Genomic DNA, 72,089 nt, shown 5'->3' on the forward strand with positions numbered 1-72,089 from the left:
TGGAAGGGGAGGTGAACCATGAGAGACTATGGACTCTGAAAAACAATCTGAGGGTTTTGAAGGGACGGGGGGGTGGGAGGTTGGGGTACCAGGTGGTGGGTATTATAGAGGGCACGGATTGCATGGAGCACGGGGTGTGGTGCAAAAATAATGAATACTGTTATGCTGGAAATAAAAAAAAAAAGTAAAAAAAAAAAAAAAAAAAAAAAAAAGGTCAACATATATTATTCTGTTAAAAATATACTTCCCAAATTGCAAACTCATTTAGAAAAACTTTATTACACATAAATGACAAAAGTAACTCAGCATTATGGTTTGGCATCCTTAGAACAGGTGACTTTCTATTTTGTGAAATCATTCTTTATGGTCATCTTAAAACATTTGCTATACCATTAATGAAGGCACTGTCTTATGCATTCAAGTTTAATTACATGTCTTAATCTCACTGAAGTATCTTGGACTCCTTCATACTGCTTCTTTAGCCCTTACTCTCATTGGCATTACCCACATTTGTTAACTCTGAAACATTTCCAGCACAGAAGACAACAATTTCCACTCTCCTTGTAGCATGCTGGTGCATAAAATTATTTGGATAATAAAGCAATGTTAATTTTTAATTCCTGCAACCTTTATATACTTCACAGATTTTACATGTCTTCTTCTGGAATTTTAAGACAGTTTTTAAAAGTATTATTGCCTTTAATACCTTACTTGGATTGTATTGCAAAAAATCACAGAATTCAGAATTAATACTGATTGCTCTATGTCCAAAAACATATGAAGGTTTATCGATTGCAGCATTTGGTTTACACTGTTTACATCCATCTTCTAGTACTACGGTATGAATTTCTCAATTGCTCTAATCCGCTTTCACCAGGATGCATTCTGTAACTTCCAGGGTCCTCTACCCCCCACTATGAGCAGATATATTCTTGAAGGATACAAGTGAAGTTCATATGTCTTTATATTGCCACTCCATATTTTTCAATGTTCTTTAGAGCCCCTCAAAATTTTATTCCAACAAGTTTTTATTTTTTGTAGTAGTATCCCTAGGGAACACAAGCTCTTCTGTTTTCTCTGTTCCTTTACAGATTTATTGTCTTCCTAGAAAAAGATATTAAAACAAATTTTAAATTTATATTGAAAAAAATACACATTTTCAAGTGTTCAAACTTTAATTTCCATCATGTTAGGTTATGCTGAAGGTTTGCTAACTAACCAGGATGGCTACTTTCTTCATACACTTCTAGTTTATGTGCTCCTATAGAAGTGGTTTGCTCATGTCTTTTGTTCATTACCTATTGATGTGCTCATTTTGTTGCTTTATTAAAAAAAAAAAATGGTGCTCTGATATTTTCCCTAGCCTCTTTCATTTTAAAGTAGTGGCTTTAAGGGTCACCTGGGTGGCTCAGTTGGTTAAGCGTCTGACTCTTGGTTTTGGCTCAGGTCATGATCTGAGGGATGTGAGATGGAGCCCTGCATGGAGCTCAGGCACTGCATGTGGTGCCTGCTTAGGATTCTCTCCTCCACCTCCTACCCCTGCACACTGTCTCTCTCTCTCTCAAATAAATAAATAAAACTCTAAAAAAAAAAAAATTAAGCAGTCGCTTTAAAAACTGTAGCTTAAAGGAATCCAATTTCTAAGGGGTACATCCCATCTCCTTTTATTAACAATATAATGATTGTTTTCAAAATGAACCATAGAAAAGGAAAAAAAAATTCAAAGGGAAACATAAAGGAATTAAGTTGAATAAAAAGCTGATGAAGAAAGAAAATTATACAATTATTCTCACCAAGTTTTTAGTGGGTTGGACTTCACCCTGGGAAGGTAGCTTTATTCCTTCCTTAAAAACAAAGTCACTTTGATAATATTGAATATTAATTGTCTATTGCTCCTTTCATTAATGTCTGCTAAATTTTATTTTGTTTTATTTTATTTTCACGGCTAAATTTTAAATTGCTGTCAAATTCACCTAATCTATTTGAGAATCTTCAGTTTTGATAGTATGGAAGAATAATTTCATTTAGAAATAGAATATCAGGAAAAAGGAAAAAGCAAGACAGGTTAGTTTTCCTTTTTCTTTTTAACAATTTAGGATGTTTATTTTAAAATTTTTTTATTTCAAGTTTTTATTTAAATTCAAGTTAGTTAACATGTATGGTAAAATTGGTTTCAGGTATAAAATTTAGAGATTCATCCCTTATGGATTTCTAGAAAAGAGAACAATAGAAATTTCATATAGAAGACTAACATAAGTAAGGGATCAAAACTGGAAATAAACTTGGCGAATCCAAAACACCAAGAGGAGACTGGCTTGCATCAAGTAGATAATATAATGATAAATGAAGTGGTTCACATTCTATCATCTTTATTTTCATCGCTCTTAATAAGGCTCAAGGATAATCTTACCATCTTACCGCCTGTGGACAACTATAGGTATTAAAAAATAAGAACACATAGGAACACTTTTATGTCATGAAAATGTTAAAAATTTCTTTTTAAGAAATCATAAGAAACCTTTTGGCTTTTCTGGCCATTGGTAAAAATTTCTGAAGAGTAGGATAGTGGTAATAATAATATATCATTTATTGAAACCTTTCTAGTACTAAGCACTTTACATGAATTATGCCAATTAATTAACCCTGTCACCATCCTGTAATGTAGATATTATATTTTTCTCCATTTTGCAGATAAAGAAACTGTGGCTTAGTATCAAGATTGTGTCTTCCAAATTTTGTTTTATTGCTTAACCACTAGAAGATAAGTAGGGAAAATTAGCCCTATACTTAACAAAATGATTGAAGCAAAAAAATTTTAAAAATTGGACATATATGTATTTATATATATATATATTTTAACATGTGAAGTTTTAACATACAAAGATATTAAATGCTTTTGATTATCTGTTTTATTGGCTATGAGTTCTTATAAATGTGTACATCTATGGACAAAAATTATTAATGAGTTTTAGAGGTAAAAATTCACCATTCCCACCCAAGTTATGACATTAACCTCCACCAACATTATTATAGCAATGATGTATGCACTTCCTTATTTTTACTCCGCTTCTGTAAACTATTTGCCCTAGCAAAGAATAGGTGCTTTCCTAGTTAAGACTTTCCTCTTCTAGAGTTGAGTAAATATATTTCAAATTTAAGTGATGATAAACAGTTAGGATTCTATGATACCAGATATGATCACCAGAGAATTATAGTATCCTATCACAGGACTAGTTGATATTTTTGTTCAAAGTAAACAACTTACCTTGGGGGTACAGTTCAACAATTGTAATGTGCCCTGTGAAACTCTTAATAAGTGGAGATTGAAATCCTCACTGTCATTCACTTTCACAAACTGCTTCAACTTGTGAGCAGCACGATATAAAAATATACCTTCCTATTACAGAAAAAAAAATCAGAAGGGTTGTGGTTCAAACAAAATATTAAAAAATGATAAGCTTTTATAAGGAGCCTAAAGCCAGAAATGTATTGCCAAATAATGCCCCACCTCCGCCCCAGATTTCTATTCCAGTTAATCACATGACTGACAAGTAACTAGACTAAAACTGTTTAGCTCCTAAGTGACAATCTGGAGTGCCTAGAATTTGCCTTAATGATTATTTGACTTTTTGAAGTCTCCTTTCTTCATAATATAAATTTATGATCTTATCACTTATGGATGAACCTTTAACAGCATTATTCCATTTTAAATGAGTCAACCAAAGGAGAGGGCTTCGGGAGGTGACAATAGTGGAAGGTATGTGGTTTCTCTTCTCCTTATTTTTGTACCTGTTGAGTTATGGATGAATAGCTGGCAATTAGAAAAAAAAAAAAAAGGTCCATTTTTCACCTCAAACAAGGCTTTCAAATATTTAAAGTAAGAAATTAGAATAAAAAGAATTTATGAATATATAATGTGATACTATGAGGTTAACTCAGCTACTGTGAGTTTAAAAAAGACTGAATATCATACTAGTTTCTGTAGAAGGAACTAATACAAAATTTGGTTGTAAGTTTTGTAAATTGTAGTATTGCACCAACCAGAAGCAGTCGTTGTTTGAAGATAAGCAAATACTGAAGGAAGAAATTTCAAAGGCCTAAAAGTAAATTATTCCCATGACTTATGTTTGTGTGTGTGTGCAAGCAGTCACTCTAACAAGGATTTTCCTGCACAAATATGTCACAAATAAGGGAAGTGTATCTGTGAATTCAGCAGTTCTAGCATTTTCCAAAGTGAAAACTGAAATGCTAAAATAGAAAAAAATATTTACTGAATAAACATAGGATTTTTTGTAAAATCAAAGTATACCTGGTGATTCACAGACCTGTACCCTTGGGGATAGAGTATTATGCCTCCATCAGAAAGGATGAATACCCAACTTTTATAGCAACATGGACGGGACTGGAAGAGATTATGCTGAGTGAAATAAGTCAAGCAGAGAGAGTCAATTATCATATGGTTTCACTTATTTGTGGAGCATAACAAATAGCATGGAGGACATGGGGACTTAAAGTGGAGAAGGGAGTTGGGGGAAATTGGAAGGGGAGGTGAACCATGAGAGACTATGGACTCTGAAAAACAATCTGAGGGTTTTTGAAGGGACGGGGGGTGGGAGGTTGGGGTACCAGGTGGTGGGTATTATAGAGGGCACGGATTGCATGGAGCACGGGGTGTGGTGCAAAAATAATGAATACTGATATGCTGGAAATAAAAAAAAAAATGGCAATATAAAAAAAAAAAAAAAAAAAAAAAAAAAGTATAAAAGAAGACCATAGTATAATTTAATAGGTCAGTGAGAATTATCTGGTTAAAATGAAAAGATTATGTTATTAATATAATCAATATAATACTAATACTAATACTTAACAAATAATACAAGCTTCTATAAAATCAAGTTTAAATGACATATAAATCCCAAAAAATTATTATTACCTTATTATCATCACATGCATGTTTTTTTAAAACTTTAGGTTCATTGTTCGGGCAATTGGTACGATTTTTTATCATGGTGTCCTGTAAAGAGTAATTATATAATAGTATGGTTAAATTGGGGACTTTTCTAATATGTAGCAATTTTAAAAACAACGTTATAATACTTGCTTTTAATATGTGCATTTTAAGGAAAATAACTTCAGCATGGCTCAGCTGACTAGGCATAAAGAATAGTTTTCTACAGTTAAAGAATAAACCAGTATAGACACAAACCCTCACATATTTAGAGCTTCCCCAGACTCCCTAATTTAATCCCAGAAATCACTGTGAGATTCTGGTTCACTGGGGAAATAGAAGTGCCTATTTTAGAAGTTATACTATGTAGACAAAGCACAATAAATTCTGAAATCATAATGTTGAGATGCATTTAAGAGGTTCTCCAGTCCAATTTCCTGCCACTACAAAACAGCAACAAAAAGAATTTACATAAGAATAAGAGAAAACCTCTTGACAGAGAGAGTGAAGCTGAAATTTATTTTGCAGCATTTTTACTAACCCAATTTGTCTAGGATGCTTGAGATAGAACTTTGCTAATAAACAATGGGATTGACTGTGTGTGTATTGTTATGTAGGAGTAGGAAGGCAGACAAGCCATGTTAATTTTTCATTTCTAAGGAATGTAGTAGTAGAAGGTGGGGATTACCCAAATCAGGAATTTAGTTGAGGTATTAGGAAGAATTTCCTAAGGATTCGGATTCTCTTATACACAGGATTAGACTGGTTTTGTCAAGCAAACTAGCAATTCTATGCTATCAGAGTTTCCAGAAGTACTTGAAGCAATCACAGCCTGTATGTTGTCACCAAAGAAACAGGGTAAGTGGAGTAATGGCAAGCTTTAGTCTTGGGGTTCTAGTCTTCACCTGCCTTTCAGAAAAATGTGCATTACCCTGGTCACCAGTGAAAAGTATGAATGGTCTCTGGGTTTATCCTGACTTTAATTGTATTTACTATCTGCTTTATGTAGGAATGAGTGTGTGAACATTGATTTAACCACTCGACACTTACTATCAGTCAGTGTGCACGGTCCCTGTTAAGCCCGAGGAGTAAAAGAAACAGTTTCAGTTTCTTGTGCCATTTGATATAAAGGGAAGATATTGCATCATCCCTTGGACACTTTTCTATCACTTCTTACCTTTGTAAAAGTATGCTTTGTAAACAAAATATTTGTTAGTACCAACCTCCCCAGTCATACTGCAAATATCTTAGGTGCAAATGGATATATTTTCCTGTAACTAACTTCATGTTGCTACTATACACACTCCTGAAGAGGTAGTGAAGAATTAACACTTTCCTATTAAATTATCTTCCTATGGATTTCCATTTAACTTCAAAAAACCCCAATAAATCATATATACATTTCTCTCTGATAAAACATGGAGTATTTCATTTTTGCTGTGCCATTACTAAAAAAAATAAGAGAGACTCGTAACTTTAGAGAACAAATTGAGGGTTGATGGAGGTGGGCAGGCGATGGGATAAATGGGTGATGGGCATTAAGGCATCATACACTTGTGATAAGTACTGGATGTTTTATTAAGTGATGAATCACTAAATTCCAAGACTGTAACTAATATTACACTGTATGCTAGCCGAAATTTAAATAAAAATATGAAACATTAGGAAAAAAAGAAGATAGACAAATGTGCATGTTTTCCAATTTATCAAAATTATTATACAAAAATACATCACAGAATTAGCACTCATTTCTTGGATCATTTTAACAAATTGCATGGCACACAAATATATGAAAAACCACTTGGTTAAGCCCTTGTTCCAATGAGTTTAAAAACGACTCATTTATATGTAGTCATATGTTGTTATATGTATGTACAACATAAGAAAGATAATATTATGCCAGTTGATTTGTTTGCTAAATGTATGCTGTTTGCTACAGTATATATATATATATACTGTTTGCTACAGTATATAAAGATTTATTCTACACTAAAAGATTGACTCCTATAGAGGTAATAATTATTGGCTTCAGTGTTTTTTATGAATATGTTAACAGGTATATGAGTGCCAATTACAGTTAGTTTCTGAAACTGTTTTTATTCAAGCCTGGTGAGAAGGATGGCTCAGACTAAGGTTAATAGAATCACAGAGTTGAAGAGAACCTTAGATATCCATCTCTTGAGTCACTTTACTTGATTTACTTTACCAATAATAATTTCTTATAAGCATCATGACATGTTTGAAGATTTCATCATATTTAGTAAGGATATGGAAAATCAAAAGAGAAAAGCCAGGATCACAATGACTGTGAACTGCAATATTTTCCAGTATAAAACATGGTGTTACATAAATTGCTCTAAAAATACATAATGTCCTTTCAATCTGTAGACTTAACATGTCTTTCATTTCAGTATAGTTTTCTTCTTTGAATTTTTTCTGTTACACCTTTAACAGTATCTTCTTCAGAAACACTAATTGTGTTTACAATGGATTTTCTATTTCATCTTTTCTTTTTATATCTTTGTCTTTGATTTTTTTAAATTTCATATTTTGTGGTTTTCTCCACAATGTCTTCCATGTGCCTGTTCTAACAGGGCATTTATTTATGGTTTTCATTTTATTCTCTATTTTTCCCCTAAATCCAAAGAGCTCACCTTCATTTTCTCTGTTATCTCTTCTCCTCACACTGTATTATTTTTTAGATTTTTTTACTTCAGTTTCTTAGGGAGTGTTATGAAGAAAAATTTGACATTTTCTACTGCTTTCATGGGTAATTGATCTTTGATCTGAATTCTTCATTTTCCTTATCTATGTATTCATTTGCTTATTTACATGTTCATTTGCCCATTTCTTTTGGTAGTATCAATGCATAGTTTTAAAAAATTTTCTGGTTATATATATATATATATATTTTAAGATTTTATTTATTTATTTGACAGAGAGAGATGACAAGCAGGCAGAGAGGCAGGCAGAGAGAGAGGAGGAAGCAGGTTCCCTGCTGAGCAGAGAGCCTGATGGGGGCTCGATGCCAGGACCCTGAGATCATGACCTGAGCCGAAGGCAGCAGCTTAACCCACTGAGCCACCCAGGCGCCCCAAGGTTATATATATTTTTAAATTTAAAATCAATTAATTAACATATAGTGTATTATTAGTTTCAGGGAGAGTTCAGTGATTCATCAGTTGTATATAACACCCAATGCTCAATATACATCATGTGCCCTCCTTAATGCCCATCACCCTGTTACCCCATCCTCCCACCGACCTCCCCTCCAGCAATCCTCAGTTTGTTTCCTATGGTTAAGAGTCTTTTTTGGTTTGTCTCTCTCTCTGGTTACATCTTTTTTTATTTTTCCCTCCCTTCCTCTGTGCTCCTTTTTTTTTTTTTCTTAAATTCCACATATGAGTGAAATCATATGATAGTTGTCTTTCTTTGATTGACTTATTTCACTCAGCATAATACCCTCTAGTTCAATCCACATCGTTGTAAATGGCAATATTTCATTATTTTGGACAGCTGAGTAATACTCCATTACACACACACACACACACACACACACACACACCACATACCACATCTTCTTTATCCATTCATTTATCTGTGAATATCTGGGCTCTTTCTATAATTTGGCTATTGTGGACATTGCTGCTATAAACATTGGGGGTGTAGATGTTATTTTCTGGTTATCTTTTGAAGGGATGCAAAACTAAATTAGACTATATTTTCAGCCAATATTCAACTCTTCCCTCTACCCCATCAGAGGATATATCTGTTTCCTAGGGCTGCTGTGGCAAATTACCAAGGTTTAAACAGAAGTTTATTTTGTCACAGTTCTGCATGCCAGAAATCTGAAAGGAAGGTATCAGTTGGAGAATCTAGGGGAGAATCCATTTGTTTGCCTCTTCTTTCTTCTGTTGGCTACCATCATTTTTTGGTGTTCCTTGGCTTGTGGCCACATGGTTTCAGTCTCTGTCTGAAATTCTATCACCTTCTTCGCTATGTGTCTGTCAAGTCTCCCCCTGCCTTTTTCTCTCTTTTTTTTCCTTCCAAGTTTTTATTTAAATTCCCGTTAGTTAACATACAATGTAATATTAGTTTCAGGTGCATAATTTTGTGATTCAACACTTACATGCAATACCTGTTGCTGATCACAAGTGCCCTCCTTTATCTCTGTCACATATTTAACCCATTCCCCCCTCCTGCCTACCTCAGTTTGGTAAACATCAGTTTGCTCACTAAACTTAAATGTCTGTTTCCTGGTTTGCCTCTTTTTTCCCTCTATGTTCATTTGTTTTGTTTCTTAAATTCCACATATGAGTGAAATCATATGGTATTTATCTTTCTCTGACTTATTTTGCTTCACATGATACTCCCTAGCTCCATCCACGTCATTGCAAATGGCAAGATCTCGTTTGTTTTCATAGCTGAATAATAATTCTATGTGTGTATGTGTCTTCTTTATCCATTTATCAGTCAATGGACATTGGGGCTCTTTCCATAATTTGGCCATATTTTTTAATTTTTTAAAAGATTTTATTTGTTTATTTGAGAGAGAGAGAATGAGCATGAGAGAGGGGAGAGTCAGAGGGAGAAGCAGATTCCCCACTGAGCAGGAAGTCCAATGGAAGACTTGATCCTGGGACTCCAGGATCATGACCTGAGGTGAAGGCAGTCACCCAACCAACTTAGCCACCCTGGAGCCCTTGGCTATTGTTGATAATGCTGCCATAAACATCAGGGTGCAGGTATCCTTTGGAATCAGTATCTTTATATCCTTTGTGTAAATACCTAGTAGTGCAAAGTGGGACTTTTTTTTGAAGAACCTCCATACTGTTTTCCAGAGTGGCTACACCAGTTTGCATTCCCACCCCTAGCTTTCTCTTACAAAGACACTTGTGATGGCCATTTCACCCAAGCATAAGACATAATCTTGTGTCAAAATTCTTAACTTAATAACATCTGTAAAGACTCCTCTTCCCTATGAATTTCTAAAGATTTGAACCTGATATCTGTTAAGTGACCTATAGCCTCCTTTGGAGAAATATTTCCATGACTGCTGGTATTGAGTTTGACCAAAAGACCATGCTTTGGATAGTGGCCATTTGCAAACTGGACACAGCAGAGGTTTAAGATGTATTTGCCCAACTGAATTTGCCTACTTGTATTCATGTGTTTCCACATGAGGAGAATAAGCCTCTGGTAGCCATTTGTTCATTATTTATTACTACAAAATAAATTATTACAAACTTTAATAGCTTAAAACAAACATTTATTACTCTATAGTTTCTGTGGTTTGGGAATTTGGGAGGCGCTTAACTAGGTACTTCTAACTCTGTGTCTTCCATGAGGCTGTGGTTAAGATGTTGGCCACATCTATAATCACTTAAGGCTTGACTGGGACTAGAGGATCCACTTTCAAAAGGCAAGATTGTTGCAAATGGCAAAATTTCATTCTTCTTTTATGGATGAGTAATATTTCATTATATGTGTGTGTGTGTGTGTGTGTGTATGTGTGCCCTCCCCCCACATATTCTTTATCCATTTTTCAGTCAATAGATATTTGGGTTCTTTTCATAATTTGGCTATTGCTGATAATGTTTCTATAAGCATTGGGTTGCATGTATCCCTTTGAATTAGTATTTTTGTATTCTTTGAGTAAGTACCTAGTAGGGAAATTGCTGGGTCATAGGGTATCTCTATTTTTAACTTTTTGAGGAACCTCCATACTGTTTTCCATAGTGGTTGAACCAGTAAGTATTCACCAAGAATGCAAAAGAGTTCCCATTTCTCTGCATCCTTGCCAACACCTGTTGTTTCTTGTGTTGTTGATTTTAGCCATTCTGACAGGTGTGAAGTAATATCTCACATTGTTGTTTTGATTTGTATTTCCCTGATGACCAAATGGTGTTGGGAAGACTGGACAGCAACATGCAAACAAATGAAACTGGACTACTTTCTTACAAAATACACAAAAATAAAATTAAAATGGTTGAAAGACCTAAAATTGAGACAGGAAACCATCAGAACCCTAGAGGAGAACACAGGCAGTAACCTCTTTGACATCGGCCATAACAACTTAATAGATATGTCTCTGGAGGCAAGGGAAACAAAAAGAAGAATAAACTATAGGGACTTCATCAAAATAAAAACCTCTTGCGCAGTGAAGGAAATAATCAACAAAACTAAAAGGCAACTTATAGAATGTGAAAAGATATTTGCAAATGACATACCTGATAAAGGCTTAATACCAAAATGTATAGAGAACTTACAAACTCAACACCCAAAAAATGAATAATCCAGTTAAAATATGACCAGAAGACATGAAGAGACATTCTTTCACAGAAGATATACAAATGGCCAAAAGACTTATGAAATGATGCTCAACATCAGTGGTAATGACTTTTTAAATTAATAACAAAGGAATGATTCATGAGAGAAATAATTGATAATATGGATTTCATTAAAATAAAAACTTCAAAATACATACATATACATACATATTTTCCCTGATTGTAGTAATTATAATAGCACTATCTATATTAATATATATACATAATGTAATACATAATATATGTAATATATAATATAGTAACACTGTATATAGTATAATTACATTTATATTATATTATATTATATTATATTATATTGACACACACATACACCTATCCTTTGAAAACAAAGTTTGCAAAGTAAACTTTTTAGAGACTTGTTTCTTAGGGTTGTTAAGATAGATAGGGAATCAACAGAAGATTAATATGTTATCATCTAATGACATCTATGATTAGCCTTGTAGCCATGGTAACTAGTTAAGAATCTGTTTATAAATGAGGTCTTTCCACCCAGAGTGATTTTTATCTAGATAAGATGAATACCAACATAGGAGTACAACATTATTTTGCCACACAAAGTTGCATCAAGTGGCTCAGCATACATTCCAATCCTGCCTTACCCATATCGATGCCCCAGACATTTCTTTTTAGTTGAGATGTAATTGGCATGTAACATTAGTTTCAGGCATACAACAATGATTCAACATTTGTGTATATTGCAAAAATGATCACCCCAATAAGTCTAGATAACATCCATCACTATACAGTTAAAAATTTTTTTCTTATGATGAGAAATTATAAGATCTACACTATTAGCAACTTTCAAATATACAATATAGCACTAAATAACCATAGTCACTATGCTTTACATGACATTCTCAGGACTTACTAATTACATAATGGGAATTTTGTACCTTTGACTACACTTACCCATATCCACCCCTCTCCCCATTGGAATTTTTAGAGCTTATTTGGCTCTATGGCAAGCACTAGCATGCAAACATGCTATAGATACAATGTTGCACTTTCAGTCACAGTCTGTAGATTGGAGGAGGAAGAAACAATTTTAATTGCACTGAGGCAATACTAAGAAAGTTTATAGAAAAAGTAGAGAAAAATCATATCTTAGTAATAATGATGATACAATTGACTTTTAAAGTTTAACAATATTTTCTAACCAACGTCAAGATTCCGGTGTGGCTCTAGTTACTGAAGATCCACAGATCAACAAGTACTCCTGTGATACTTTGAATCATGGTGTTGAATGTGTGTTTCTGTAAAAGACACAAAGCTTAACTACTTCTCTCTCCTATTCTCAGAAAGAGCCTTTGAATTCACTGCTATTATTACTCCATTATTACACTGGGATATAATACACAATTTCTTTCAAAGGAAAAAATGGAGGCATAAAGAGACAGAGTAATTTGTCCAAAGGCACAGTTAGTGAATGTTAAAAATTATGCCTAGGCCATCTAACTCCAGAGTCCTTTCCATAACTGTAATGCTTTATCTGCTTTCTTTTGGAATAGTTAAGTGAAATGTTTGTTATATAATGGGAATTTTTCAGTGGAGAAGCCAGTGTTTCAAGGAAAAGAATAGATAACTAATTAAATAAAAATTGAGTCTTAAGAGGAGGCCATGTGGAATAAAATCTCAAGTGCATTTTTAAAGTTGTTACTTTTAGGATACAGGAAGATATGTCTTTCTCCAAGGCAGAAGTGAAAGAGAAGATTGCCTTATTTCTAAGAATTTTTACATTAATATTGCCATATATTGTATGTGAATATTTCCTTACAATAATTTTTTATTAAAATAAAATATTATTCTTTGTAGACATACAGATGGCTAACAGACATATGAAAAGATGCGCAACTTTTCAAGCAGAAGATACTCCCTGATGAAGTCAGGGAAATGCATATCAAAACTGCAATAAGATATCACCTCACACCAGTCAGAATAGCTAAAATAAAAAACAGGTAACAACAGATGTTGGTGAGAATGCAAAGAGAGGGGAACCCTCTTACACTGCTGGTAGGAATGCAAGCTGGTGCAACCACTCTGGAAAAGAGTATCGAGGTTTCTCAAAAAGCTAAAAAAAGAACTACCCTAAGATCCAGCAATTGTACTACTAGGGTATTTATCCAGAGGATACAAAAATACTGACTCAAAGGGATATATACACCCTGATGTTTATACAACATTATCAATAATAACCAATTTATAGAGAGAGCCTAACTGTCCATTGATTGTTGAATGAATAAAGAAGATGTGATTTATATGGATCACACATGTATGCACACACACACAACACACAGAGAAATATTACTCAGCCATGAAAATAATGAAGTCTTGCCATTTACAACAATGTGGATAGAGGTAGAGAGTATTATGCTAAGTGAAATAATTCAGTGAAAGACAAATACCACATGATTTCACTCATATGTGGAATTAAAGAAACAATCAAACAAACATGGGGAAAAACAGAGGCAAACCAGGAAACAGACTCTTACCTATAGAGAATAAACTGATGGTTACTGGATGCAATGGGATGGGTTAAACAGGTGGTGAGTATTAAGGGGGGCACTTGTGATTAGCACCAGGTATTATATGTAAGTGATGAATCACTGAATTCTACAACTAAAACTAATATTACACTGTATGTTAACTGGCTGGAATTTAAATAAAGTCTTAGGAAAGAAAAAATGAAATAAAATATTTTTGTTATCTTTGATAATACTTCTGAAGTTTATTTTATTCATAGTGTGACCACACACCCCAGTTTTCTGGGACCAATCTTGATTGTACCAGAGTGGCAGCCTATTGGTTAGCTTCCTTTTACATTTTTTTTAAAAGATTTTAATTATTTGTCAGACAGAGAGAGCACAAGCAGGCAGAGTGGCAGGCAAAGGCAGAGGGAGATGCAGGCTCCCCGCCAAGCAAGGAGTCCGATGTGGGACTTCTTCCCAGGATTCTGGGATCATGACCTGAGCTGAACGCAGATGCTCAACCAACTGAGCCACCCAGGTGCCCCCTTCCTCTTACATTCTTAAAAATGTACTAGATTGGGCAATAAATTTTTTGCTCACCCTACTTGTACTATGGTACTTTGATTTTTGGTTTGCATGGTATAGAGTTTTCCTATCTTTTTTTAAAAAAATTACTTTTAACATAACTTAAAAATACTTCTAATGTTAAATATATTACTTGCTTGCCATTATTCAAATAATATTGAGATGTATGATGAAAATCTTTTTAATTTCTCTTCTCTGTCCCCACTATAATCACCCACCTGAGGTGATTGGTATTAGCAGTTTGATGAAAATATCCTTGCTCAAGAAAACCGATGTTTATATGTAATGTACATATAAGCTTTCAAAATTCACTTATATAGGATATGTGAAGGAGATACACACACACACACACACATACATATATTATATATATATATATATATATGATATATGAAGGATGTATGAAGGTATTTTCTTTTACCATTTAAAAAAATTTCATAGGGGTGTCTGGGTGGCTCAGTGGGTTAAGGCTCTGTCTTCAGCTCAGGTCATGATCTCAGGGTCCTGGGATTGAGCCCCACATTGGGCTCTCTGCTTGGCAGAGAGCCTGCTTCCCCTCTCTCTCTCTGCCTGCCTCTCTGCCTACTTGTGATTTCTGTCAAATAAATAAATAAAATCTTTTAAAAAAGGGATTCATAGTATATACATTACTTTTTGTTATGTATTATTTTCACTTTAGATAGTGACTATCATTCTAGGCCAAATATATCTAGAACAATTTTTCACGACTGTATTATATTCCACATCCTGTGTGTTCTAGTTTTATTCAACAGTTTTCTTAATATTGAACAGTCAATATTTGCTCCTATAAACAGTGCTATAATAGGTATCTTTGTGTGTGTATACATATATATTTTTATGTGTGTATTATCCCCTTTCAGATAAATACTTACATTTCGGTAGAACTGTTTCCCCTCATTGAAATTTGCTAAAGAAAATGGTATATTTATTTTTAATGAATCTTATTTTATTAATGAATTTGATTAATGAATTTGATTAATGAATTTGATGAATTTTAATTCATTCACACTTTGACTAGGAAGTAAGGGAGCCCATTCCGTCACATCTTTGCCAGCAAAAGATGTCAATCAGCCTTTAACATTTTTACCAGTCTTGATATGTGAAAATCTATGCCTCATTGTAGCTTAAAGTTGCATTTCTATTACTATTAGAAAATGAGCATCATTTCATGTTGACATTTTGCATTTCCTTTTATATAAATAGCCGGTTCTTATCCATTCTTAGGTTGCTTTTTTTTTAATAAACAGTTTGTACATTTTATATAAGAAATATTTTAGAACTTTCTATGTTTTATTTCAGTTGTGTCTCTCATATAATGCATATTTTTTATACAATTAGTTTTAATTTCAGATCTTAATTCTTATTTATTGTTAGATATTCATTATTATTTCTTGTGTTCTTTTTCATTTGTTTTGTAATTTTGTCATATTAAAGGTAATTCTTAAAAAGTGTTTTCCAGGGGCACCTGGGTGGCTCAGTGGGTTAAAGCCTCTGCTTTCAGCTTGGGTCATGATTCCAGGGTCCTGGGATCAAGCCCCACATAGGGGTTTCTGCTCAGCAGGGAGCCTGCTTCCTCCTCTCTCTCTGCCTACTTGTGATCTCTGTCAAATAAATGAATAAAATCTTCAAAAAAAAGTGTTTTCCAAAAAACTGTTAAAATTATATCCTTTCTCAATATAAATGGTAAATATATCTCATATAAATGGTCATTCTGAAACACAAAGAGGGATAAATTATCTATTTTACTTTCAGTTCTCCTGTAACCTCCTGTAACCACTTGATTTGTATATTATTAGTTTTTAGATTAAACATGTTATTATTGTGTTCCCATATTTGTAATAACTATCTAGACACCACAAAACAGTTCAGTATTTAATAGTAGTCATTTTATAGCATCATTTGTTCATTATTGAAATATATTAATATCTTGTTTGATAGGACCAATCTTGCTGTCAGATTTTTGTTGTGATTGTTTTAGATAAGAGAGTTGTATCTTTCCTGAGTGCTATGTGTTTTTATTTTCTTTGGCACATTGATTAAAATTTGCCTACGTGTAGGATTGTGGACTCATGTTCTTATTATTACAGATCTTAGTAGAGATTGGTCAGGTGAAAGTAAAAGTGGGTTAAAAATTGGAGGGTGGCCTAACATTATCTTCCTTTATTGGAAACCCTTTCTCTTTATTCTTCTAGGATGATACTTGTTTGAAAAACTTCTCTTTGAAATATGCTAGATTTGTTTCTTATTATTATTGACATAATCAAAGGAATTTTTGATTTTTTTTTTAATAAAATACAGAAATAGATCTTTCTTCAATTCTGGAATTTTTACTTCTATTTCACTTGTTATTTTTTTCCTACAATATGTATAATTACACAAAGTCTTTGCCTTTTCTTTTGAGAGATCTTTACATGTATGTCTATGAAATGATCACAGCATAAAGTAGCTTTTCTTTTTTACGCACACATTATTATAATATAAACCTTTACCTTCCTAGCTTATTGAGATAAACTCCTCTCATTTGCTAAGTTCATTATTTTTTTAAAGATTTTATTTATCTGAGAGAAAGACAAAGATGGTGAGAGAGAGAGCATGAGTGGGGTGAGGGGCAGAGGGAGAAGCAGACTCCTTGTGAGCAGAAGCCCCCATGAGGGGCTCAATCATCTCAGGACTCTGGGATCATGACTTGAGCCGAAAGCAGACACTTAACTGACTGAACCACTCAGGCAGTCTGCCATGTTATTTCTGAAATTCCTCCTGGTATTATCTAATGTATGCTCTGTAATAACTCCTCAGTTCTTCCACCTGATCTCTTCAACTTGCTGTCAAGACCTTCTTCTAGAGATGATGGTATTCATGAATTCACCACTTTCTTGGGTAAAGCTAGTGAGAATCGGTCATATGCCACCTCTAGTTGTGGAGAGGAATCACAACATTTTGTGTCGAAGCATTTTTCTGGCTGCTGGAACTCCGAACACTCCCACTGTAATGAACATTGTGTTTTCTTTCCATATCTTATCAATTCCTCCCCCTCTTCATGACTTAGCAGACACGTGATTTCTGGGACTTATTCCACTCCCACTTATGGGTTGGAATCTAATTGGTCTAAGACTTAGATACGAAGTTAATAAGGGTTATCTGATCTTCCTTGTTCAAAGTAATTGGCTCAAATAACCAAGGTCTAAAGCATTCAGGTCCTTGGTGTTCTACTGTCATAACAACTGTTTCATAGGCAATCCAATAAAAATACAGCCAGAGCCTTGATTAAATTGGCTATGTACAAGAGAATGATCATTCTTCTGGATCTGAAGGAAGCAATAAACTCTGTTTGCTACTGACAAGTCACAACATGAAGCCAAATGGCACACAGAGAAATGTAGAGTGAAAAGAAATGAAGCTGATAGATGAGTGGCTAAAAAAGATATGGTACACACATACAGGATTATTACTCAGCCATAAAAAGAATAAAATCCTGTCATTTCCCATAACATGGATTGACCTACAGGGTATTTTGCTAAGTGAAATGGACAAAGAAGGACAAATACCACATGATTTCATTTATATATGGAATCTAGAAAACTAAAAGAAATAAACAGAAACAGACAGATACAGAAAACACACTATTGGTTAACAGATTGGAGAGATCTTGGGGGGAGGCAGATGAAACAGAGGTACAAGCTAGATTAAGAGGTACAAACTTTCAATTATAAAATAGTCATAGAACTGTAATATATACCATAGGAAATATAGTTAATAATATTATAATAACTTTGTATGGTAACAGATGGCAACTAGACTTATCATGGGGATCATTTCACAATGTATATCCAGTGATTGGAAATATCCAATCACTATGATGCATACCTGAAACTAACAGAATATTTTATGTCAATTATACTTCATTTAAAAATAGCCAATAAATACTCTTTGATGATGAAGTTCATTGATGTTGTTTTCTACTACTGATAAGTGAACTTCTTCAGCCTGAAGGATTTCATGACTAATATTCTAGACTCTGGCTACTCTAAAAACAGTTCCTCTTCTGATGCAGCTACTTCTACCAATGAGAATCTGTGGCTCACACTTGCCCTACTTTTACACGGTCACCTTCAGCATTAGAAAAGCTCTCTAGTCCTCTTAACTGAGATTTTTAGAGCAACTCATTTCCAGTTCCAAAGAGAAGAGGGAGTTCCTTCTCCTGTATTAAAAAGAGAGAGAGAGAGAGAAAGAAAAAGAAAAAGAAAAAAAGAAAAACAACCAGAAAACAGTTACATTTCTTACCCTCCCAGGCATGTCCTTTTCCTAGAATGATTGATGGCAAACAATACCCTATATATCAATGATCACCACCACCACTACACCCCAGAATCCCAGACAAGCAGATTCACAAACAGACTAACTGAAAAAACTAATGATTGGCAGAATTAGCATACAAACAGAGGTTGGCATGGTTATAAAGCTCATGCTTTTTCTACTACACTAAGATTGCCATCCAAGTAATGTAGACTTGATTAAAAATTTTGATCAACCAAGTTTATTATTTTTTAAGATTTGTATTTATTTATTTGAGAGAGAGTGTGAGAGAGGATGAGAGGGGAGAAGGTCAGAGGGAGAAGCAGACTCTCTCGCAGAGCTGGGAGCCAGATGTAGGACTCGATCCTGGGACCCTGGGATCATGACCTGAGCAGAAGGCAGTAGCTTAACCAACTGAACCACACAGGGGCCCTAATCAACCAAGTTTAACAGAAGAGTTGAGAGTACTAGCCAAAAACCAAGAAAATATATTATTTTCTCAATCCTGAACCCTATTCACATGTGCTAAAATTCTAAGTTAAATATAGAGTACTATTAATTAACAACTGTAAATTTATTAATCAAATTTCTGAGGTTATTGAAGTATAATAATATTAATTTTCCAGTCCTTCCTATGACCAAGAATAGCCCAAGTAAAACAGCTCTAATTAATGTATTGTCATTTTGTTTCTCATTTAACTACCATTCAGAAAATAGTGTGTTTTATATTATGTCTCCATATACATAAATAATAGCAGAAATAAGAAGTTAAATGCTTTAACATAAAAAAATAAAAATAAATGCTTTAACAATTAACATTAATGATAATTCACTATAGAGAGCACACTAGGAATAAAAACAAAGAGGACCAGTCCAAAAATAATATTGAAAATGATTCTTATCAAATATTTCAAAGTCGTATCATGAAAGTGCCTCCAAAGTACTTTTTATACAGAAGAGTTAGAAAAGAAAACTTGTGTTTGTGAGTTCCCACTTGTAGAAATACCTCTAAAGAATTTCTCTGATGTGGCTCAAAATAAGAAAAATCAAACAATCAGCAACATTTATTAAAAATACTTATGGTTCCATGAATGCTCAACAAAGGAGCACACTACAAAAGGATGATAAATAAATCTTAGCTATTAAACCCATTCTTTATCTTGTGCAAAATTATATAAGCATTGGATGCCTATTTTGGAGGTGAATATATATTTTCTACTCATGAGATCCCTCTCCAGCATTACCAGCACACCCTGGATACATAACTTGGTATTTTACTCATTTGTGTTAACCAAAGTGTGGTCACCAAAGATTGAAGATAAGAACCTGTGTTCCAGGAATTCTATGATTCAACAGTTGGCAGATTTCCCTAAATCTCAATGTGCAATATTAAGTACATTGAATAACCACTGAAACCTGGTGGCATATCCACCTGTAGTTGGTATAGTGCCACAGACCAAAAAGTTATGCACATGCTCCTCTGGGTGTGTAGGAATATTATTATGAGATAGAAAGTTTCATACATTGCAACCATTCTCTGTTTCTTTTAAATAAACTAAAGTCCTACATCAATGCAATGAAAAGAAGACTGAAACAGAGGTGTGGATAGCTGGATCCTAACGTTCCTCTATTGGCATTAAATAATTTTTCAGTGGTAATGGACCTCAAAAATTATGCAAGTCAAAGTTCTAGTTTTATGAATTATAAAAGTGAGGCCCTATAGCAGTTAATTGACTTGTTCAAAGTCCCAAAGCTAGGACTCTGACGGAAACCTTTTTCTTTCCAGACCAACAATCTCTCTATAACAGTACACTGACATGATCTAGCCTCTCCTTGAATTACCTCATCTGTAAAGTGAGTACACTGAACTTGAGCAGTGGTTTTCCAACACCCTGTTCCTTGTAACCCTGGGGTTTATAGAACGACACAGAAGCCACTGAAAATAGGCACAAGATGATAAAGAACACTCAAGGCTCAAAACCTCACTGGAGTTCTATGTAAGATTTATTTGAAAAAAAATTCATAGATAAATAAAAATTTGAAAACCACAGTTATTGATGATTCACTTCTAAGTTTTAAATGCAAAGTCATCATTTATACATCTGAATTTTAATAGAATTTCACTCTCATATATCAAGCAATTTATAGCCATTTTAAAATATTCAAGGTTTTTATTTGTTTCTGTTCTTAAGGGCATAAAGTAGAAATTTAGAAGTCATTGTTACAGAAATATTCTAACATGAATAAGATTATAAGAACCACCACTTGTTGAATGCTTACTAAGTTCCAGGAATTGTTTCATCAGCCAGTCATATACCAATTCATGTTATCCATATAATAGTCCAGTGAAGTGTGGGTGCTAATTTTTATCCCCATTTTAGAAATAAGGAAATAAAGGCATAAAAAGGTTAAGTATTTATCCAATGTCACACAGCCAGCAAGTGGCAGATTTAGACTGAACATTCACACAGGGTTCACTGAGTCATGGCATAAATAGGTTCACACTAAAGTATTCACTGTTTGATTAAAACCTATCTGTGTTCTTCACGGTATGCAGAATCCTTTTATCTCTATAAACTACATTTCTAACCTCATAGTACTCAACACCAATGATGGTCATTGATTTAATAACCACCATTAATAGAAAACAACTGAGGATCACGTATAGCTTTTACATGATCTACAACATCTGTGACATCTTGGTTGGTTATCTGGCTAAGATTTACCTTTATATGCACATGATAAAGGAACCAGATTTTATAAAGCTTATGATATTGGTAAATCTAATAGTGACCTAGGTCTGGGTTCAAAACAAATTAAAAAATTACTGATATAGTAATTCTCACAAAATTGCTATCAAAGCATGGGAGTATTAGAAACCATTGTCCTCAAAGAAAAAAGGCACAGATTTAGTAGAAGCCTGGCCAGATATGAGTAAACCAAAGTTTTACAATAATAAGCACATATAGAAAGAGAACTATGAAAAGCCCTTTCTCCTTCACTAGGACAGGCTCTGTAATCATGCTGTGGTGCTAGCATTCATCTCACTGCCCCTACTTAGAAAAGTGTCTTCTTTTTCTAACTGCTGGGAGCTATTTCAGTCCCACTGATCCTATGGAATCTTGCTTTAAGAACAATATGATTCTCTCAAGAGATGCAGAAAAAGCATTTGACAAAGTGCAACATCCATTCATGATTAAAAAAACAAAAACCTTCAACAAAGTAGGGATGGAGGGAACATACTTCAACATCATTAAGATCAGATAAGGAAAACTCACAGCTAATATCATCCTCAAGAGAGAAGAACTGAGAGTTTTCCTCTATGGTCAGAAACAAGACAGGGCTATCCACTCTTACTATTGTTATTAACTAAGTACTGGAATTCCTAGCCTCAGCAATCAGAAAACAAAAAGAAATAAAATCCCAAATCACCCAAATCAGCAAGAAAGAAGTCAAACTTTTACTATTTGCAGATAACATGATACTCTATGTAGACAACCTGAAAGAGTCCACCAAAAAATTGTTAGAACTGATACATGAATTCAGTAAAGTCACAGGATACAAAAATCAAAGTACAGAAATCTGTTGCATTTCTATACACCAACAATGAAACAGAAGAAAGAGAAATCAAGGAATCAATCCCATTTACAATTGCACCAAAAACCATATGATATCTAGGAATAAATCTAACCAAAGAGGTAAAAGGTCTGTATTCTGAAAATTATAAAACACTGGTGACCAAAATTGAAAATTACATAAAGAAATGGAAAAACACTCTATGCTCATGGATTAGAAGAACAAATAGTGTTAAAATATCTATACTACTCAAAGCAATCTACACATTTAATGCAATCTGTATCAAAATGCCACTAGCGTTTTTCACAGAGCTAGAACAAACAATCCAATGGAAAAAAGACAGTCTCTTCAACAATGTTCCTGGGAAAACTGGACAGCAACATGCAAATGAATGAAACTGGACCACTTTCTTACAAAATACACAAAAATGAATTTTAAATGGTTGAAAGACCTAAAATTGAGACAGGAAACCATCAGAACCCTAGAGGAGAACACAGGCAGTAACCTCGCTGATATTGGCTGTAGCAACTTCTTATTAGATATGTTTCTGGAGGCAAGCAAAACAAAAACAAGAATGAACTACTGGGACTTCATCAAAATAAAAAGCTATTGCACAGTGAAGGAAAAAAGCAACAAAACAGGCAACTTACAGGATGGGAGAAGATAGTTGTAAATGATGTATCTGATTAAGGGTTAGTAAATATGTAAAGAATGTTACATATTTATGTTATAATGTTAGTAAATATGTAAAGAATTTACAAAACTCAACACCCCAAAATATCAATAATCCAGTTAAAATACAGGCAGAAGACATAAATACACACTTTCCTGAAGAACACATACGGATGGCCAACAGACACATGAAAAGATGCTCAAGATCACTCATCATCGGGTAAATACAAATCAAAACAACAAATGAGATATCACTTGACACCTATCAGATTGGCTAAAATAAACAACACAGAAAACAACAGATACTGGCGAGGATGTAGAGAAAGGGTACTATTGGTGGGAATTCTAACTGGTGCAGCCACTGTGGAAGTCATTATGGAGGTTCATCAAAAAAGTTAAAAATAGTACTGCCCTGGGGTACCTCAGTGACTCAGTCAGTTGAGCGTCTGACTTGATTTTGGCTCAGGTCATGATCTCAGGTTCCTGGGATGAAACCCCACATCAGGCACATGCTCAGTAGGAAGTCTGCTTGAGTTCTCTCTCTCTCCCCCTTCCTCTGCCCCTTCCTCTGTTTTCTCTCTCTCTACCTCCATCAAATAAATAAATAAATAAATCTATCTACCAAAAATAATAATAATAATAAAACTGCCCTAAAATCCAGCATTGTACTACTTGGTATTTATCCAAAGAATATAAAAATACTAATTCAATGGGATATATGCACCCTGATGTTTACAACAGCATTAACAGCAATAGCCAAATTATGGAAAGAGCCAAATGTTCATGAAATAATGAATTGATAAAGAAGATGTGCTATGTGTGTGTGTGTGTGTGTGTGTGTGTTTATACCATATAAATGGAATATTATTCAGCCACAAAAAAGAATGAAATCTTGCCATTTGCAATGATATGGGCAGAGAGTCAGAGAGTCTATCTTTCCTTCAGCTCACTGTGATCTAATGTAGTCAATCTAGTACTTGGCCCCTCATATTCTCTCATTAATAAAATTCTATGAGTCCTAAAGTTGGAAGTGATATATAAAGTTCAGGCAGTAGTAAGGCAGTTAGAAAGTAAAGTATGTAAGCACTGAGATTACAAATTCATATTTGGCACATTTTTAGTTGCTGACTGTCATATGTGTAAGATAATATATAATCATTACTGCCTATTAACCTTAAGACTGGTGAGTGATTAACATCTCCTAAAATGATCAATGTGCACACATTGGCAAGTTTACAATCAGTTCTCCAGATCTGTGTAAATCTCAACTTCTGTTCCTTAATGGTTCAGTTAAACATTTATTAAGCATCTGAACCTGCCAACTCAAAGATGGATCATATATTTTCTAAGAACTCTAGAAACTGAAGCAAAAATTACAATTTTATAAGGCTTTGAAGAATGGTAGGTCTTAAGTAGGCAAATAAAAGGGAATAGAAGACTATTTGAGTCAAGGTTGGAGTCCAGGGTTTTCAATGCAATACTGTATTCATTTATGAAATGCTTGTTAGTGGCTATGTGTAAGCTGTTAGGTATCAAACATCAGTATAAAAACACCAGCCTTCCAGACTGGGTCCTAATCCTGTGATGTTCACAGTTTTGAAGAAAAGATAGACTTCAAAAATTACAACACAAAGGAATAATGCTGATAATAACAGTTAAAAATGTTTAGAGAAAGCAACTAATTCAATACTGGGAGCTTGGGAATTGCCTTAAAAGTCAGTGGCCCTTTGTGGATTAAGTTTAGATGGAGATTTGAGTGTAGAGTGTTTAGAAGTTAGGTTGTGATCAGATCTTAGAAAGCCTTACATGCCAACTTGAGGAATGTTGACTTGGTTTTCTATGACTAGATAATAGGGATCCACTGAAGACTTTTAAACTTCAGAATGGCAGAATGAGATCTGAGCTTTTGAAAGGTAACTCGTATAGCTCATATAAAATAAATTAGAAATGGGAAGCGCCAGAAAGATGGGTTATTTCAGCACTGAGTTTACATATGGCAGCTGATGTCTTCTGAAAGTTTAGGAATATGTGACTAGTGATATTGTCATTCAGTAATTTTTGATCATATGAAAACACAATGGAAAACTTTTAGACTGTTAAAATGTAGTTCTTGTAGTAGGAACCAGTAAACACAAAGGCAGTTAACACTGAGCAGTTAAAGGGACAGAGGAACAGAGTGTCTTAAGCAGACTTGGTGCTGAGGACAGAGTCCAGCTCAGGGCCAGTCTCACCACGCTGAGATTATGATCTGAGTCAAAACTAGAAGCTGGATGCTTAAAATGACTGCACCACCCAGGCACCCCATGGTGTGCCCCTTTAATCTGTTAATTCCATTTTCTTTATCCATTTGGGGAACATTTTCCTCTATCATAAGTTATTTTACTTTTCCATTTGATGAGTTTTCTTTTGGAGGAATGGTAATCCATAAACTGACTTATTATTTTCTGGGGTGTTTCTGCATGGTTGCCATGTGGTTTTCATCTTAAGTTTATAGGGGACCACTCTGTGCTATCACCTATCAGAGAACATTGTCTCTTCCCAGCACTTCCAGTGAGACCATGTTATTGTCTACCCCATAACAATTTTTTCAAGTTCATTGTGGGGTTTGGTGAACTGCCTTTCTTGGGGATAGAATGGTCACTTGGACTTAAAGGTTCCCTTCCCATTAGGAGTGAAGCATTTCACTTTTGATAGAGACTAGGATATTCAGGAGTGATTTTCCACTTCACTTGCCTTTCCCTAGCAGATATTTCCACTGACTTTCTCCAAAATGGAGTATTAGTGAGCTCTTTTCCAGAATTTTGTCCACTTTAGCCACTATCTATATGAGTTTACATAGCTGCCATAACAAATGTCCACAAACTAGGTGGCTTAAAACAAAAAATATATATATATTCTCTGGAGGCTCAAATCCACAATCAAAGTATTGGCAGATTTCCATGCCTCTGTTCTAGTTTTTGGAGGCTACCAGCAATCCTTGGCATTCCTCGTAGCTCGTAATGCATAACTCCAATCCTCATGGATTTTCCTGTGATTCTTCTCCTGCTCTTCAGTTCCAAGAACGCTGTTGTTGGAATTTGGACTCAGTTAATCTAGGTTGATCACCTCTTGATATTCTTCATTGTAACCGCAAACATGCTTTTTCCAAATAAAGTAGCAGGTACACACACCCATTGGGGTGCCACATTTGAACCACTGCACTACCTGTATGATTATTTTTAGAGGAGTGTTGTTTTCATGTCAGTTCCTGAAAGGTCTTTCTCATTCAGGAGCTGCCAGTTTTCAATAACTTGTGTGTGTGTGTGTGTGTGTGTGTGTATGTGTAAAAATGAGTGTCTTTCCATTAGTTTGATTCTCTATACTTTTGTACAGTTTGAGGTACCCAACTTCAGCTCATTTCAATGGGATTTAATCTGTCATCTCACCCCAGCAGTACATTTGAAATCATGAATACCAGAGACACATGTACCTTTAGATTCTATTGGGTGATCTTTTAAAACAGTATGTTTTCAGCCCATTGGTAATGGTAAACAGAAATGTTTACCATTTCTTCATTGTAATGAGATCATAGTAGTTTTCAAAACAGACATGACATGCTTTAACAGATTCAGAGTACTCACAATGTCACATCCTTACAAATTTCCCAATTAAATTAACTCTATTTCCACTTGTTAGATTCGTATAAATTCTTTTTTCATTTTCAGAATTAGCCAAGAATGTAGAGAGTTTATTCAGTGCAAACAGGCTAAGTTTCCTTCCATATGCCATGTAAGGAAAACAGAACCATGCAATCCATCCACAGCTCTCTGCTTATGCTTTTTCTTTCTGTTTTAATTTCTGTTGCAGATATAATGTATCAACACAAAAAACCCAGTGCAACATAGTCTAATGTTCTTGTTGGTCCATATATGTGTATAACTTCAGGCACAGGCCCGAGGGCCCAAATTTACAGTTATTTAATTTATACTTGTTTGCCCAGCACTATTTCCAAAGACATCTATGATAGCAAGGTAATCAGATCTAAAAGTGATGCCAATCCTTACACTCTTTTCCAGGGAACTTTCCCCAACAAATATCTTGAAAAACAACAAGTATATTGGTGGTGGTGAGTCTAGGGAACCAGTCAAAACTCCTTTCTTTCTCAATGAATCCTTCCTATCAGTAGATATCAGACAGAAATAATTCAATCTTTCATAAAGAATCGAATATCATGAGGCTTCAAAAAATAAGAGTCTGGGTTCTTAAACTCACCCTGCCCAGGAAACTATCTATGGAAATGTAATTATTTCCTCCCTAGGGACTAGTTGTACATACCAACAGATTTTGGATTTGGAGAATTTATGGAACCATAAAATACTGCTAGCCTTGTTTTATTTTTTAATGAATGAATGAACAAATGAATGAATGACTTTACTGTTTTAATAGACTTTATTTTTAAAAAATTAAAAGATGTTATTTATTTGAGGGAGTGAGGCAGAGAGAGCACAAGCAGGGGAGAGAGGCAGAGGAAGAAGGAGGCTCCCCACTGAGCACGGAAACAAACATGGGTGTTGATCCCAGGAATGGAATCATGACCTGACCTGAAGGCAGATGCTTAACCAACTGAGCCATCTAGGTGCCCCAACAGACTTTGTTTTTAAAATCAGTTTTAGGCTTACAGAAAAACTTAAAAAAAGGACACAGTTCAAATATATGCCTTCACCATTGCTTCCCCTTCATTAACGTCTTGCATTAATGTATTTTTGTTACAGTTCATGAATCAATATTGTTACATTATTGTCAACTTAAGTTCTTAGTTTACGTTAAGTTCACTCTTCGTGCTATAAAGTCCTATGTGTTTTGACAAATGTATGTCATGTATCTACCATTACAGTGTCATATAAAATATAGCTTCACTGCTCTAAAATTACTCTGTGCACCACTGATTCATTCCTACCTTCCTTTCTTCCCAGCCCCCAGTGACCACTGATCTTTTTACTTTGTCCATAGTTTTGCTATTTCTAGAATGTCATATAGCTGGAATCCTATGGCAAGTAGTCCTATATACTGAATTCTTTCACACAATACACATTTAAGACACCATCATGTCCTTTTGTGGCTTGACAGCTCATTTCTTTTTATCACTGGTTATATCCCACTGAATGGATGTGCCACATTCTGTTTATTCATTCACCTGTTGAAGAATGATGTGGTTGCCTCCATTTGGGGCAATTATGAATAAATAACACCTTTATAAACATTAGCATGGCATTTTTACTGTGGATGTTAGTCTTGAACTCACATCATGACCTGACCTGATGACCATAAATCCCCAGAATCATGATTACATGATATGACTATGTTTAACTCTGTAAGAAACGGCCAAACTGTCTTTCAAAATGGCTGTACCATTTTGCATTCCCATTGGCAATGAACAAGAGCACTTGTAGCTCTGCATGCCTGTCAGCATTTGATGTATGATTGTTTTTAGTCATTTTAGTTATGACAGATTTTAGTCCATTCATCGGATGTTTAGTGCTACCTCAATTTCAATTTACAATTCCCTAATGATATATGACACTGAGCATCTTTTCATATCTTTCATATATTTATTTCCAATGTGTTTATCTTCTTTGCTGAGGTGTCCATTCATTGTTAAAATTACGTTGTTTTCTTTTGTTGTTGTTGAGTTTAAACATTTTTTTGGGGGGGTGGGGATATTTTGAGTACAAATCCTTTATCAGATACGTGTTTTGAAAATGTTTTCTCCCAGTCTGTGGCTTGTTTTTTCATGTTCTTAACAGTGTCTTTCTCAGAGCTAGGGTTTCTGGTTTTGTTTTGGTTTGGTTTTAAGATTTATTTATTTATTCATTTATTTGAGAGAGCGAGCGAGCTGGGGGGCAGTGTGGGGAAGGAGAGGAAGAGAGAGAATCTCAAGCAGACTGCCTACTTAGAACAAAGTTGGACACAGGGCTCAATCACAGGACCCTGAGATCATGACCGGAGTTGAAACCAAGAATCAGACCTTAACTGACTAAGTCACCCAGACACCCCCTCTCAGAGCACTTTTAATTTTAATGTAGTCCAATCTTTTTTTTATTTCATGTGTGGCACTATTGAGTGTCACATCTAAAAGATTATCACCAAATTCAGTGTTACCTAGGTTTTATTCCTATTTTACTTTCTAGGAGTTTTTATAGTTTTGCATGTCACATTTAGATCCATGCTCCATTTTGAGTCAATTTTTGTGAAAGCTATAAGGTCTTTTGTATATTGATGTTCAGGTGTTTCAGCACTATTTGTTGAAAAGACTATCCTTTCTCCAATTGAATTGTGTTTGATCTTCTGTCAGAGATCAGTTCGCTGTATTGATGTCGGTCTCTTTTGGGCTGTCTATTCTGTTCTATTGATTTGTCAGTTATTTCCCCAATATTACACTGCTTTGATTACTCTAGCTTTATAAGTTTTGAGTTTGGGCAATGCCGGCACTCTTTGTTTTCTTTTTCAATATTTTGTTGGCTTTTTTGAGTCTTTTGACATTCCCTGTGAATTTAGAATCAGGTTGTTGATATCTACAGAATGACTTCCTGTATTTTGATTGACACTGCTTTGATCAAGTTTGAAGAAGTGACATCTTTACAATATTAAGGCTTCCTATATATGAACATGAAATATCTCTCCATTTATTTGGTTCTTCTTGACTTCTTTCCCTAAGGTTTTATAGTTTTACTCATATAGATAGTGTCCTTTTTAAAATAGATTTATCTATGATTATTTCATTTTTTGAAGCTTATATGAGTGGTATAATTTAAAATACAATTCTTCATTGCTAGAATACAAAAAAGAAACTGTCTTTTGTCTTTTTGTGACCTGAAACCTTGCTATAACTGCTTATTAGTTCCAGGTTACTTTAGATTTCCTATGAAGACAATCATGTCACCAGGAAAGAAAAACCATTCAAATTCTTCTGAATATATTTTGTTTTCTTTTCTTGTTTTGTTGGATTAGCTAGGACTTCCTGACGATATTGAATAGGAGTGATAAGAGGGTATATTGTAAACTTGTTCTTAATCTCAAGGGAAAGTATTGCTTTCTCACCATTAAATATGTTAACAGTAGGATTTTTATAAATAAATTTTATCAGTGTGTTAAATTATTCCCTATTCATAGTTTGCTGGGAGTGTTTCTAATGAATCACTGTTGGATTTTATCAAATACTTTTTCTGTGATTACTGTAATCATATGATTTATTTTTTTTGCCTGTTGACATTATAAATTACATTAACTGATTTTCAATGGTTGACCCAACCTTGCATACTTGAAATAATTGTATTTAGTCATGATGTATAATTTTTAAAAAATACACTATTGGATTTCATTTGCTAATACTCTGTTAAGATTTTTTTCCCCACCTATGTTCATGGAAATATTCACTTGGAGGTTTTCTGTCTTATGTGCCATGGTCAGATTTTGGTACTGGGGTCAGACTGGCCTCACAGAATGAGTTGGTATGTATTCCCTCTGTTTTTGAATGAGTTTTTAGAGAACTGATATGCTTTCCTGCTTAAATGTTTGGTAGAATTCACGAGTGAAACCACCTGGACCTGTATTTTGTATTTTGAAGAGTCATTAATTTTTTATTCAATTTCTTTAATAAATGTAGTCCTATCTCGATCATATAAATCTTCTTATGTGAGTTTTGATCATTTCAGTCTTTTAAGGAATTGCTGCATTCATCTAAACTATCAACTGTGTGTCCACAGAGTTGTTCATAATTGTATTAGTCAACATTCTCCAGAGAAACAGAACATTCAATAGGAATCAATCTATCTATCTATATATCTATCTGTCTGTCTATCTATAGAGAGAGAGAGGAAAAAAACAGGGAAAGAGAGGGAGTGAGAAGTGGGGGTATTTTAAGGAATTGGCTCATTTGATTGTGGGTGTTGGCAAGTTCAAAATCTGTAGGATAGGCCAGTAGGTTGGAACCGCAAGGAGGCTAATGTTGCAATCTTAAATCTGAAGGCAGAATTCCTTCTTCCTTGGGAGAATTTGGTCTTTTCTCTTACAGCCTTCAAATGATTGAATGATGTCTTAGTCTGCTCAAGTTGCTATAACAAAATATCACAGACTGGGTGGCTTAAAAAACAGATGTTTATTTCTCACAGTTCCAGAGGCTGGGGAGTCCAAAATCAAGGTGCCTGAATGATGTCAGTCAATTTGGTTCCTGGTGAAAACCCTCCTCCTGGCTTGCAGGGAGGCATCTTCTCATCATGTTCTCATATGATGGAGAGAGAAAGTTCTGGTGTCTCTTCTGCTTCAAGGGCACTAATCCTATGATGGGAGTTCCACCCTCATGATCTCCTCTAAAGCTAATTATCTTCCAAAGTCCCATCTTCTAAGACCATCACATTTGAGGTTAAGGACTTAAATATATAAATTTTTGTAGAACATAGACATTCAGTCCATACAAATGAGGATCACCTGTATCATGAGGGGTATCCTGTTTTCCTCATAGTCTATTGATTTAAATGTTAACATCTAAAAAAATACCTTCACAGCAACATCTACACTGCTGTTTGACCAAATAACCAGGTACTATAGCCTAGCCACGCTGACACATAAAACTAAACATCACAATAATATTCCTTTATTATCCTTCTAATATGCATGGGATTACTAGTGATGACCTCTCTTTTATTTCTAATATTAGTAATTTGCATCTTTCTTATTTTCTTGGTTAGCCTGGATAGAGAAAAGTTTACCAATTTTATTGATCTTTTTAAAGAACCAGATTTTGGTTTCACTGATTTTTTTTCTATTAATTTCTTGCTTTCAATTGCTTTTCTAATTTTCATTATTTCTTTTCTTCTGATTAATTTCATTTTAATTTGTTCTCTCTCTTCCATTTTCCTAATGTGGGAGCTTAAATGATTGATTTACATTTTCCTCTTTTCTAATATATGCACTTAATGCATATATTTAGCTCTGCCTTCACTGTGTCCCACAAATTTTGTTAACATTTAGTTTATTACTTTTAAATTTTCCCAAGGCTTTTTTAAAAAAATCTGTATTTATCTAAAATGTTGTTTAAACTGCAGATATTCCATCTATTGTTCTAGTATTGATTTCCAGTTTAATTATGTTTTTGTTTGGGAGTATATTTCACATGATTTCTATTTGCTAAAAGTTTGTGAAAATGTGCTTTATGACCCAGAATATGTTTAGAACATGGTGATTACTCTATGTGAGCTTGCAAAAAATGTGTATTAGGCTGTTGTTGGATGATGTATTTTATAAATGTCAATTAGGTCCAGTTTTTAGAGTGCTTTCCAGTTGAACTATATACTTACTGATTTTCTCTCTGCTGAATCTGTCAATTACTGACAGAGGAGTGTTGAAGTCTACAACTTTAATAGTGGTTTTATCTATTTCTTGCAGTTTACCAGTTTTTGCTTCACAAATTTTGATGCTATGGTTAGGCATACACACTAAAGTTTGTTGCCTTCCTAAAGAATTTACCCCTTTATTATTATTTAATGCCCTTACTTTACTTACTACTTATCTCTGATAGTCTTCCTTACTGTGTGCTTTGCTTAAAATAAATATAGCTTCTCCAGCTTTCTTTGGATTAGTGCTAATATGGCATACCACCCTTCATCTTTTTTACTTTTAATCTACATGTATCTTTATACTTAAAGTGGGTTTCTTGTGGATAACATATATTTGGGCCTTTTTTTCCCTTTTTTTAAAAAATCCACTCAGCAAATCTGTCTTTTAAGTAGTGTATTTTTATTTCATTTTTATAACTAAAATAAAGTCATTGCTAGGACAAAAAGACTCACTTCTTGAAAGGTCCTTGTTAAATTGCAACTGACTCAGTCATACTGCTAAATTATACACACAGGAAATTTGTTTTATCTTCTAGCATAACTTGATAAAAGAAGAACTAATTTAAGACTAATTTTAGCCAATTTAAAACATCTTTCCTCTGTTAATTGGAGTTAAACATATTTAGACATATTTATAAAGTAATGTTTGGCAGGAATTTGATCATTTATTTGTCAACAAACCAATGAAATGCAAGATCGAAGTTGATAGGTCCTAGGTCAGAGAGATTTTAAAGCGTTAAAGAGCTTTTGGAAAGGAGAGAGAGTGTATCAGATTTGAATTTTGGAAAGATAACTCCAATGCCAGCAAAGAGGACAGATGCACACAGGGAGATCAACCAGGAACCCCCTGGAGGCTATGGAAGTGGTCTCGTGATGTCAATAACTGCCTGACCTGAAATTATTAGTGGAAGTCAACAGAATGAATGACCTGCACAGGTGTTGAGAAGGTGTACTAATCTGTAGAATTGCTGATGGATGAGCTGAAGGAATAGGGGTGCCAAGGATGATCCCAGGCTTTCAGCATTGTTACCTAAGATAGAAAATGTAGAAGCAGGAAGCAGTGAAAAGTGCTAATTAGTTCTCCATTATGCATGATGTGTCAGTGCAATTCATCAGGGTAAAGATTTCTAATTGATATTTAAATTATATGGTGCTTAAGTTTATGAAAGGGGTGTAAACCAGAGGACCATCAATGCAAAGACAAACCTTGAATTCCTAAAGGCCCCTCAAATAGAGATGAAGACAGAATTGAGGACATTGAAAATTGCAAAAGCCAAGCATAACCCATTCACTGGATTTCATAATTTAATAACTTACAATAAAGTAAGCCCTTTGTGTGCCTCTAACTAGACTGAGTCATTCGTAGAAAGTATATGGCCATTCCCAGCAGTCTTTATATTTTTAACCAGGCTTTGTTCTGGTGACTAAGAGTTATGTAATTCAACCATATAAGTTATGTAATTCAACCATATAAGTCATGTTTGACAAAATAGTTTTTTATGGAAAAAAACAATATTATATAAATCCCAAACTGGTTCATATTGAATATCAGAATGGCACTTGACATTTGATTCTAACAAATGTCCATAGAAACAGATGTTCAGAAGAAGAGACTTCTAGCCTATTTGAAACAAGTTCTGGCTTCTCATGAACTTGTGGCATTAATTTTAAATTCATCCATTATTTATCATATATTATTACAATTCATAGTTACTGAAGAAAAACTACTATGTATATGCAAAGTATTCTGTTGAACATTCTGTGGGACACAAAGATAAATCAAGCATAAACTGTCCTTAAGATACTTATAAGCTAGTATGAAGAAATAAGACACAAACTTAGGTAAGTATACAAGGAGTACAGGGTCACAGAGAATCACAGACAATTGAGAATCATGGACAATTTAAAAATGAAATTAAACAATCCCATTTACATTAGCATCAAAGGCACATAAAATACTTAGGAATACATTTAACCAAAAAGTTCGAAGTTTATAGTCTGAAAAATACAAAATATTTGTTAGAAGAAATTAAAGGAGATCTACATAAATGGCAAAGCATCCCATGTTTAGGTGTTGGTGGATCAGAAGCATTGTTATGCATTGCTGAAAAGATAATACTCCTCACATTTATCTACAAGTACAAGGAATTCCCTATCAGAGTCTCAGCTGACTTCTTCCTAAAAAATGAAAGCTGATTCTAAAGTTCATATGAAATTGCAAGGGACCTGAAAGAGCCAAAACAATAGCAGAGCTTTACCCTGTTTTTTCTCATACTAATGAGCACATTTCCTGGGGTCTGATTTCCAGGTTGGCCCCTTGCCAGCTATGTTGTCCAGATCTTGGTGTCCTCATTACGTAGAGGTGTTGTAGGAATTATATAAGTTAATACATGGAAAGTGCTCATGGAAGCATTGGCACATTGAACACCTTGATTTTGTCTTAGTTATTATTATTATTATCATAACCTCATAGGAGTACTGTGAAGCTCAATAAAGATAACATATATGAAACTTTTTTGTAAGGTACTGCTTATCATTTTGTACTATAGTGACACCTACATCCGTCATCCTTATAGGGTATGGAAGAACACGGACTATTAATTTTTTATAGCCTAATAATAATAATAAATGCTCAGAGATTCATATTTTAGCTTTCTGTAACTTTTATGATCAAATCACTACAGACTTTCAGTTATGCTGAGAATAAAGTCCAAATATCATTGTATCAACACCACTCTCAATTTTGCTATAAAGTATAGATCCACTTATGTCTTCGCTCTATCACTGGTCTTGAAAGTGGAGTCACAATGGACCATCCACTGCAGTGTGGGAGGAAAAATTTTAGAAATTCTGTCTACATGTAGTTTTTGATGACATCCTTTGCAAATTTTCTCCAGTTTTATGTGTATCTTTATTAATGCTTGCAAAAATACTATCAAAGCTCTAATATGTAAATAGATGCTAAATGTCTATGGGAACGGCAAGCTCAAAAAATTCTTACTGGATTATCAGTCCACTCTCCCACAACATGGTCTTTCTCCTAGTGCCAAGCAGATCCATTCAACTCCTCCTAGAACACAGCTTCTATCTTTTTATTCCCAAATCTAGCTCACAGCCAGTCTGTTGGTTTTGAATGGCCGTGAGGCAGCCGCCCCTCTTCAAGCTGCAGCTTGCTTCCTTCACACCAAGACTTAGCCATCACCGAAGGAAAGCTTCTTTGAAGAAGGCTCTATACCTCGTCCATCATGGTACCTACCCAGAAGCCCCCACCACTTCACCACACGAAAGGTTTTCCATAATAACAGGTTCCAAATAGATGTTTGCCCCATGCATATGCTAACACCAATATTGTTATCAAGAGGCAAGAGAGCGTGCTGCTTAACAGCAAAGGTTCTTATCCGGGTTCTGCCCCTCACAAACTGGCCGGCCACAAGACTCAGCTTCTTCCTCTGTGAAATTAAAGTAATAAAAGTACCTCTTTCCCAGGTATATTGTGAAAGTGTATTTGGCTAGCACCTGGAATAAAACAAGTGCTTCATAAATATTAGTATTATTATGGTATTCCCGAGACTCAAACACTATAATGTCTGCAAAGCATCTAGGACACGAGTTAGTAAGGGGATTGAATTTCCTCTATCAGTCATGTTGATACAAGTAGTTCTTGGTGACTTCTTTCTCCTTCCTCCTATTTTATCACCTCATATTTACAGATGACTTTCTTGCGATTATCATGGCACTATTCACTTGAATTGATTAGTTCATATACTCTTCCTCATATAGTCTTCCACATCTGATGAATTAATCTCTTAAGAAGAGTTGCCATGTTTTGCTTTGGCTTTTGTTGTCGTTGTTCAAGATTTATTTATTTATTTTGCAGAGAGAGAAAGTGGGGAAGGGGGGAAGAGGCAGAGGGACAGGGAGAGACAGTTAAGCAGACTCTGCCCTGAGTGCTGAGCTGACAAGGGGCTTGATCCCATCACCCTGAGCTCTTGCCCTGAGCCGGAACCAAGAGTTGGCCACTTAACCAACGGCGCCACCCAGGCACCACCAGGTACTGTTTTAAAAGGATCGTTGCTGCTGTTGTTTTTTGCTGCTGTGCCTTTTAATCAGATAAACTCCTTTATATTTCCAGAAGAAATGTGCTATGAATATGGTAGACAAAACTCTCCTTTTGGATTGTCAACAGCATTTTTCTTCGCAGTTTTACACACAGAGTTATTTATAAGTGTTGTAGGACTAACACCAGTTGATTTCTTGCCTAGATAATAAAATTAAATGAAAGCATTATCTTGATTTAAAAATTAACTTAGTACTTTAATTAATGCAGAAAATGTCAAGTGTCAAAACTTCATGAAATGCAAAGTGGGGTAACTGCCATTTAGAGTACGTTTTTTTCCTTGTCAACGGGTAAAATCAAGGACCTCTGTGGTCTCTGTTCAATATTATCTTGAGTTCCCCATATCCTTTCAAGAGGTAGAACAATGAATTTCCCAAAATGTCATGCCACTTTGGTATAAGTATGTAGTGAAGATGATAGTGGGATGGCAGGAGGGAGAAATTAGACCATTTATCCCATCTTAAGAACATTTGAGAGGGTTTTCTTTTGCATTTGGGGCTTTAAGAACTGATTATCTTTTAAATCAACACATCCCATTATGTTGATCAGCTCTTAAATTGTAAAAAAAAAAAAATATTTTTGTAAGTGCTATAAATGTGTAGAAAATCCCAAAGGATCAACAACAACAACACCTCCTGGAACTAATAAGCAATTACAGAAAGGTTTCAAGATATAAGGTTAATACACAAAAGCTAATTGCTTTCCTATATATCTGCAATGAACAACTGGAATTTGAAATTGAAAACAAGACACTATTTATAATAGCACCCTGGTTTAGATTTAAGAAAATCTTAAACAGGATCTATATGAGGAAAAATATAAACCAAAGAAAGGAATCAAAGAGAGATCTAAATAAATGGAAAGCTATCTCACTAGAAGAAGACTTAGTATTATTAAGATGTCAGCTTAGATGTGAATTCAGAGACCTCATTGATCAAGATATACAGGTAGTAATAAAGTATATGAAAAGATACTCAACAGGTGCCTGGGTGGCTCAACTGTTTAAGTGACTGCCTTTGGCTCAGGTAATGATCCTGGAGTCTTGGAATTGAGTCCCGCTTGGGTTCCCAGCTCCACAGAGAGTCTGCTTTTCCCTCTGACCTTCTCCCCTCTTATGCTTTCTCTTACTCTCTCTCTCTCTCAAACAGATAAATAAAATCTTTAAAAAATAATAAAAAATATACTCAGCATCTTATGATACTAGGGAATTGTTGATGAAAACAATGATATGCCATAACACACATTTTTGAATGGCTAAAATTCAAAACACAGACAACACCAAATACTGTTGAGGATATGAGGCATCAGGAGCTCTCATCCATTGCTGATGAAAATGCAAAATGGTACTGTCATTTTGCAAGACACTTTGACAGTATTATGTAAAATTACACATAGTCTTACCATGTGATCCAGTAGTCACTCTCCTAGATATTTATGCAAATGAGTTGAAAAAATATGTCCATACAGAACCCTACACATGAATGCTTATAGTTTTATTCATAATTGCCAAAAGTAGGAAGCAAACAAGACATGTCCTTCAATCAGTGAATGGGAAAACAAACTAGTATATCCAGTTAATGGAATTTTATTCAACAATTAAAGAAGTGAACTATTAAGCCACAAAAAGTCATGGAGGAAGCTTAAATATACATAGCCAAGAGAAAGAATCCAGTCTAAAAAAAAAAGCTATATACTGCATGATTCCAAGCATATGACATTCTAGAAAAGCAAAATGATAGAGACCATAAACAGATTGGTGGTTGCCATGCATTCAAAAGGGAGGGAAAGGAAAGGGTAAGTAATCAGAGCACAAAGGAATTTTAAGGGCAGTGAAACTATTCGGTATGATACTGTTATGGTGGACACATGACAGTACAGTTGTTAAAACCCATAGAAAGTACAATACAAAAGCTGAGCCCTAATGATAGCTATGGACCTCAATTATAATAATGTATCAATATTGGTTCATCTGTTTAACAAATGTACCACACAAATGCAAGATGTTGCTAATAGGAGAAATTGTAAGGAGGAAGAGTGTTATGGTAATTCTCTACTTTCTGCTTAACATTTCTGCAAACTTAAAACTAAAATATAAACTATACTGTAAGAAGAAGCACACCATAAACTAAAAAATTAATTTACAGCAAATTACATATAAATGTGTGTGTAAAAATACCTATATAATACCTATGTTTGTACACACATTCAGATAAACATAGGTATTATATAGTCTTTTTCATGACTGTGGTTTAATGTTGTACTCTTGTTATTTTCCCTGCTCTATTAAAGTGCTTCTATGGGGACTGTCATCACGAAGTGAGGAAATGCAGATAGTTATGCTAAATTATGCTTACAAGAAATGTGGTGGTGATGTGAACTGAGCTGAAATGCATAGCTGAAGGCCTATTAAAGAATTATTTTAAAAGGATATAATGATGTCAACTATAAAAAAAGGTAGTGTCCCATTAAATTTTGCTCTTTAGTTATTTCAGTTTCTTTCAAGAAATACAGATGGATACTAGAATATGAAACTGTTACCGTGTGAGGAAAACAAACAAGCACATACCAAGTCGTTGATGCTGATCATTAGGACGTGCTGATACTCTCTGCCCTCTTTACCTTCAATGTCACAATCAGATGATGCTACTGGCAACAGAACAAGGATCAGGGGAGGAATTCCAAAGATATACCTAAAAGAAACTAAATTGAACAGTGAGTAAGAATGAGCTAAATGTTGTATGTCAGATTATATACTGATTGTGTTGTTTTGATTGGCCTGACCACTTATTTCTAATAATTTTTTGAAATGCATCATGGCTTTTGGATAGTGTGGGAAGAACCCTAAAATTCAGTATTCTGTAACAACAAAAGTAGGACTGCATTTTAGAGTTTAGATTTCTTTCACTTTTTTATTTAAAAATTACTCTTTGGAAAAGCGCTGAACAGGTGTGATGAAAGCAGACTCTCTGTCCCTGAAAAACACTCTAAGGTATAAATCAATTTATTCAATTTTGATATATATTGAACATTTCTACAAGAAAAAGTATCTCCAGGTAAAAAGGTAAACTACAGGCAAACAAATTACACATTTTTAAAATTTTATGATTTGTGGCATGTATATTTATGTAAGCCTTGATGATATCCAAGTATCCAGCCTCTTCCTGAAAGCAACGCTGCACGTTTATTTCCATGGTACTGTGATTATATTCTTTCTTTTTAATGATGGACCTTAAAGGGTTTACCCTTCCCAGAACTGTGACAAAGCTGACATTTACATTTTGATGCTCTATATTTTCAGTATATTCTTTGTTTCTAAGTGCCCAGAGACCCATATTTTCTACAAACACAGCTCTGTCTAGCTTCTTGACAAATTAGAAAAACCCATTAAATAAATTCACACTCTGGTAACTAATGATTTATATCTGTTTTTGATGAGGCTTCCTACTTCAGAGGCAATTGTCTAATCAAAAGGAATGAAATTATAAATGGTATCATTTCGGGCAGTAATAATGCACTGACGGAAAGCCAATTATTCCCAGAGACTTTAAAATGTGGTTATATAGAGATGTATTTCTTCATAAGTCTGCCAAAATGTCTTGTTTGTATCTTTCTGCAAACTCCTGAGTTATGTTGACAATATCTCCTTTTAATTTCCCAAATGAAGTTTAGCTGTACTTGATGAATGCAAGACATTTCACATGTGTGTCTTTTCTGATTAGGACTACAAACAATACTCCTTGGAACCCAAAGAACTAATATTGTGACATATGTTAAATGCATGATAAAGTTCCCAATAACATTATCCTCTATTGCATCATGTGTCATATAAAAATCAGTAGCACTCCCCAATAAATGATGAGCTATTTGTGACCCATATTTTTATAAATAGAGAAAGTAGGCTACATAGCAGGTATGAGAACAAACACAAACCCTACATCGTATCTTCATATATCACAGACAACTGACAAGGTAAGAGAAACAAAATGAGACATGGAATCGATTCATAACTCTGCCACTAAGAGTCTATACATGTGCCAGCAAAATTCACTGAGGAGATTAATAATGGTCATGATGATGATAGTTATGTTTGGGTACCTATCATGGGCCAAGCACTTTGCTACCTTATACCTATCTGTAAAGATCAGAAGAGTCGTACAATTTAATCTTTTTGTAAAAACCAGACAGTAGGTGCCAAGTCTGAATTCTAACCTGAGTTTACTGTCTCACCAAGATTTTATCAGAAATGGCCATAGTTTTCTGATAACGTGTAATTACATTAGTCCTCTGAATAAAACCACTTCTATGAAATACTACAGAGCTCCACCTCTCTCTTGTACTATTGCTCCTTTGCCCTGAAGATTCTCAGACGATAGTCAATTGCTGTTTATTTACAGGATGCTGACACTGTAATTGGATCTGTACAGACTGCATAGATCCAAACTTCATTTTTCTGTCTTCTTACAGGTGTCCAAAAAGGTATACTTTGCAAAGAGTAGGTGATAAGTTATATAGCATGTAACTTGAAATGAGTTTTAAGGGGAATATAATAAAATAATTAAATACTGGAGTGAAAAAAGAGACCTTTTTATTATTCTACATAAATGTTATTTTAAAGGTCCATCTTTAATGTTTTGACAAAGGAGTTTGTTTTACTTTCTATGAGCACTAGCTGTTGTGTCCTCTTCACCCCAACTTTCAGTAATTAGTGCTCCCCAAGTTCATACTGATCCATTTATTCATTGAATGACATTTACTAGTGCGTTCAATGATGGCTTGGTTAGAAAACTTAGCCTTTTTTATGTATTACAACTAGTTTCTCAATCCCGAAGCATAATTTGCCTTGAGGTACCTGGATGGCTCAGTTGGTTAAGCATCTGACTCTTGATTTCTGCTCAGGTCATGATCTCAAGGTCGAGAGATTGAGTCAGGCTGTGAGCATGGAGCCTGCTTAAGATTCTCTCTTTCTCTCCCTCTGCCCCTGCCCCCTCCTGTACATGCATTCTCTAAATAAATAAATAAATACATAAGATCTTCTTGAAAGAAACCTAATTTGCTTTGTCTATAAAGGTAAAGCCATTTTTGTCATTGTTGTTAAATAGGTTGGCTTCAGATGGACTAGGCCAAAACAAAACACAGAGGGTTGGAGTATGGAGACTTGGGGTTTTCATCTTGGTATGCCAAGAAGCTGTATTACAACGGGTTGTGTGACTAAGTGAATGACAGTGTCTTTTAAGTTTCATTTAACTGATCTGTAAAGTGAAAACTTTAGACTAAATGATCTAAGGTCCCTTTCAACTTTCAAGCACCTTAAGTCTAAGAATCTCCCTGGCCATCCCAATAGAGTATTTCTTTAGACTTGAAACCGCCTCAGGGACAATATTGCAAACACACCCAGGGCTTCGGATCCACATCTCACTGGGTCTGAGATGTGGATCTGAAGTTTCCACCTCTCAAATGAACAACTGCACTTTGGTCTGCAATTGAATGAAGACTTTTCTCCACACCACCCAAAGAATAAACATATTCATACTGCCTATAGAGCATGCTTTTGACATTGTTGTCACGATAGGAAAAAATTCTGCATTTTTTCTGTTTTATTTCAGACTATGCATAGACATTCACACCTTTCGTGACCCTGAACTTTTCTTTAGGTCACAGAGAAGATAAACCATAAGGAATAATGCAAGGCGAGCTTGGGCCTGTGGAATTCTGTCTTAAGATTTCCTGAAGGGATTGAAACTGGAGACTCTGCTTTTCAATAGGGAATTTGGTTACACCAGAATGATGGCTGTCTAAAAATTCTTGTTGGTTTTTAATTTAAGCCAAATAATACATTCAGTCCTCAGCCGCGTAAGTTATGGGGTCAAAGTGAATATAAATAAATTAGTTTCTAAGTCTATTGAATCCAGTCCTTCATCCCTCCTTAAGATAAGTAAATGTTTATTGAATGTCCACTATAAACATTTCATAGAACCGTTTTCACCGGGAATTAAAAAAAAAAAGATATTCAGGATGGAATAGAAAACATTATCTGAGTATATAAGACTTGGTTTTAATATAAGACTTGGCTTGTGTTTGGCACAAGCAAATTGGTGCATAAATAGAAGAAAAAGTTAATAAGCAGAAAACAACCATGAGTTGTATGGAAAACAGCTCGTTAAGGTTATAAACATAAATTTGATTATCCTCATATGAAGAAATCTAATTTCTGCCACAATCAATATTAAGACTACTCTGTAAACTCTATCCACAAATCCCATGATAAAACTTAAAGACAGGGCACCTGGGTGGCTCAGTGGGTTAAAGCCTCTGCCTTCAGCTCAGGTCATGATCCCGGGGTCCTGGGATCGAGTCCCCCATCTGGCTCCCTGCTCGGCAGGAAGCCTGCTTCCCCCTCTCTCTCTCTGCCTGCCTCTCTGCCTACTTGTGATCTCTGTCCGTCAAATAAATAAATAAAATCTAAAAAAAAAAAAAAACCCAAAACTTAAAGACATTTCTGTAGCCATCCTATGATATTGCACACAATATTCCATTTACTCTCATAACCAGTTCGGGAGGTAAGTACTACCAGTTTTCACAGTTGTGCAGATGGAAAACCTAAGGAACAAAGAAATTTTTCCCAGTATATAATGTGTATAGTAAGAGACAGGTTAAAGAGTTTAGGAACTCAGCTTTTAGCCACTGAGCTGCACCGCTTCCTACAAAAACAAGCATGTGTGTGCAGTCAAGGGAATATTAAAAAAAACAAAACAAAACATCTTTTTTCCACATGAACCTCACTAAGGTGCTTCCTGATCAAGCTCTGAAACACTGCATCACACACTCTTATTTCAGAAAAACAGACACATGACACCAGGTTATGTGTCAGAGGCAAGACCAAAAAAAAATAATCTCATGTGCATGAATGTGAATATGACATATAAATTGATCCTATAAAATAACTTTTCCCATTTTTGTTTAAGAGACTCCAACACTGATGTAGTACCATTTGTGACTCTCCTTTGTACCTGTTCAGGTTTTCTCATCTTTCTCGGTTCCCTGTTTTTATTACTATTCCATTTTTGGTCCTCAAATGTGATTAAATTGCCTAAACTATATAGTACCCTTGAGAACCACATAGTAGGGCATCAACTACTTCAACTCCTCAAAGAAGCAGCAAAGGAAAAATTTAAAAAGAGTAACCCTATCCTTAAGCTTCTTGTGAAATCTCTTGGAAATGCAAAAGCCACACATTATAATCACTATTAACAAATTTAGAATTCTAATATTTTGTTTGCTAATAACTTTTGGTAGATGAATAATACAGATACACTTCAGGAAATAAAGCTCCTTGTTAATAATGCACTTTCTAGCTTCCTTTTCTTTTTTCTCTCTCTTTTTTTAACCTCTCCAGTTAAAATTAGAGTTGATGCAGGGATTAGAACTAAGAGCTACAGGAAAGAAATAATTGCAGGAGATCCATGGCGCTGTGAGACAGGGATATACCTAATTTCTAATTCTATACTAAACTTCTGAAGGGCACGCATTACAAATCTTTTTCCATAATCGTCTTCCATACTCTACCCACCTCTCCCCCTAATGTTGTTACTGATCTGGTACTTCTTGGCTATGGATTCTCTAATACCTACGGGCGAGAAAAGACTTTTGATCTAACGGTGTAGCCTGGAAAGCGCACAGACCACGCATGAAGAGCGAAAGCAATTTGCTCCTTATTCCCCTCACCCTCCTCCACCCGCCTTTTTTTTTTTCTTTTTCATGAGGAAGTATTTACTATAAAATATTCTAATTTATCTCAGCAGCTCTTCGCCTGTCACATCTCTCTTTATTTTTTTTTCCACCCATCCAGTAAACTTCTTGTCTCTTTCCCTTGGCCATATAGCTGCCAAGGGAATCCAACTCATTCGCCTCAGCTCTGCCCTTGTCCGTAGTCCGCACGAATAAAAATACATTAGATCTTGGCAAAGGTCTAGAATTTAGACTTAAGCCTATTTCATCCTGCCTCCACCAAGAAGCACCCATATAGGGGAAAGAAAGAAAGAAAAAAGAAAAAAGAAAAAAAGAAAGAAACCCAAACCCCGAAGCTCGCCTTTCTCGACGCCAGCCCGAGGACGTGGGTTCCCAGCAAAGGGCTCGAGGTACAGCCCCAGTCGGAAACTCCCAGCCTCGCTGAAGGGGTGAAACGGGGTTTTCCAGAGACCTGTCCCCTTAGGGTTTAAGAGCGAGTCCCGTGGGAGCTTCGCTTTCACTTCTCTAGAGAGTAGGGAACTACACGAGCTCAGGTAACTCGCCCCTTCCCTGGGCGCCTGTGAGTAACTGGGCGCCGCCAGGAGCGCGGGGAGGGCGGGCAGGCGCGGGGTTGCCAGAGGGGAGCGCCGGCTCGGCAGGACTGACGGCGAGCCATTGGCTACCTCGGAGACCCGGCTGCCGGCTGCAGCCGCTGCGCGGCGCGGAGGCTGCAGCGCCGGGCTCGGGACCGCCAGCCGGCGTCGGGGGTGGCTTCTCGCAGCGGGCGAGGTGCAGCAGTCCCGACGGCAAGTGGCTGTGGGCCAGGGTACCGAAGCGCGGCTGACGCCCGCCTGTGGGAGAGCCAGTGCCTTCGGCAGGTCCAAAGTGCAAGGCTGGGCTGTTCCCGGACGCGCCTGGGCGCGGGGCCCGGCGACGCGTCCTGGAGTCCCCCGGCGCGCCGGGCGCGCGGAGTGGTGCGCCTGGGAGAGGAGCGCTTACCATGGAACATGGTCTGCGGGAGGCGGGCGTGGTCATGATGACCGCCACTGCAGCAGGAGCGAGCTCTCACCGCCCATAGTCGCTGCCAGGAGCCTGGTCTTCCGCGGAGTTGCTGGGAGTCCGTGCGGGTTAGGGCGGCCTCTGCCGCTGGTTCCTCTCACCCACGCCGCGCCTGCTGCTTCATCCATCCCAAGGGGGGCGGCACACACCACGGCCCGGCTCTGCGCTTTGCCTTTCCCATAACTTCCGTAGGATCAGCCGGCAGTGTACTTTCAGTTTCTACTTTGAGCTGGGTCTGCAGGTTTGATCTTTGGGTTCACCACCGGGGTGCCTTCACCGCCCCACCTCTTTTGAGCACCTGCGTCCTCCCCTAGCTCTTCTTGTGCACCTGAACCGGCACCAGAGGAGGGCGCGAATTTCCAAAGCCCCACAGGAGGAACCAGCGGGCCTTCTGAATGAGAACAATTCGAGGCAAAAGACTTTCCAAATGACCTCTAACCGTCTTGGCAAAGCTAGGCGACTGGGATCTAAAAGCATTGGTTGCTCTGTCCATGGAAGCCACAAACGTGTAGTGCGAAAAGCTGGGCAATTACAAGCCTACGCCACCAAGGAGGCGTCGTAGCTCTTGCACGGATGTCGTGGACGATGCCAAGTCGTCTTGAAAAAAAAAAAAAAGAAAGAAAGAAAGAAAGAAAGAAAGAAAGAAGAAAAAGGAAGTAAAGAAAGATTAAAAGGGTTACGCCCTCAGCCCCTCAAACCTATGTAATCAGTCTCTTTCTGCCCTGTTTTGTAGATGCACCTGCCCCGGTGAGACCTCAAAGAAAAATAATCCTGTGGGCGCATCTAATCTGGTAAGTGGTATGTTTGGACCAGAAACAAAGCCCAGAGTAGGTGGAGGAAATGGAGACTGACTGTAATAGTTAATAACTATGATTCCTACCCAGGCATTTATCAGAATTGACCATTTTTACTGTGTTTTACTGAGAAGTTAATATTTTTCTAAACCTGAATTATTTTAGTATTTCCTGCTTGAATTTGTTTTCTGATATTCTGCAGGAGCCCTGCTTAAAAGGTGAGTGAAGTAATAACAGTGATGATGATCATGGCTATCCTTTATCTAGCATTTGCTCTGTACTATATTGTGCTAAGCATTTTATACAAATATACTCTCAAGCATAATTTTCTATGAGTTGAAAATTTTCTTATCTGCACTTCACAGATGTGGGAACTGAGACTTCCTTAAGTAACTTGCCAGAGTTAACAGCTAGTTAGTAATAGAGCTTTTACACAAACCTGGTGTATTCTGGCTCTAGAGTTCATGCTTGCAGCCTCTGTGTTAGCCATCCTTGGGAACAATGTGGAAATTAATGCCAGAGGGAGACAGGGTCAGATATCCCATGGGTGTGTCTTTGCTCCACTGTTGGGGACCTCAGGAAAGCTTTCTAGAGTTTCTGAGTTCTAAATTAGGCTCAAGCAGGCACTAATCTGGGGTGGTGAACATTCCAGATTCAGTTATAGTGTGAACAAAGAAAAGAGGAAAAGAAGGGAGGAAGAAGAGAATTACAGTGAAAGAGTGAGATGGAATTACTCAAGCCTCAAGTTTGGATCTTCCATTTCTCTTTTCGTCTTACTTCTCCAATCCAGCCCATAGGCAAGTCTTGTCAACTCTACCTCTAAAATACACTCTCTTCATAACAGAAGGATATTTGATTTACACAATGCCACCTTCTGTGACCACACTCTGGCCACTTGCCACTGTGTACCAAGGCTTCGAGGTCGTCTGGTGTGATCTGGGTGCTACTGCCCTCTCTGACCCCCTGTGGTACACAACTCACTCTGCTCCCGCTGTTTTCTTCCCTGTGCCCAGCCAAGCATCTGTCCACTTAGAATAGTATCCAGCACACAGGTATTCAGAAAGTATTGCTGAGTGACAGAACGAGAGACAACAACTGTATGACAGTGCGTGGTTGAGAGCATGCATGAACAGAAAATATGTAAAGGCAGAAGGGAGATAGAAGAAAGAGCTGGAGAAGGAGGGAAGCAAAGGGGAACAGGAGACAGACTGGGATGGAGAAAAACAAGCATTTTCATTTGACTGGAGCCTAGAGTGGGAGGTGGGGAGTGGAAAAACAGGAGGGTGGAGTGACTTTTAAAAATGAATTCTAGGGGCACCTGGGTGGCTCAGTGGGTTAAGCCGCTGCCTTTGACTCAGGTCATGATCTCGGGGTCCTGAGATCAAGTCCCACATCGGGCTCTCTGCTCAGCAGGGAGCCTGCTTCCCTCTCTCTCTCTGCCTGCCTCTCTGCCTACTTGTGATCTGTCAAATAAATAAATAAAATTTTTTTAAAAAATGAATTCTATAACTAAACACACCCAGATTAGTTACCTATTAGTCTAAAATCCCTGACAGCAGCATTGAGGTATGTAATTGCACAAAGCCTGCACCTTTTCTTCTTTTTTAAAAATACGTTTCAGGGACAGATAAAAGAGCATCCATCAATAACTTCCTCAAGAGGAAATCCATTTCCTTTTTCATGAGGTCAACATAAAACCTGGCAGAATAAAGGCTTGTGCATAAGTAAACTTTTGGGAATCATGAGAGGAAATTATTCAGAGCTCCAGAAGGGGACATGTAATTTCCAACCTAAACTCTGACCCCAAATGTGAAGAATCACACTAAAAAAATTCATAAAACATTTAGAATTTTTATTGGTATATGAAAAAAGGATATGCTCTAACTCTATCAAATTACTATTATTTCAAATTATTATTAAATAATTTTCAAATTATTATTTTTCTAACTCTGTCAAATGAATTACAGCATTTTGAAAGAATTCCAAAATAAAGTCTTAAATTAGTGGTTGATACTTTGATAAGCTGAACATTATTTTGTATAAGACAGATGAACAAGGATTAAACATTCTATAAATGTTTATGTATTAATAGTTAATGATTAGAGAAATGGAGTGGTTATTATAACGTTCACTCATAGATTCAATGAATTATGCAGAAAAGTCAACACAGAAACAAAATAGTGCATAGCTTGTGAATTACAATTAATATATATTAGAAGGGAAAACATCATCTCAGAATGATTTATATAATACAATAGAAAACACTGAAATAAAATGATATAAATATCTACTTAAAGGGCAAATTGTTAAAGATTAATCAATGTCATTTTAACTGTTCTACAATCTTCTGTCAAATTAGTCAGTCAGTGGTAAGGCTGAAAATATTTTCTTGATTAAATATCTGAACTATTTCTGCCCAACGTAATATGACTATTGTTTATATAGATCTGAATGTTAGCTAACTTTCTGTCTATGGATATTTTCTGAGGTTCCTATGGCTTGATTTTCCAGGTCTAATACTTAACGTGTTTCCAATACGCAGATACACACACAGACATATCACATAAAGCCTCCCCATGTTCTGTGTAGTTGCATGGGGGCCGGTGCATGGAAGGGCTCCCTGCTTGGTTTAATATTCCGCTATCACTGTCTCGGAATTCTTAATTATTTTTGGACAAGGGTACTTTCGTTTTCACCTTGTACAGGGCCCTGCAAATTCGCTAACTGACCATGCACACACATATAGGCGTATCTTCAAGGTATTTTCGGTCTGGTGGGGAAAACATATATTAAATATGTGACTTCAAGGATAAAGAATATTATGAAAAGGATAGGATAAGATATATTTCACACAAGGGTTTAAGGCAATCTAGACCCATTTTAAAAATTAGTGAAACTAGGATCCCAAAAGGGTTAATTTACCCGTCTAATGGAAAAACAGCTATAAGTGGATAATCTATAATTCTAAATCATATCTGTTTGATTTTCAAGCCCGAGATTGAGGATGGGTTTTGATTTTTATCAAATGACTACTGAGGATCTATTTACAAGGTCAAAATTTTTTTCTTACTGTATTTTTAAAGAAACTATAAATTTACCATAATGCTAAATTCCAGTGGCTAATACTTAACAGACTTTTTCAATTTTATTTGTAATTGGTATAGGTCTGTTCTTCATATTATATTTAACTAGGCTTGGGCTATTTTGTCAGATTTTCTTAGTTTCATAAAGGGATTTGGAAATTCTATTGCTTTCTAGAACTGTGTTTAATCATTATCTGAACTATTTGTTTCTGGGTGATTGACTAGAGTTTACCAATAACACATACTTAATTTCAGGAGATGCAGCCTAGGAATAGGATGAGATTTTCCATTTAAAGCATTAGAAGAGTCAAAAAAAAAAGTTTCTTATAAGGCTGAATCAGAATATTAGGAGCCCTGCCAAAAATGTGTATGTCCACATATCAGTGACTGCTGGAGCCATGAAAAGGAATGATATCATCCAACTTAGAAGAGACGAGAGAAAGAGACACGAACATTAGGGGGACCATGAGACACAAATATTAGGGGTAGCTGGGGAAATGGGTGCCCACCAACAAACTGACCAAATAGTGGACAGCAGGGTAAGAGAGAGAGAAGTCGGTATCCCAGGATAGAATGTCAAAATAGGCTAACTAGTCAGAATTTCCAAATGTCACAAAAAGATCAAACAAAAGGAAAATTGAAAGGTGTATCCACTGATCTGGCAGAGTAGAGATTGTGGTCAACATGACAACAATTTAGAAGAGCAGTATAGATAGAGGCAATATTCCAGTTTGTGGGATGCAAGGAAAGATACAAAAAGAAGAGACAACTTTTAAAGATCTGTGGTAAAGATAAAGAAATAGGCTAATGGTTTTTTTTTTAAGATTTTATTTATTTATTTGACAGAGAGAGATTACAAGTAGGCAGAGAGAGAGAGGAGGAAGCAGGCTTCCTGCTGAGCAGAGAGCCCGATGTGGGACTCGATCCCAGGACCCTGAGATCATGACCTGAGCCGAAGGTAGCGGCTTAACCCACTGAGCCACCCAGGCGCCCTAGGCTAATGGTTTGAAAGGCATGTAAAGCATGATGGAAGGTTTCATTTTCATGCATGAGAGGTACTAGAGCATATTTATATATTAGTTGGTAAAATTAGGTTATTTGGAAGAAGTAGGAAAGGCTAGAACCAAGAAACTCAAGGTACATGATTTATTTTTTTTCCCTATCCTCCCTTCATTTCTCTCTCCTCTTTCATTTCAGTCCATAAATTGTGTAATTCTAAAGAGTCAGAATCCATTAGGAATCTTGTGCCTAATTTTGTTTCTTATCAAAATGTCCCCTCTGACCTCACTTGTGTCCTCTGGGTTGAGAATTGGCTAGTGTAAGAGAGAAATATTTCCCAAATTGTCTTTTGGAAGGAAGAGCACTGTCTAATATAGCTTGTATCGTCCAATCCTTTTTACATAGTAATGGATATGTTGTTGGAGCTTAGGGATTTCTTTTATATACTAAATTTTGGAGGGACTGTGCTTTTAACCATTGCCTTCATAGATGATTACTTAAAGAAGATTACACTTATGACAATGTTTTATGGAAATTATTTGAAGAAAATGGAAAAATATTTTCCTTTATTTCTTTAAAATCCCTGACAGAGTCCCTTTAGAGCATCCAGTTACTATGTGAAGCTGTTTAGTTGTTCTTATGAGCTCTTTGAACAACAGCGACAGTGTCTTACTCAACCTGGAATTCTCTAAAGTCAACAGAATTCCTATCAAGTTACAAATTCTTCCCAAGTATGACTTGTAGAAAAGGGCGATATCAAACTGCACAGGTCTTGACTTGCTGTTCTTACAGAGAATCAGTGCTCTGGGCAAACCTGTATTAATATCCATGAATGTTATAGTAAAAACTATTGACTGACATTGATATGTCTAAAGTTCTGGTAGGCTTGTTAAAATTCTGATTTAATATGAATTTAGACTGTTTTAAAGATTTATTTATTTATTTAGAAAGAGAGCACACTTGGGCAGGGGGAGGGGAAGAGGGAGAAGGAGGGAGAGAATCTCAAGCTGACTCCATGCTGAGCACAGAGCCCACATGGGGCTCGATCTCACAATGCCAAGATCAGGACCTGAGCCAAAACCAAGAGTCAGTTGCTTAACCAATTGAGCCAGGCAGGGCCCCTAAATTTAGACTTCTTTTTCTAAAATGGAGGGCTATGTGTCCTATTTAAATCCTTTTATTGTTAAATTAGAAAATGAGTTCAATCTGCCTCTCCTTCAGGCAAGCCAAGTTGTTCCAGCACATTTGTCATTGCGTTGGACTGTGATTGGACTATCAGAACATCCATTAACTCGTATATGATGTGGAATGATTAAGTGTATTGCAGTAGTAATTAAGTCCATAAAAAGTAATCTAAGAAGAGCTTGTACTTCCCTGAGTTCTCGGGGTATCAGTCATTGCTCTATGCCAATAGTGTGTTGATTAACTGGTATCCCCGAAGCCTGGAACTACATTAACATGCTTGCCTAAAATTTTAATGTACTAGCTGGTAGTGACATTTATACTTCCATGAGAAGAGCACAAAAATGGAAGTTTTGGAGAGGAGCTCTTGAGTTTGGTTTATCAGAAAATGATTTCTTCAAACAATGGAGAAGAGTGTCTTAGGTTTCTTGCATAATATCCCCTATGAAATGGTGACTATATGTTTTGATTTCTTTATTTCTTTTACAATGTTAATAATTCTCCATGATGTTTAACTAACAGATTTTCTAATCATGTCTTCCTCATTAGATTATTTTTCTAATAAACACTTCTGTTTAATGTGGGTAACACATTGTTTTTTTTTTTTTTTACTAGTGAAATGTAGTATTTTTCTATTTCTTATTATTTCCTTCTTCTCAAAATGATACTCTATGTCATTTTCATTCTGAGACTTTTAAACTTTTACTCAGATTAGAAAAATGAGGATCCTTTGTTTCTAATTCCAAACTAACCCATATTAGAACTTTTAAAAAATCTTTAAATTTAACTTTATGAAATTAGGGCTGTTTACCAAATGCAAATATATACTCATGTATTAAGCTATTTGAATTTACTTTTAAAATTTTAGTATATATATTTTTTTCATTTCATGTACATGATCCAAGTGGCCTATGTTGAGATACAACAACAAACAAGACAAAAACAAATATCATGTATACTGCGTCGTTGATCATTTAAGAATGGTCCTCTGAGACTAGAGATTTTTGCAAGCATTGTTCAATGGCCAGGTATAAATCAGGGAATTTAAAGTAAGACCACCAAACAATCAAAACAAAACAAAACTGAGGACTTTCAAGAGTCACAAGACACTATCAGAAGGTTAAAAAAAAGAGTAAGGGTCCAAAGAAATCTCAGGAGGTTGAACCTAGAAAAGCATTAAGAGATAAGGAAAAGAGCAAGTTCATACTTTTGCTACAGTTATTATTGCAGTTTGTAAGCTCCTGGGAGCCTCTCAGCTGTAATCTGAAACTGGCCCATGTCCTCAGAGAAGAAGGAGAGACAGAGAGACAAGCCATTCTAAGTGGGCAGGGGTCTTGTGGGTGGCAATAAGACAAGTAGATCTCCACACCTGCTAACCAAATCTTAAAAGTTTATATAGACGTCTTAACTGGGTTCAATCACATCTATACCATTTCGATGGTCTCAACACCACATCATTATTTCAAGGCTGTATCCTTACAGCAGCCTCTGTTGGGTGGGAGAGGCAAGCAGAACCTACATTCCAAGGGATGGAGGCAAAAAGGGCAATGGGGAATCTCTGATTTGGGGGTCCAGTTCAAGGTCAACCAGTAGTCACATCCTCCCAGCGACCTCCTCCAACATGTTAATATGGTTGCTTTGTGTTAATATTGATTGAAACTACTTATCTTCTTTATTACTTTAGTTTTCTCTAGGTCTTTTGATGCTCTTAAGAAATCTTTTTTGTTGTTGTTGTTTGTTTGTTTTTTAAAGATTTTATTTGTTTATCTGACAGAGAGAAATCACAAGTAGTCAGAGAGGCAGGCAGAGAGAGAGAGAGGGAAGCAGGCTCCCCGCTGAGCAGAGAGCCCGATGCGGGACTCGATCCCAGGACCCTGAGATCATGATCTGAGCTGAAGGCAGCGGCTTAACCCACTGAGCCACCCAGGCACCCCAAGAAATCTTTGTTTTGACTTTAGTTTGACTTAATACAATTCCTTTTTCCCTCCCCTTAATCTTTATTGAATATTAAACTGTAAAAGGATATAGACCTCGTGACAAACCTGTTCTTGCAAGCAGATCTTTTTGGCAGTTCTCATTTGGTATCTTATCCTACTGTGTCAGTGCAGCTAATCCAATACAACTTATCATTAAATGGAATTAACTGGACCTTTGCTTTTCCATGGCAGTAAGTACCAGCTCAAATATTGTGTGTTTCTGACATGTATTATTGCCAAAGTGATGAATATCTTCCACAGAATCTTAACTTTCTTCCTGAGAATATTCAAGATTCATACATAAAGGTGTTCAAGTCTTTCCCAAACCTAAATAACCCTTCTTTTAATCGTACACATGGTTATCAAGTAACACTATGTGGCATGCACTGTTCTAGGTACTTGGAATATTTCAGTGTAAAAGACAGACAAAAATAATTTCTGGTACATGGAAGTTTACATTCTAGGGGAAGAGATAAACAAGAAAAAAGTAAAAAGTACATAAATATTAGAAAATTACTAAGTTCAGTGGTTAAAAAAAAAAGTAGGATCAGGACAGGGGATTTGTGCAAGTGGAGGGGAGGAAGTTGGGGAAGAGAGCTGTGATTTTGAACAGGCTTCAGTAAGAAGTTGACATTTGAACAAAGACTAAAATGTGACTGAGTGCATGACATGGATGTCTGTTAGAGGCATCTTCTGGAGAGAAGAAATCCAGTACCAAAGATTTAGGGCAAAGGATGCTTGGAGCCTTCGAGCTCTCTGCTTCCGATTAATCACTCTGCTTTCTCCTTCCTTTCTTTACTGAGTACCAAACTCTGTAGTTTACACTTAGAGTTTCCACTCCTATTCATTTGCACTCCACTGCACCCTGACTTCTGAAGACCACATCCCAGGTCTTCAGTGAACTAGTTGGTTGATTGTTGATGATGTTATTTCTTAAATTGACTTTTAAAAATTATAAAAGCAGACATGTAAAGTATAAACATTTAATAAATGGAGACAAGCAAAATTTGTAAAAATTAACACTCCATCTAGATATCACATTTATTATGGCTGTGCTGTTAATATATATTTTTAACCAAAATGAGCTCATACTATACATATTGCTCTGCAACATGCTTTGTTTTCATTTACTTGCCCCCATCTTTAAATTTCAGGAATTTTTATCTAAAACCTAGATGTGCAGATTTCCAAAATTGACCCCCGAACTTCTATTACATTGGAGCTTTGGTTTCTTCTTTTAGTAGATTATTATTTAGAAACCACAATCTGGGCTTTAGAAGCTCTCACTGCTTTTTTTCAAAAAATCCACTTCCAGTTTCATTGATGTGTTCTACTATATCTCTAGCTTCTATCTCATTGATCTCTGCTCTAATCTTGATTATTTCCCTTCTTGTGCATGTGGTTGGCTGAATTTGTTGTTGATTTTCCAGTTTTTTAAGGTGTAAAGAGAGCTGGTGTAGTCTGGATTTTTCAATTTTTTTGAGTGAGGCTTGGATGGCTATGTATTTCCTCCTTAGGACTGCCTTCGCTGTATCCCATAGGTTTTGGACCAATGTGTCTTCATTTTCATTGGTTTCCATGAATTGTTTAAGTTCTTCTTTGATTTCCCGGTTGATCCAAATAGTCTTAAGCAGGGTGGTCTTTTTAGCTTCCAAGTGTTTGAATTCCTTCCAAACTTTTTCTTGTGGCTGAGTTCCAGTTTCAAAGCACTGTGGTCTGAGGATATGCAGGGAATAATCTCAATCTTTTGGTATCATTTGAGCTATGGTTTGTGACCCAGTATGTGTTGTGTTCTAGAGAAAATTCCATGTGCACTGGAGAAGAATGAATATTCTGTTGTTTTAGGGTGGAATCTTCTGTATGTTCTATGAGGTCCATCTGTTCCAATGTGTCATTCAATGCTCTTGTTTCTTTATTGATTTTCTGCTTACATGATCTATTATTGAGAGTGGAATATTAAGATCCTCTACTATTAATGTATTTATATCAATGTGACTCTTTATCTTGATTAACAGTTGTCTTACGTAGTTGGCTGCTCCCATACTGGGGGCATAAATATTTACAATTGTTAGATCTTCTTGGTGGATAGGCCCTTTAAGAATGATGTAGTTCTAGACCATTTCAGTAGCAGGGAAAATTACAGGTTTGTGTTGATCTTTCTAATTGCATTTTAATAATTCAGCTTCTTTTTCCTTAATTTCTTTATTTAGAATGTTATCATGTTTCTCCTCACTGAAGGATATTGACTTCTGATAGAATTAATTTAATTCCTTATTTTTTAACAACTGATATAAATTGGCTGCAAAACATTGATAGTAATATTATATTAAACAATATACCTTCTAACAGAATTTTAAATTGCCTACATAGTTCTTTCTGTTCCTTGAACACATCCCTTTAAGGACATATATAACATCAAAACGCTGTATTCGAAGTCATTTAAACTCAACTTTTAAAATTTATGGCTATTTTACCAATTTAATATGTGATAGGTTCAGTTGTTTCCAATGGTATTTTTAAAATTTAGCTGTTTAGAAATGCCTACTGCAGAAGCTCTGTGTGGCAGGTTCTATTTCTCTTTCCTTTTCTATTCCTTTTTCTCTCCCCTCAGAGGAAAACATTTTCTCCATATCAGAGCATAGAGACCATTTTTGTTTTGTAATAGCTGCATTATATGTAAACGGCTCATAATTTTTTCAATCATAGTCTATTGCTGGCCACTTGTTTTGGATGCAATCTTATAAAAGCACTTTAGGTACATCTTACCACTTAGTCTCCTTGACATCTCAGAAGTATTGGATACTTAATCACTCCTTCTTGGAATATTTTTTCCCTCTTGGTTTCTTTGGACATCCCTAATTCTCATCTTGTTAGACTTAAAATCTTTCCTCCTTCTTTCCTGGATTCTCTTCCTCTGCCTGTCATAACATTTTTATTCTTCAGGGTTCTGCCCTCTCCTCTCCTCATGTTGCACTCACTTCCTAAGTTACTGCATTCACTCTGATGTTTTTAACCACTGGTTTCTTTTCATTGCCCACTCCGCGCCCCTCCCCCCGCCACTAGTCTTCCATGACCTTAAATTCCAATCCTGTTACTCAGCAGGTTTTAGTGCATCTACTTGAGTTTCTCAAAGATATCTCCAACTCAACCTATACCAACATAAGCTTATTTTCTACCTCATTTTTTCTCGTTGTATATTTTTCCAAAGTATGTAGTTTAATTGTATCTTTTATCTCTCAGGCTGGAAACCTAAGAGTGATCAAATAAACCACTAAATCCTGTGTGATACTATTTGCTTGCTACTAACTGTCCTCTCTCATCCGTTCCTGCTGCCTTTTTTAGGGAGTAGGAATCTCTCTCTCCTCCACTACATCCTTAAGAGATATTTTTGAAAAACAACTGGACTCTCATTCCCTGCTTTAAGTTTTTCAATGACTTCATGTTTCCTAAGGGCAGTGTCTCTTGGCACTCTGCATGGAATACAAGGCTCTTCATGATTTGGCTCCACCCTCCTGCCATACAATTATTTGCACAGACACTCCACTGGCATCCTGAATCCTCCAGTCATTCGGATTCTCAGGCTTCCCTAGCTCTGTACCTGCTGTGCTTGCAGCCTAGAGTGCCTTTGCCCACCCCATTCTTCAGGTTAAGCTAGGTATGTCCTAAGGGATGTTATCTGTTTAGTGTCAATTGTATGGACTAGGTCCTTTCTTTATCAAATGCTTAGCAGCTATACTGTAAAGGTTTTGATTATTTTTTCCCTTCATTGTGAAATCCTTAAAGACACAGACTTCTTTTTTATTTATGGTATCTTTTAAAGATTTTTTTTTTTAATTTGACAGACAGAGATTACAAGTAGGCAGAGAGGCAGGCAGAGAGAGAGGAGGAAGCAGGCTCCCTCCTGAGCAGAGAGCCTGATGTGGGGCTCCATCCCAGGACCCTGAGACCATGACCTGAGCTGAAGGCAGAGGCTTAATCCACTGAGCCACCCAGGCACTCCTTATTTAGGTATCTTTTGAGCCCGTAACAAGGCTCTCTTGCCTTAGGTATTTGATTTAAATGTGTTGAATGAATGGATGGCTACTTCTGCTGTTGAATGTGTTACACTATTAAAACTTTCACAGTTTCTGGAGGATAGACACCCATCTTGTTTGTGGTTCTCTTCTCAATATTTAACACAATCCCTGGACATCACTGGCACTTAGTACATGTAAAGCCAGTATCATCTTAGGCAATGGTGGTTGTATTCATGCTGATATATTTTCTCATCAGCTGATAACTAGGGTTAGAGCAGTTGGAATATCTCACTCAGATATGCTAGATTCAGATAGATTCTACCTTTTACACACATTTAATTGAGTTGTATATTTGAACAGATCTATTACGATTTCATCCTATATAACAGTGACTAGCATATTTCACTATGTTAAAAATGTGGTATAAGAGACATTCCTATTCTGAGAAGTTCAATGCCTTCGAACCTCACATGATCTAAATAAAATAACACTACGAAGATAAAACAAGGCTTTCTTTTTAAAAAAAAAATGATCTCCAAATGGATTTTATGTCAACTAATTACGTATTTGTGTGTATGTATGTGTTCTATAACTGAGAAAGAGATATAAGGAAATCTCAAAGTGAAAGGGAAGAGAACCAAGTTAATTATGAAATAGCTCCTTATGTCAAACATTTCCATTTATAGGTACCTTTAAGTTGAAAATATAATAGTTTTAGTTGTAAGGTCTACTTTAATTATGTTGTCCTCCTTCTATTCCTTCCCACAAACAAACAATTTGAAATCAAGGAGACTGGTTCTAGAAATTATTTCAGAATCACTTGTTTTTATTTGCAACATTTGGTTTATGAGAATTATTTGGTTATAGCAATATTTATGATGACTAATAGTGGTTTCTAGGCAGCATTGTAAATAGAATTTTATAAATATGTGTCTTGGCAGATGAAAGGTGATGTTGCATAAAGTGAGTCTGTAAAATATGTTTCATAGACTAGTGTAGGTGTTGGTTTTGCTGTTGGGTTTGAAGTTTATTTGGAATTTGGAATTGTGAATTAAAAAATATTCTATCTGGATTGGATGGGCAGCAATTTGATGACCTTCACACTACATTCACTGATGAAAAGTTATTTGCATCAATTTTTAAATTAATTTGGTCAGACCTCCTCCATATTGTCCAGTATATTTTAAATACTTTCAAAGTATGAAATGCCACTTAAATGTCACTATATTTTAGTAATGCTGATAAGGTAAGGGTGATCACAGGAAGAAACTATGTTTCAAAACTAACAAATTATGCTGAAATAGACACACATTGAAGAATATGAATATTGCTGTAATATTCTATATCTTGATTACTAATAAAAAGTATTATGAATATTTTAGCACTCTGGAATTTTTAGCTCTTAATATTTCTTTCCCTTTTCCATTTTGAGTGGCTGTCTTGCGAATTTATACATCTGTTTTATGTTCATGTTACCATTTTTCAAAATGTATTTTGGAAACCCCTTGTAGAGTAAATTGCAGAGCCACTAGTGTATTACTTTTCAGAATGTATAGGTTAAGTTTCAAAGACAAAGAAAAAAAAGTCAAAAACAAAAAAATTTTTAAAATATAATTATTAATTTATTTTGACCAGGTCACAAATTCAAATAGGTGCAAGGGTCATGTAGGTAATTTAAGGTGATACAGACAGACAACCTTCTACGGACTAGAACGCCTGCCTGGAGAGCTCAGCCCTTGTCTAAAGGACACCAGAATGCAGTATCAGCATTGCCTGGTTCCCAGTCTTGCAAGCAAGCCTGAAATTTTGCATATTTACTGGACTTTTCCAAGTTTTAAATGTTAGTTCAATTCTTTTGAACACTTTGTTTGCAATCTCTGCTTTAGAGTAATATCTCTTCATAGTGCTTATACCCTTTGTAAGCTCTTCTTAAAGTTTTCATAAATTCAACTCTCTTCTTTTTCTCTCTAAATTATCAAGAGCTTTATGGCAATGTATGAGAACAAAGAGTAAATGTATCATATGGTCTTTAATCAGTGAAGCCTTCCCCCATATAAAATAGCACCCCCCCCACCTTATCCCTATATGTTTTCCTCCATATCATTTATTAATATTTTACAGATTATATATTTACTTGTTTGTTCATTGTCTTTTCCTCTTCACTATAACATAAGCTTCACGAAGATATTTTTTGTTCATTGATGTATGTTTAGTGCCTAGAACAATTACTGACAAATAGTAGGCCCTAAATAAATACCCATTACAGGAATGAATATTCTACAGATAATCAACTGCATATGGGAAGTAACTAAGAATTAGGGATATTTTACCTTGGCCAGAAAAGACATCGTCAGAAATAACAACCAACAGTGTATTGGCACTGGCTCATACTGGCCTATAAGATCTGATTGAACGTGTCTCTTAGATCTACATTTAGTGACATCCTATTGTTTACTTGAAGCAAGTCACAGTGAGAGTATTTCTGCTACAGAATCTAGCAAACGGTACAAACATGTCATTTACGAGCACACCCCTGAACACAATAGTTATGAGATACTGGCTTAGCAAAAGAAAGTACTTTTAAACATTTAGAGCACTCCAACAAAGGAATGGCCTAACTCACAGGCAGTATTTAAGTCTGTTTTAGAGATGTACTTCTTCAGATTATACATTGTAAAACTTTGGCATGTAGTTTATGGTGTCCTGCTGAAATATTTAAGTTCAATCTTTCATTTTTTATCGACTGAAGTAAGCCCAGGTATTTTATAGTTTTATTTCCACTTACTTATGGTAAGAATAGTATATCAAGTATCTGTGAATATGATATTTCTTGTTATATCTGGTTGTTTTCTCTCATAAGGTCTTGTTTCTTTGTGTTGTTCCTGGTTATGGTCATATCATTGTGTGCTAGACATTATTTTAGAAACCTCATTTGTGGGAATAATTAGAGGCTTAAAATGATGGACATCATTCTCTAGAGAGAACTTTTGTTTTCTTATGCCAGCTAACTAGACATTTCCAGCTATCATTTCCAATCTAGGACCATCTTAATGTGAGTTCAAAGTCTGAGGTTCATTGAACCATCCAGATGATGAAGAACCAGGCTATACGTCTGTGCAAGGGCTGTGTTACTTATAGTGCCACTATAATGGGGGTACAACTTTTTGGTGTCTCAGTTTAAAGTAATGAGTGATTAATTAAAGCCCTCGTTTTGAACATTTATTTTTTATTTTTCCATTTTTTTGGTAGAGAAGCCTCTTCTTGTTTTGTGGCTGCAATATTTTATGTTGAGAGAGAGAAAAAGAAGGAGATATTTAAATATCCCCCCTTTTTTACCTGAATAATCTCCACTTATTTGAGTCTTCTCCCCCCCCCCTTTATCTATTTTGTTATCTGTATCTCTTGCTAAAAGCAGAGAAGATGCTTCCTACCCCTTAGAAATGGGTGGTTGCTATAAATCTGGCTACAAATGCCAAGGTGGGAGGGAATGGTTTGGAGATCTGCTCTTTAGCATGTAGCCTTCTTAACTCCTGTTATAAAGTTCAGTCCCTTGGGTTTTTGTTTTTTGGTTTTTTTCCTCCAGAAAATAATCTTCAGACTCCTATGAGGGGCCAGGTAAACAGAAGTGACTTGTCTTTGTGTGGTAGGATTGTGGGGCTGGAATCATATTAGATTGCACAGACATTTGTTTCTAAACCCCCATTGTTAGCTACACTCCTTACTCCTGCCATCCATAGAATCTGACCAAAAGCTTTCTGTTGAGAAGAATCCATTCTCTTCTGATGATGACACTTCTACAAAGAGATGTGTGTGTGTGTGTGTGTGTGTGTGTGTGTGTTTCCTCATTCTGCTAACCTCTTGTTCTCATTGTCTTTTTTGAAATTTTATAGTTTTTTATTCATTTAAACTTTAGGATGTTTTGAGGCATAGAAGAGATAAATGCATATTTCAAGCTGTCAAAATGGGTAGAATTAGGATTTTAAATGCTTTCTCAAGGCTCCCATCTATTCTCATGTTTTCTGTAGTCACTTTTATGCTCATTTCATATCTGTATTTCTAATCCATATCCCATTTCTTTGCTACTACTACTACTACAAATAATAATAAAAGCAAACATTTAAGTAATACTTATTAAATTGCAACCATTGTTCTAGGTAAGCACTTGACAAATTCATTTAAGCCTCAGTGCCATTCATTATACAGTGCATCAGTTACCTATTGCCAAGATAGCTGTATAAAAAACCACTCTAAAATTTAAAAATGTAAAACAATAACTACTTACAATTTTTCACAAGTCACTGGTTCTACTGATCTGGCCTAAGCCCGAAAGACGTTGGCCTGACTCACTCACCTGTTTCCAGTCAGCTGCCTGGTTGGATTGAGTTGTAGATCTAGGATGGTCTCAAATAAAACAACTTGGTCCTTCTCTGTGTGGTCTCTCATTTTTCAAAAGACTAGCCTGGGATTTTTCTCATGGCCACAGCAAGATTCCAAGGAAGAGGGCAAGTCTTGAAACCTAAGCTCAGACTGCACACTACCACTTCCTACATATTCTATTGGACAAAGCAAGTCAAAACACTAATCCAGGTTCAAGAGACTGGGAATAGATTCTTCCTCCTTATAAGAAGAGCCACGATGTCAAATGCCAAGTGTCTGGATCTAGTAAAGAACTGGAGTCAACTTTGCCACTTTTTTTCCACAGATGGGTATTATTATCTTCATTTTAGGAGAAAATGAGATATGAAGAGCTAAGTAAGTGGTTGGAGGTCATGGAGTAATTAGATGGTGGCATTAGGACTTGAATTCAGGCAGTCTGGCTTCAATCGGTGCCCTTAACTCCTACAATCTACTCTCTCTCAAGTGGGATATTAAATCAGTTGGTGGAATGATACAGGAGGAAAGGCAAACGATATCAAAGAAGCTTTGAAATAACTCCACAGAGAGAAAAAATGAACAAACCATATAGAAGAAAAATGAGGGTTAATGTAAGAAGATAACACTAAGAGCACTTCTTTGTTTGTAAAAAAAAAAAAAAAATGGTTTGTATGTACTCTGTGGGTTTTGGAAAGAGAGAAGGCATGCCATTGAAGGCACATGGCTTACCTGGGGCTGCAGCTTGTTAGAACCCATCTCATTACAGTAAAACTGGAAGGAGGGCACAGTAAAAAAAAAAAAAAAAATAGTTACACGGAAGGATAAGATCTCAGTGGTATGAACAGTCAGGGAAAGGGTTTTGCAACTTCTTGTGCCAAGTGCATTCTTAACTTTAAATCTTATAGTTTGGTTGATTAAATTAGTGTATGATGCTCCATGCTCCATTTTTATATAAAATTGATGTGGCAATGTGATCCTCCTTCCCTAGTTAACATACTAGATATACCCAAATGTGTTACGTTGTAGATTTTCTTAAATTTTTACTTATATTTGTATTACTCCCTACAATAGTGTCTTCCTTGATCTCTCAGTCCCGTTTGTCTACCTCCATTTTTTTTTTTGTAGCAGCCAAAGCAATTTTTCAAAGGCACATTTGGCCATATCACTATTCTGCTTTAAAATTATCTGTAATTGGCTATTCTTCAAATTGGCTGCACCAATTTGGAGAACAGTGTGGAGATTCCTTAAGAAATTAAAAATAGAGATTCCCTACAATCCTGCAATTGCACTACTGGGTATTTACCCCAAAGATACAGATGTAGTGAAAAGAAGGGCCATCTGTATCCCTATGTTTATAGCAGCAATGAATGCAGTTGCCAAATTGTGGAATGAACCAAGATGCCCTTGAACGGACGAATGGATAAGGAAGATGTGGTCCATATACACTATGGAGTATTATGCCTCCATCAGAAAGGATGAATACCCAACTTTTGTAGCAACATGGCTGGGACTGGAAGAGATTATGCTGAGTGAAATAAGTCAAGCAGAGAGAGTCAAGTATCATATGGTTTCACTTATTTGTGGAGCATAAGGAATAATACGAAGGACATGGGGAGATGGAGAGGAGAGGGAGTTGAGGGAAATTGGAAGGGGAGATGAACCATGAGAGACTATGGACTCTGAAAAACAATCTGAGGGTTATGAAGGGGCAGGGGGTGGAAGGTTCGGGGAGTCTGGTGGTGGGTATTAAGGAGGGCACGTATTGCATGGAGCACTGGGTGTGGTGCATAAACAATGAACTCTGTTACACTGAAAAGAAATTAAATTCAAAAAAAATGAAAAAAAAAATGAAATCAATCAAAAAAAAATCTGTAATGCCAATTATCTTCAGAGTGAAGCCCAAATTCTTTAAGGACACTTATCAGGTGGACACTGTTTGCCTCCCAACCTATTTCTTACCTTCCTTTCTCTCCCAGCTAAATACTTTGCAGAATTACAAATGTGTCATACAGTTTCACGTCTCTTTCCCTTTGCTTACATTGTTCTTTTGACAAGAAATATCTTGATGAACACTGGTTTTCTTTCTTTCTTTCTTTCTTCTTTCTTTCTTTCTTTCTTTCTTTCTTTCTTTCCAGTTGTGTAAATGAAACGGAGTGATTTACACTCCTGGAAAACTTTTACTATGCTTGGAGATTAACATAGTATAAATACTAAAAAATTACCTCACTTTTTTTTTTTCAGTTACACATCATGTGTTCTAAGGTTTATACTAGGTTGTAATAATACTTGGTTCTCTAACCAAGTACCTATGAATGCTCCCTTAACACAAAGGTCCAATGAGCACCACAAGATCTATAAGAACCTACAGAACGGAGGTTCCACAAACTGCAATCAGATGTGTCTGAGTGATGACTGTGGTATGAAGGCAGTGAGAGAGTGAGGGAGAGAGACAGAGAGACAGAGGGAGAGAAATGGAGATTGAGAGGGAGAGAGAGAGCAGTAGGAGAGCCTAACTGGAGAGAGCCTGGCCAGAGTTAGGTCTGCCATCTTCTGCTTTAGTGGAGGGTCTTTGTCTTTCATGAGATGGACTACAATCCCTTCCTGTCTTAGCCTGGCTCACTTTGCAAAGAATGTTAGGTGAGTCTGGGCTACAGTGGTCCCCAGGAAAAAGGAAGACACACTTTAGTACCATCAACGCAGGGAGCTGGTAAGAGCAGCCTTTGTAGAAACATCAGTTTTCTGCATTTGTGGAAACATCAAGTCCCATGGTGTCAGCTTTAAATACTGCTTCCATTCTGGTTTTCTGGGAAGTTGCAGTTAGAAATCTCCATAGATTTGGTCTGTTGGTTTGTTATTAGAGAGAACTAAAAAATATTGGCAATTATTTCATCAGTTATTGGCTGTTTGGTGTGTTTTTTCCCCTTTTGAAAGCCATTGTGTTTTAACATCTGGAAGAGGTGAGGGGAAAAAAACCCACACATGCATCAGTGATCTTTTGTGCTTCAAAGTGCTCCAAAAACTGACAGGGTCACATTTCTAAATTTCTCAAAATACAGAAGAGTTTTTTAAATAATCGGGTTTCATTTTTCCAGTTTTCAGTATCTTTGAAAGCAGATTTGTATACTCTACAAATCAGAAAGCATTAGCATCCATCCTCACAAATTGATACATTGTTACTATAGAAATATAGTTGCAACATGTCCACCTACACTCAGCAGATGGTCTAAATCCTTCCAGTTTTGTGTGGGAAATGACCTTGATTCACTTTACACTTATAGCCTCAAGGGCACCACCAGGCAAGTTATCTGTACAAGAGGTCACAGAACAGACAGGTTTACAAACTAAATTCTATCTCGAGCTATAGGCTTTATTAAATAAATTTAAAATAAACTGTGAAAAGCAAGAGGAAAGAGTGGGGTCGTTTAACCATCTGAAGATATGAGGCAAGCAGGGCGGAAAATTCTCTTGAATCCTGGGCTGTCACAAGGCAAGGCTGGGTCTCAACAAAGATTTAACTATTTGGAAATATCTTATTGGCTATCTCAGTTTTAAATTAGATATTTGTTTTTCTAGAAAACTAAGAGTACAAAAATCTACAGAATAGAAACTTTACGTAATGAGTAGGGTGCTAGGCAAACGTAAGACGTTATTGTTTTTGACATTATCAGCAAAGTTGCTCTAGAAGCACAACATTCTTGTTGGAAATACCATTGTGGTAATGAGTTACTCAATTAGAATCATTCATTCACTCACTCATGTAATTATTTATTGATTTATTATGTACCAGTATAGTCTTAGACAGTGAGAATGGAAGAGCAAATATTCCTGCTCTTACTGAACTTCCGTTCCCGTAAGGAGAAAGAGAGAGACAATAAAAATAAATAAATAAATAAATAAATAAGGTACATGGTATTTAAGATTGTAAGTACAATCAAGAAAAAAATAAAGCAAAGAAAGGGTGTTTGAATAAGAGGTTAGGGGTTGCAGTGAGGGTAGGTCTCACTGGTAAGGCCTCACTGAGCAGAGTAAGCCCTATACCCTATAGATGTTTGGGGTGGAAATGTGAGAACATTTCATTTTTGTGTTAAGAAGAGACAAGAGTCTAGAATTAGTTTGAAGATAGAGCCACCAGGATTTGTTAACAGGTTGAATGTAGGTTGTGACAACAGCCAATGCAAAGACCCTGAGACAGAAGAGTTCCTCATTTCTTTTAGGAGGGGGAAAGCAAGACGGGAGATTGGAGAGGTCATGGCAGGGCCATATGTGTAAGACTTTGTAGACAATTTTAAGAATTTGGCTTTTGCTTAAAGTGGGAACTGTTCATTTTATATGCAGGGTTTTATATGCATACATATTTTACATGCAGATTTTAAGCAAAAGAGTGATTGGCTATATAGGGCTGACATTTGAAAACGGTCACTCTGCCTTGTTGAGAACAGGCTCAAGTGGATTAAGGGTGAAAGCAGGAAAACCAGTTCAAAGAGTGTTGTAATAATCCAGGTGAGAGAAGCTAGTGACAGAGTTCAGGGTGATAATAGTGGGGGTGTTAGGGAGAGGTTAGATCTTATATATAATTTGAAGAATGAGTCATCAGAATTTGTTAGCAGAATGGATGTAAGGTCTGAAAAAGAGAGAAATCAAGGCGAGCCCAGTGTTGTTTTTTTTGTTGTTGCTGGTTTTTTTTGTGTTTTTTTTTTTTGTTTTTTTTTTTTTTTTATCTGAGCACCTGAATGGACTATAATAGCGTTACCAGAGATGGGAAAAGGGTGTAGCATTTGGAAAGCTCTGTTTTGAATATGTCAATCTAAATTCTAAGGGTTACATTAAAACCTTAGATACATGAATATGTAGTTCAGGGGAGAGCTGGTGTTCTGCATGACAAAGTGATATTGAGAGCCATGAATCAGGATAACATCACCAGTGCAGTGAAGATACTTAGAACTGAGACTAAAGGACTGAGTAGTGAGATGCTTAGGCATTGAAAGGTCTGGGAGGAAAAGAAGGGCTGAAAAGTAAACAGAGTAAGAATAACCAGAGACAGGGGGTAGAAAATTTGAAGCATTGTCTTGAAAGCCTTGTAAAGTACCATTTTAAATGCTTCTTTGATCAAATAAGGTGAACACTGAGAATGGGTCACGATTGGATTTGATAATCTGGAGGTTATTGGAGATGTTGACCTGAGAGTGGTTCAATGAGTGGCAAAAGCAGGAGAAGGGAAGGAGCAGGGGATAGCATGGACAAGGCACAGAGCAACAGGGAGGACTCGAAAGGAAAGGATGGGTCAAGAGAGTTGAATGTGTTCTATTTTTTTTGGAACTTAATATGAACAAAATAACGTACTTGAATACTAATGGAAATGATCCAGTGTAGAGTGGGAAATTGAAGATGTGGGGTAGGGAAGAGGGGAGAGAAGAGAGATTTGAGAATCTGAATCCTTAAATAGGCTGTGTTGAATGTGACCAAGTGCCCAACTAAAGGGTTGGCTGAGATAAGGATGCAGGTAGTTCACCTGTAATTAGAAGAAAACAGAGTATATGAGGATCTCTACTACCGGCAGATGTGATGGGGAAGCCCCTGAGGGTGTCTTCTGATTCCTTCAGTTTTTGTTTTAGCAAATTGGAAAACGCAGTGACCAGTTGAGAGTGATGGCAGGAGAGGGGTTGAAGGCATGAGGATACATTCACAGGAAGAGTCATGTAAGAGTGGGTTAGATGGTCACAGCATACAAGCGTGCCGGAATAGGGCGGAGGAGGCAGGTGGGGGGGTAGTGCTCTAACCATGATTTGCTCCGGGCAGTTCGGTGTTCTAAGGCTAGTTAAAATTGCTGGAGTTCTATCCTTAGCTTCTATCCTCTTCTGCCTCTCCTTCTTGAGGCCTAAACCTGTAATTACTCATTCCTTTTCTAAACTACACTGCTTTCATTTCTGTGGTTTACCTACTGTCTTGAGGGCTAATTGTTTGCACTTTGCATTTATTCCATGATTATATTAATAATTAAAGTTGACCATGGTGGATATGTTTGGCTAAGCTAGGACTTATGACTAGATTTATTTTTTTCAATCTGTAAGTTTTATCAAATACCTCTAAATGATGAGAATACCTTAAATAATATAATACCATAATTATATCTAAAATAATATAATCACATATGTTTTCAATGTTCACTTTTATTTTATTTATGTTTTAATTTATTTTTTATTTATTTTCAGCATAACAGTATTCATTATTTTTGCACCACACCCAGTGCTCCATGCAATCCGTGCCCTCTATAGTACCCACCACCTGGTACCCCAAACTCCCACCCCCCGCCCCTTCAAAACCCTCAGATTTTTTTTTCAGAGTCCATAGTCTCTCATAGTTCACCTCCCCTTCCAATTTCTCCCAACTCCCTTCTCCTCAATGTTCACTTTTAGTCAGCTTTCTCATTATAATTATTTTTTCCCATTTGATTTGTTCAAATTAGGAGCTAAACGTGTATCCTATATTGTATTTGATTGAAATATTTCTTAAATATTAAGCATGCTATATTGCTTTAGCTCCTTAAATTCATTTGCTAAGACTGTGGGATCCTTTGTCCTCCAGAGTATAACTAGAATTAAAAGAAATTTTTTTCGAATCGAGTTTGTGGAATGGGATCATTGGAACATCACTATAAATTAGTATACTATTTAATTAATAAGTGATATCTACATCTGGCCATAAAACCTTTACTTCTGTTTAAAGAGTTTTTTGAACGGGCCAGGAGGACATGTATTTTTGGGAATGTCCCTTTTATCTGTTCTGTACTTAGACGGGAAAGGAGAGCAGAGGGCAAAGGAGCCCCAGAAAAGGGAATGTTTTCCTATTTTTAATTTTATCATTTTAGCAGAAAAAACAATATTGTGGCTGCCATACAATGGTCAGTATCAGGTGAGAAAAGATACACACAAGAATTTTCAACTAGGCTGTCCTGAACCCCTAAATCTCCACTGATAGATTTTTACTCCAAGCTCAAATTTAGTGACAGAGTTGAATGGAGAGTTGAAAAAAAAGTTTTTTGTTTTTGTTTTTTAAAGATCTTATTTTTTTGGCAGAGAGAGATCAGAAGTAGGCAGAGAGGCAGGCAGAGAGAGAAGGGGAAGCAGGCTCCCCGCTGAGCAGAGATCCTGATGTGGGGCTCGATCCCAAGACCCTGAGATCATGACCTGAGCCAAAGGCAGAGGCTTAACCACTGAGTCACCCAGGTGCCCTGAAAAAAAAAAAGTGTTTTATTAATATTCTAAAATCTAAGTCAGCTTAAACAGAGACCATGAAAAGCTAACACTTATTATGCTTGGTATAATGGAGAGAGAAGTAGAGAAGAGGAATTAGGTCAAAGTAAATGTAATGTGGACTCGAAATCAGAAGTCTGGGTGTTAATTCTGACTTTGCCATTGACTGGAAATCTTAAACAAACTCTTAAAAGTGTGAGGCCCTAAGTCTCACATTTGAAAATGAGAGTTTGAGGTAGACATCTACTGAAGACTGTTCTAGTACTTGAAAAAAAAATTAATAAAGGGGCGCCTGGGTGGCTCAGTGGGTTAAAGCCTCTGCCTTCGGCTCAGGTCATGATCCCAGGGTCCTGGGATCGAGGGGGGTTGGGAGAAGGGGGGTGGGGTTATGGACATTGGGGAGGGTATGTGCTTTGGTGAGTGCTGTGAAGTGTGTAAACCTGGCGACTCACAGACCTGTACCCCTGGGGATAAAAATATATTATATGTTTATGAAGATTTAGTAGAGTTTTTGCAGGTGAAACAAAGGTAAAAATTTAAGATGAAATGATGTTAAAGAAGCACTAAATTAAGGCACACACACACAGGTAGAAGATCATGAGAAGGTGAAAGCAGATTTAGGATTTAGCCCCATGCCGGAGAATGCCAAGTGTCTCCTGCTGCCAGAAGAAACTGGAGAGAAGCAGAAAGTAGATTGTTGGGGCACCTGGGTGGCTCAGTGAGTTAAAGCCTCTGCCTTCAGCTCAGGTCATGATCCCGGGGTCCTGGAATCGAGCCCCGCATTGGGCTTTCTGCTCAGCGGGGAGCCTGTTCCCCCCACCCCCGCCTGTCTCCCTGCCTATTTGTGATCTCTGTCTGTCAAACAAATAAATAAAATCTTAAAAAAAATTATATGTTTATAAAAAATAAAAAATTAAAAAAATAGTAAAATAGAAATAAAAATAAATAAAATAAAAATAACTAAAACAATGCTTCTGTGAAGTGCATATTAAATTCCATCGTCTCTTAAAATATAATGGTAAAATTTATTGATGTATTTTATTTATCAATTTTTAAAGAAATAGGTCTTTAGATTTTGATAATAAGATTGTCAGTTTTTTCTTTTTTTAAAAAAAGTTGAGGGGTGCCTGGGTGGCTCAGTTGGCTAAGCAACTGCCTTAGGCTCAGGTCATGATCCCAGAGTCCCAGAATTGAGTCCCACATCAGGCTCCTAGCTCCATAAAGAGTTTGCTTTTCCCTCTAACATTTTCCCCTCTTGTGCTCTTGCTCTCTCTCTCTCTCTCAAATAAATTAACAAAATATTAAAAAAAAAAGAAGTTGGAAAAAAGCCCATGTAATCCCATCTTCCACTACTTTCATTTTGATAGTTTCTAAGACTATTGCCTGACAATTGTTATTGTGAATGGAATATGTTTAAGTAATTATTAACTGAAAATTAAAATATTAATTTTGAAACTGGATGCCTTTATGGAGTTGTCTTATTTTAAGTTATTTTTAGTCCGTGTTCTTATTTACTTCATATACAAAACTCCTTTATGTGAAAATACAAAATATTTAATTTTGAGCCCCTATTACATAAGGACTCCTTTCAGTTATTAGTACTTCATAGTCTTTGAAAATATTTTAAAACAATTCCTTAGTTATTTTAGAATAATACGTCCAGAACAATATGTTATTTCTAGAACAATATTAATATTAGTGTTGGGAGTAAAAAATTTCTGGCTGTTACTGATTTTTTTTTTTTTTTTTTTTAGTCACGTCATTTATTAAGAAGTTAAGAAAAATGCAGAATAGGTGTTTGATGACTTTTTGGCATCTATGATAATTGCAGAGTATTTCTCCTTCATCTCTTATTTGTTTGTATATTTACTTAATTTTTTTGAGAGAGAGAGAGCATGCGTGCACTTAGGTGTGGTTAGCAAATGAAGCGGAGGTGGGAAAACAGACAGAGGGAAAAGGAGAGAGAGAATCCTAAGCAGTCTCCATGACCACCACAAAGCCCTGATCTCACGACTTTGGGATCATGACCTGAGCCGAAATCAAGAGTCAGGGGCTTAACTGACTGAGCCACCCAGGTGCCCCCTCCTTCATCTATTTTTGAAAGAAATGATATTAACAAGCCTTCTAGCATTAAACTATTCTTACATTCTGGAAATGAGCATCAGTGGGTCATATAATAGAATTTTAAAACAATAATGCATTATAAATTTTAACATTTTATTAGCAATTTTAGCTGTTAAGTTTATATCAAGATGAGTCTGTGATTTTATTTTCCTGTATGATGTTTTGGTCAGATTTTGTTTGAGGGTTATATTAACTTTATGTAAAGTGAAACTTTCCTTTTTTGTGCTCGTGAAAATATTCCTCCTTGAAGTCTGAAAGAATTATCCTATAGCACATACTTTGTTGTTGTATAAAAGCTTCGTCAGTGCTTTCTTTTGTCATTGATTTGTTTTGAGGGAATGCGGTTCATTTATTCTTTTTCCAGGAAAAAAAATGTCTTTCAAGCAAATTTTCAGACTTACAGAGTTGACCATATAAACTTAATAACTTCCTTGGGAACTTGAAAAGAATGGGAATTATGTGTAGATAATACTATATATTATTTAATATATTTAAAATTATCTTGACATTATAGCTCCTCTTTAAAATGTTTTTCTCTTTCTGGGAGTAAATCTTTTTGTAAAGAAAATGCTTAATCTAGACATATGTGCTATAGTGAGAAAAAAAAAAAACAACAGCAGAATATGCTTAATCTACATTTTGCATGTTGTGCTTTCTACCATATTTTAAACTTTTTTTTCCATTTTATTTTATTTTATTTTATTTTATTTCTCTTCAGTGTTCCAGAATTCATTGTTTATGCATCACACCCAGTGCTCCGTGTAATATGTGCCCTCCATAATACCCACCACGGGGCTCACCCAAACCCCCATCTCCTTCCCCTCCAAAACCCTCAGTCTGTTTCTCAGAGTCCATAGTCTCTCATGGTTTGTGTCCCGCTTTAAACTCTTTCATTGTAGAATAAAGCACAAACAAAGAAAACAGACAAAAAAAGAATTAGAGAGCAATAAATTATTATGGAGTAAATAATAAAAAAAACCCGCTTTATTGAGGTGTTACTAACATGTAAAAAGCTACACGTAATTAATGTATACAACTCAGCAAATTTGTGAATAAGTAAATGTCCATGAGATCATGAGCACCAAGGCTGCAAACATATCCATTGCTTC

General features: G+C 36.0%; 1 protein-coding gene across 1 annotated transcript; it reads right to left on the bottom strand.

The window, feature by feature from the left end:
* Nucleotides 1-259: 259 nt before the first annotated feature.
* IL7 (interleukin 7) lies at nucleotides 260-45,829 on the bottom strand. The gene is made up of 5 exons (XM_032316181.1): nucleotides 45,123-45,829; nucleotides 38,965-39,098; nucleotides 4,934-5,014; nucleotides 3,266-3,397; nucleotides 260-1,104 (listed from the first exon to the last, which is right to left on the bottom strand). The coding sequence occupies exons 1-5, from the start codon at nucleotides 45,130-45,132 to the stop codon at nucleotides 985-987; spliced, it is 477 nt and encodes a 158-aa protein (XP_032172072.1). The 5' UTR covers nucleotides 45,133-45,829; the 3' UTR covers nucleotides 260-984.
* Between the last annotated feature and the right edge of the window lie 26,260 nt (nucleotides 45,830-72,089).

Source organism: Mustela erminea, chromosome 16 (assembly GCF_009829155.1).
Source record: "Mustela erminea isolate mMusErm1 chromosome 16, mMusErm1.Pri, whole genome shotgun sequence".
NCBI lineage: Eukaryota > Metazoa > Chordata > Mammalia > Carnivora > Mustelidae > Mustela > Mustela erminea.

Excerpts from the sequence above, each read along its gene's own strand:
- IL7 (XM_032316181.1), bottom strand. Across the intron at positions 5,015-38,964 it reads TGATCAGCATCAACGACTTG|GACACCATGATAAAAAATCG; the intron begins GTATGTGCTTGT and ends TACTCTTTACAG. Across the intron at positions 1,105-3,265 it reads TGTTGAACTGTACCCCCAAG|GAAGACAATAAATCTGTAAA; the intron begins GTAAGTTGTTTA and ends ATCTTTTTCTAG.